At 43.1% G+C, this 70,445-nt stretch overlaps 2 protein-coding genes and 1 long non-coding RNA gene across 6 annotated transcripts; 2 read left to right on the top strand and 1 right to left on the bottom strand.

Annotated features, from left to right (window-relative positions):
- Positions 1–12,321: 12,321 nt before the first annotated feature.
- LOC129815070 (dysbindin-like) lies at positions 12,322–39,985 on the top strand. 3 transcript variants are annotated; one of them, XM_055868404.1, is made up of 5 exons: positions 12,322–12,668; positions 18,375–18,449; positions 37,561–37,713; positions 38,686–38,835; positions 39,004–39,985. In XM_055868404.1, the coding sequence occupies exons 3-5, from the start codon at positions 37,593–37,595 to the stop codon at positions 39,252–39,254; spliced, it is 522 nt and encodes a 173-aa protein (XP_055724379.1). In that variant the 5' UTR covers positions 12,322–12,668; positions 18,375–18,449; positions 37,561–37,592; the 3' UTR covers positions 39,255–39,985. The 3 variants fall into 3 exon arrangements, with proteins under 3 accessions (XP_055724379.1, XP_055724378.1, XP_055724377.1); XM_055868403.1 differs by lacking the exon at positions 18,375–18,449 and having other exon boundaries at positions 12,323–12,668; positions 38,686–38,829; XM_055868402.1 differs by lacking the exon at positions 18,375–18,449 and having other exon boundaries at positions 12,326–12,668.
- A 4,449-nt stretch (positions 39,986–44,434) lies between these two features.
- lsm14b (LSM family member 14B) lies at positions 44,435–47,997 on the bottom strand. Of its 2 annotated transcripts, none has more exons than XM_055868400.1 (8): positions 47,532–47,997; positions 47,200–47,363; positions 46,946–47,081; positions 46,521–46,709; positions 45,986–46,063; positions 45,745–45,906; positions 45,420–45,519; positions 44,435–45,297 (listed from the first exon to the last, which is right to left on the bottom strand). In XM_055868400.1, the coding sequence occupies exons 1-8, from the start codon at positions 47,650–47,652 to the stop codon at positions 45,138–45,140; spliced, it is 1,110 nt and encodes a 369-aa protein (XP_055724375.1). In that variant the 5' UTR covers positions 47,653–47,997; the 3' UTR covers positions 44,435–45,137. The 2 variants fall into 2 exon arrangements, with proteins under 2 accessions (XP_055724375.1, XP_055724374.1); XM_055868399.1 differs by having other exon boundaries at positions 45,381–45,519; positions 47,532–47,995.
- Positions 47,998–48,841: 844 nt separating this feature from the next.
- On the top strand, positions 48,842–59,010 carry LOC129815068 (uncharacterized). The gene is made up of 2 exons (XR_008753387.1): positions 48,842–49,365; positions 57,059–59,010. It is a non-coding gene; the product is annotated as an uncharacterized LOC129815068 (long non-coding RNA).
- The last annotated feature ends 11,435 nt before the right edge of the window (positions 59,011–70,445 follow it).

The raw sequence follows: 70,445 nt of genomic DNA, 5'->3' as shown, positions 1-70,445 counted from the left end.
ATCATTCAGTTTCAGCTGCCTTTTGATGTCCTTCCAAATCTGCAGGTGGGCGAATCGAGGCTGTATTTTCTGTCAAAACTAAATGTCAGAATACAGCAACAAAATATACCAGAACTGTCAGACATAGCAGGTGCCATACATTTATATCATTTGGCCAGAAAAGCATTTTCTCACACAGTGACAGCCAAAACATGGTAACTGAAAACACTGATGGCTTTATACATGATATATCACAGGCTCTATGAGCCTATGATATACATATTGTAAACATCATCTGGTGAGGTAAAGCATAGAAAATCTACTTGAAACATTTACTATTCTTAATCAACACAAACATTTCCTAAATCAGTTGCAGTTATTTACCTTACAATGCATCTACATCTGCATCGCTTGCTGTTTGGAGTTTTAGGCTGGGTTTCTGTATAGTGCTTTGTGACATCAGCTGACGTAAAAAGGGCTTCATAAATACATTTGATTGAGTTATCATTTCAGAACAAAAATATTGTCATTCTGTAGCAAGAAGTAAGAACAGACAAACACCAAAGAAAAGACACCGGTGTATAAGGTAATGCCAACAACTGTCAGCTAGACAGCACACAGAGAGACATTCACACTCACTGAGACATACTACAACATTCACTGTTATACATACAGAAAACAGTTGTCAATTAAATAGGAGGTAGCGAAGAATAAAATATATTCCCCCTGAATGATCTAATTGATAAAATTCTAAAGTTGGCTAAAGGTAATATGTTGTGCCTGACATATTCTGTCTCTCACATATCTGATAATCCATGGCTTTTACACCAGTGCCTGCAACTGTCCTTTGCTTACTATCCCTACAGAATCCTGAGAGTCAAAATTACATTTCTTTCCTCTTTTATCATTGTTATTCTTTATACAAAACAGAGACAGACAGTCACGAAGAAAGGGATGGAAAGAATGTGAGGTTGAGATAAAGATAATAAAACAAAAGTTAGGCTTGGCTTGGCTTTGTTGGCTCCCTCTCCATAATGGTAACGGTGTTTATCATTGTCAGTAAGGGCAGTTGGTGCCTGGGCCACGCAGCTCAGGGGCTGATCAATGCCTCTTCCGTGCTGGGCCCAGCCCCCCTCCCTGCCCTTTTATTGGCCTGTCTGGAGCAGCGGGAAGGGGAGAATGGGGACAGGACGTTTGTAGGGTCTTAGGCCCTCCATGTGTCCCTCGGGCTGGGGTGCCAGGCTCCTGGGGCTGGGTGGCTAGGGGGGCAGAGGGTGATGTAGGTATAAGAGCCAGGCAGACATCACCAACACTGAGCTGATGGCAGCGGAGGCCACACAGACGGGCTGTTCTCGGGGGGCAGCAAGAGGACCAGCCACGTCCGCACACAAAGAACGGGTACTCCACATACACATCCAGAAACTCCTGTGATGAGAGATACTGTTAGTCATGACAATGCAGTACCTCTCTTTGTCCTCTAAGTGGTGGTAGGGTTCTGGAATTGGGGATTGGCATCAATACGTGCATCGTGTCATGATGAGGGATACTTTAGGAATGTAAATCATTAGCATTTTATTTACCTTACTTTATGATGTAGACTGATCAAGAAGTGTACTATTTGCAAATATGTATGATATCTTGTATATTGAATTCCATGTTATAAGTTATGGAAATGTAAGAAGCCAAAAACACACTGACCAAAAACACACTGACCCTGTTATGAGCTTGTGTGATGTAATGATGTAGTAGACTCAGCAGGATCAGGACCAGCTCACCTGAGAGTGTTCCTCATGAAGGAGGATGAGGAGGTGGGAGAGGGAGGGGTCTGTGGAGGGGGAGATGTGCTGCACAGTGCAGCAGCTCAGATGTAGTGCTGGACAGGCCTCTGCGCCGATCAGGAAGTCTTCTGTCTGCAAATCCTCCACCCTCCTCAGTCGCCCGTCACTGAGCTCGATTAGAGAGCCTGCCGCAAAGTGAGGGAGCAACCAGGGCAGCTGGTCGGAAGAGGTGGAGGGGTAAGAAGAGTGATGGGTGGAGAGAGGGGTAGACACGTCTACTTTTTCTGTTACTCCCACAGTCCAGTTTTTCTCTGTTGACTGAACAGTAAGTGATGGTCTTATGGGAGATTGTTCTGCAAACGCCAAGGGACTTTGCCCTGAATCAGGATACTTGGGGGCTGTGGAGTGGTGTGTGTAGACCAGTTCAGGGTGGTGGTGTAGGTCTTTGGAGGCCGTAGGAGAAAGAGCAATGTTCAGGGGGGCAGAACCTGCCTCTGAGCTGTGGCTCTGTGGCTGGTGTACTCCCTGTTTCTCTCTTCTCATATACGGGCCCCTCTGTCTGTTTTGCTGTTCGGTGTGTAGACTTAACTTCTCCCTCATTTTTTTATTAAAGTGCCAACTGTCCCCTCCATCCTCCCCACTGGGCTCCTCTGTAGGCTGGGCCATATTTCTGCAGATAGAGTGGCGGCGTGGGTGTTCTGAGGGATATGTGGAGCGGTGATTGGCCTCCTGTGCGCCTCCCTAGTCCTGCACCTCCTGTGGCAGCCCCACGTACTAGCTCTCCTGTGGCAGCCCCACGCACCAGCTCTCCTGTGGCAGCCCCTCGCACCAGTCCTCCGGTGCCGGCGCCACGAACCAGGCCTCCAGTTCCAGCACCCCGCACTCGCCCTGAGGTGCGTGTCCTCAGCCCGGTACCACCAGTGCCGGTACCACGCACCAGGCATCTAGTGCATCTCCAGGGTCCAGTATGCCCTGTTCCTGCTCCCCGCACTAGCCCTGAGGTGCGTGTCCTCAGCCCGTTACCACCAGTTCCGGCACCACACACCAGGCCTACTGTGCGCCTCCAGGGTCCAGTATGCCCTGTTTCTGCTCCCGTATGTACAGCGCCGCCTGAGCTGCCCATCTGTCTAGCGCCGCCTGAGCTGCCCGTCTGTCCAGCGCCGCCTGAGCTGCCCGTCTGTCCAGCGCCGCCTGAGCCGCCCGTCTGTCCTGAGCGTCAGAGCCGCCCGCCAGTCAGGAGCCGCCCGCCAGTCAGGAGCCGCCAGAGCCGCCCGCCAGTCAGGAGCCGCCAGAACCGCCTGTCAGTCAGGAGCCGCCCGCAAGTCCTGAGTTACCCCTCAGTCCTGAGTTACCCCTCAGTCCTGAGTTACCCCTCAGTCCTGAGCTGCCCCTCAGTCCGGAGCTGCCCGTCAGTCCGGAGCTGCCCGTCAGTCCGGAGCTGCCCGTCAGTCCGGAGCTGCCCGTCAGTCCGGAGCTGCCGGTCAGTCCGGAGCTGCCCGTCAGTCCTGAGCTGCCCCTCAGTCCGGAGCTGCCCCTCAGTCCGGAGCTGCCCCTCAGTCCGGCGCTACCACTCAGTCCAGTGGCGCCCTCTACGATGGTCTTCAGTCCGGGACTCGCTGCAAGGGTCCCCGCTCCAGAGGCGCCACCAAAGCGGGTAATGACTATGGTGAAGTGGGGTCCACGTCCCGCACCCGAGCCGCCGCCGTAAGAAGGCCCACCCGGACCCTCCCCTTCTGTGTCAGGTTTTGCGGCCGGAGTCCGCCGGAGTCTGACCTAACCTATTTTGGTTAGGTCAGGGTGTGACATGGGGGATGCACTTGTTTAATATATAGCTTCACGTTCGTTTGTTGTTTTGCATAATTTGCTTAAGTGTTCTTCGTTTCGTTAAATAAATAGAAGAATGTATTCTTATCACGCTGCGCCTTGGTCCTCCTCTCTTCATCCAAACGACGAACGTGACAGCTCATTGTGCAAATGTCTGTTTTGAATTAACATTGGTAAGTAAATATAGTTTACATGTTGTCAACAATCTAAGCCAACCCTGTCAGTTTTGCCCCATATTTGCACACGTGTTGCTTTTGTTGCTAAACAACCAACCCATCAACCATGTTGTTTGAGGTACTAGTCTGGAAAATATTGCATTGAGAGTAGGGCTGTGGCGGTCACAAAATTTCGTCAGCCGGTGATTGTCAAGCAAATACCTGTCGTTCTCACGGTAATTAACCGTTAATTAACATAAACACATTTAGTGTCTCCTGGCATCCACAACTACAAGCCACTGATGCAGACCGTAGGAACATCTACATTTTAAAAGTATAATAAATCCATGTAATATAGCCTACACCTTCACAATAAATCCATTATTTATTTTAGACAGGTCTTAAGCTGCATTAAATTAATTAAATATAGTATATTTCATCCAATTCCAAGGTGTTACTTCCTGATCAGGCTATGCCAAATGGCTGTGGGCTGCATTAGTTCATTTAGCAGACTGTCACGAATCCCGTTTCCTGAGTCTGTTTTTGCCTGTGTTCTGTCCTGGAGTGTTTTTCCGGTGTCCTGGAACGCACCCTGTCTGGTTGCCGGACGACGTAGCTAGTTGGGAGATCTCTGATTACCCGCACCTGTATCCCATCAGCTATCTGCACACCTGGTCCTGATCATCATCCCTCCACTTCATAAGCTCTGACCTGACATCCATTCCCTGCCGGATCGTTAGCCATGAACAGTATGTTGTGCCAGTGTATCAGCCTCCAGTTTGATAGAGTTTGTTTTGTTGTTTTGTACGTCTTGCTTGCCTTGAACTCACCTCCATTTTTTCTGTCTACAGTCATTCACCCGGAACACTCATCTCATCCCTACCTGGTCGTCGGTGACTTCAGTTACTTCATTGGATCTGCCTATTCAATCCCATCAACTCACCTCCGCTGCCCGCTCCGCCACTTGGATTTTTCTATCACAACATTCAAACTTGTAAATAAATACTCACCTTCGTCTTACTCTCCTTGTCCTGGTCTGCTTCTGGGTTCAACTTAAGTAGAAGCGTGACACAGACACGATTTGCTTAGAATTCCGTAGCATTATTTTTACATTATTTTATAGTATGAAGAATACAATTGAACAAAGCTGAATAAAAAAGAAACAATATTTTCTCCAAACGATTTGAGGGAGTGTGCACATGTGGCTATTCTGTGTTGAGCGGTTAACAAAGAAATAGGTATTCCTATATGCGTAATTTAGAGTTATTAATGTAACTTTAGTTGTTCTACAAACGTTGGGCTATATGTTTTGATTTTTAATACATTGTAAGGCTGCATGATGCGACTCTAATGATGATTTGAAAAAAGTTGCTTGGAAGGCATGAGCTCTGCTTTGTTGTTTGTTCCATGCTGTACACACTTCATCAGTCTCGCATTCACAATTTGACAAGCACTTGATAATGTCTTGAATTTCACGGCAGCATCCCCTTTGTGTGGGCGTAATGCACCCTAAAAAAATCCATTCCTTTTATGGCCAGTGGCCGTTGTGCCCTTGCCCCGGAGTGCTGCGTTGTCCCCTTCTCCCTGAGTGCTGCGCGTTCCAAAGCATCTCTCACTCACATGGCTCTCCATCACACCTCTCACTCACATGGCTCTCCATCACGTGATCGGGTCTTTCTCACAGGCTACAAGTGAAGACAGACACATCGGGGACGCAATTGCCTGCGTCCTTATCCAATTCCAAGGTGCATATTGAAGCTATTGTCCACATTTACTTTTCATCAGCCAACAAGATGAGTAGGCCTAACGAACAACAAAAGCACTAGCCTATGTCAATCTACTATCCCCCATAGTACAAAAGTTGACCTATTCTATGTGAGAAATAAATATTCCAAACATAGTCTGGGACAGTTGGGGATACGATAGAACCCAAATTAATACAACCACTAGTTTCAAAAAACTTCTTTACGCAATGTGGTTGACTCAACAGATTAGAATGTTTATCTTAAAATGTTGCTAAACTATTAGTCTATTTCTTCACATTATAAGGGAAGGACTGCGCACATAGCAGTAGGCTATAAGTGCGAATGTTCCATTAGCAGGACAACACCATTAACAAAAGTGACCACAAATGGGATTATACATATAATGCATTTATTATTTGCATTATGTGCATTTCTATGGTGAAAATGATCTTCCCCAAACTTGAAACTCATGCGCTGCTTATGTAGGCTCTACACCCCTTGTAAAGCGGATAAATGTGCTTAATTTTAAGATGTTTTTTGGCCACTTTAGTTGTCATGCAAACCTTATCAAAACATATTGGCCTATGGGCTAGGCTACATGAGGTGTGCAAAAAAAGTGCATAGTTTCTTGCCTCATGCTGGGCATCATTCACAAGTGACAATATATCATTCACAAGTGATAGGCTAATATTATCAACAATCAGACTATCCTTGATTTAATCTTGTCTTTACATATAATAAATAATATGCTTGTGAAATTTGTTTTGATTTAGAATGGACCATTATCATGCATCTGTCTCGAAACAAGGACAGTGGGAAAAATACATGTCATCTATGCACTTAAATAGTGAACGGAGGATGCTTTTCCCATGGTTAATTGTCATGCCAGCCAGGTAGGATATAATCTTGTTTTAAAGATAAGCAATGTGCTAAATATTAGAAAAAGGTTAGAAATAAATATATTAGACCTAGCATATAGAAAGATGAAGGGATTCTCCTCTTTTTAATAGAGGCCATCACTTTCTTTTCTCACACAATTGCATAGCTTATAGAAATTATGCGCAACATGGATTTATTATACTTTTTAAAATGTAGATGTTCCTACGGTCTGCATCAGTGGCTTGTAGTTGTGGATGGCAGGAGATGCTAAATGTGTTTATGTTAATTAACGGTTAATTACCGTGAGAACGACAGGTATTTGCTTGACAATCACCGGCTGACGAAATTTTGTGACCGCCGTTCATGGGCTCTCATGAAGTGTTTGATTAGATTTTTGCATTGATGTCAGAGTGATTATATAGTCAGAGGCCTTTATGTAGTCTCGCTATTGTTATTTTACTGCTGCTCTTAATTACTTGTTACTTTTATTTCTTATTCTTATCCGTATTTTTTAAATCTGCATTGTTGGTTAGGGGCTCATAAGTAAGAATTTCACTGTAATTTGGCGCATGTGACTAATAAAATAAAATTTGATTTGATTAGAGGGACAATAGAGTACTGAGTAGCAGGCAGTTATCAAGTTGGGTAGGCTACGTATGACCATCAACAGCATCAGATCTTGGAGAAGTCTAATTAGCCTGACTAAACGGTAACGTGTAATTTGATCGCCTTCATGACCCCTGTTTTGGTGGTAATACGGTCACCACATCAGCCCTAATTGAGAGACCTTTGTCCAAAGATGCCACATATCAAGTTTCATGAAGAAAAGAAAGTGTTTTTCATAAAATTCTAAATGGCGGGAAATCTATCATGGTGGACCTTATGGGTCACTGAGGCAAATTAGTTCTTAGTGAGGAGAGGGACCTATGTACATCATTTGATTGAGGGGCGTGACCTCTCAAAGTTTGTATTTTCAGTCTTTTGTCATAGCGCCACAATCTGGCCAATCAGTGTCATTTTGTAAATGCCGGTCTCTATGGCAAGAAGCATCACTCACACAAGTTTAATGCAAATTGGGCCAGTGCTGTCTGAGATATTGCGTGTGACTAATATACAAACCTACGAATGGACGGAGACAGATCCACAGTTCCTTCCCCTATTTCATCGTGGGGGACAACTGTGCTGTATGTACTCAACTGTGTTACTATTAGCGGAATAGTAATTGGTATGAAAGTCCTGACATATAATGTTTATTCGTTATCATTATATATGTGCAGAGATCTTTTGTCACAAACAAAACATTGCCAAGCTACTAAAGTTACACCACAAAACAAATCATATCACAATACGTAAATTCTGACTGATGTGAAACCTAATGATCTAGATGAGTTACAGTAGATGCATTTCATCACTGATGCAATACAGTATTGCTGTTGAGTTTTTACCACTTGGTGTAAATGTAACACTTCAGGCAAAACATACAATAAATAGCATGTATATCTAATGACTACAAGGGCGATGTTAACATGAATACCTTCCTCCCACACACATTCACACATGGTTATTATCACATACACATGTGAATACTTGATGCCTTACCTCTCTCTTCTGGTAAAGGTATGAGTCCTTAGTAAAGCATGTTGCAGAGTGAATGAACATCCAGACAGCGTCACTCTGTCTATCAGACAGATGCATGCTCGATTTTTCCTCCCACCCTCTTTAACCCCTAGGTAAAAGAGAGTGGGAGGAAAAATAGAGCATGCATCTGAGAACGTTTTATTATAGAGTGGCGTGACCTCTATAAAGCATGCATCTGAGAACGTTTTATTAATGTTCCCTAAACATTTTCTTGGGAGGTTAAATTAACATTCTGAGAATGGAAATTCTAGGTTACTTGAAGGTAATTAAATAACGTTTATTTAAACTCATACAAAGCTGTTTTTTTCATTATATTCAAACAGACTCCATTTCAAAGGAAACAAGCTGTCATTAAGATCTTAACAACATGGAGGCTAGAGAGAGTTTTGTTTGCGCTGAGAACAGAATGTATATGTTTTTAAATAACATTCTTAGAACGTTCTTTGAACGTTACTAAGGTTTTCTTGTGTTTTTTATGGAAAGTTTTCTTAATGTTCTGAGAACATGACTTTAAATACACTGAATAAACATATAAACTCAACATGTAAAGTGTTAGTCCCATGTTTCATGAGCTGAAATAAAATATCCCAGAAATGCTCCATACGCACAAAAAGCTTATTTCTCTCAAATGTTCTCCACAAATGTGTTTACATCCCTGTTAGTGAGCGTTTATCCTTTGCCAAGATAATCCATCCACCTGACAGGTGTGGCATATCAAGAAGCTGATTAAACAGCATGTTCATTATACAGGTGCACCCTGTGCAGAACGTTATGTGCTAGCTGGGTATCCTGCACCATTCCCAGAATGTTGTGGGAAGGTTGTATGCAAAATAACCTGAGGACAACCACTCTCGCACCAAGCACTAAGAAACATATTGTTGTCAGAACGTTGTGTGCAAGCTGGGCCACCATCTCTAGCCCTCTCAACCTCTCTATAATATTTCCCACTTTCCCTCTCTCTGGCTCTGTCTCTCTCTATATGTTTCTAGCTATGTCTTCACTGCATCTCCCTCCCTTCTTCTTTCCGACTCTTTCCCTCTCCTTTTCTCTTTCCCTACTTCCTTCCTTCCTTCTCTCTCTCTCTCCCTCCCTACCCCTCTCTCCCTCCCTCTCCCTCTCTCTGGGTGTATGAATAGACATGACTGCTGTGAGACTTGTCAGCTGATAGTTGGGGTATAGCTGCCTGATGGGCATGGCACTCTGGTGAAGGCGGGAAACTATTGCTTCGATTGTTCCGGGCATTACACACCTTTAGCTTTCTTGAGTGTTCAACCAGGTGGAATGCAAAACTTTCCTATGGACTATACACTGAGTGTACAAAACATTAGGAACACCGCCTCTTTCCATGACATAGACTGACCAGGTGAATTCAGGTGAAAGCTATGATCCCTTATTGATGTCACTTGTTAAATCCACTTCAATCAGTGTCGATAAAGGGGAGGAGACAGGTTGTCCGACGGACAAATCTGGGTTTGGCGGATGCCAGGAGAACGCTACCTGCCCCAATGCATAGTGCTAACTGTAAAGTTTGGTGGAGGAGGGATAATGGTCTAGGGCTGTTTTTCATGGTTTGGGCTAGGCCCCTTAGTTCCAGTGAAGGGAAATCTTAACTCTACAGCATATAAAGACATTCTAGATGATTCTGTGCTTCCAACTTTGTGGCAACAGTTTGAGGAAGGCCCTTTCCTGTTCCAGCATGACAATGCCCAAGTGCACAAAGCGAGGTCCATAAAGAAATGGTTGTCGAGATCGGCATGGTAGAACTTAACTGGCCTGCACAGAGCCCTGACCTCAACAACCATCAAACACCTTTGGGATGAATTGGAACACAGACTGCGAGTCAGGCGTATTCGCCCAACATCAGTGACCGTCCTCACTAATGCTCTTGTGGCTGAATGGAAGCAAGTCCCTGCAGCAATGTTCCAACATCTAGTGGAAAGCCTTCCCAGAAGGGTTGAGGCTGTTATAGCAGAAAAGGGGGGACCAACTCCATATTAATTCCCATGATTTTGGAATGAGATGTACGACGAGCAGGTGTCCACATACTTTTGGTCATGTAGTGTGCATCCGCTTCACAGTTATAGCAATTCTCAGTTGTTTAAAATTCCCACAGCCAATTCTCACTTCCCATATGTCTATCACTCTATTACTGTGAACACCAACAGCTTTTCTTAACTCTCTCACTGCTGCATACCTTTGAGAGACACCCAATACATCCGATCCAATGAACAGAACGCCAGACAGTGTGAACGTCAGTAAAGTTAGAAAATTATGAGCCATAATTACTTTCTATTGAACAGTTAAAAAGATCAGCATTTATACCGAGATACATTCAGAACAGACATTATTTTGAACTCATGACACTAAAATATATGTTCCTTCTTTTACTTTCCTTCGTTCTCCTCTCTTTATATTCTGATATTACATTCTATTCAGCTCTACTCTCTCATTCTACAGACTAAAAAGTGATGATGGCCTGATCTGATTCACATTTAGCTGCAGATGCTCCATTCTGCCAGGTCGCAATTGTAAATGAGAACGTGTTCTCAATTTGCCTACCTGGTTAAATAAAGGTTAAATAAATAAATAAAAAATAAAATTCTCTGCAGGGTGAAACCCCAATCATGATGAAGCCCACAAACACATTCGAGAGAGGTGACAAGAGCTTCTCATTTTGAGTCACATCATGCTTCCTCTGCCCACACACACTTTCTCAGACAGTACAGGACATGCCATTAGCGTTATGCATGCATCTGCAGTCAGTAGCTTACATCTGCACCCATTCATGGATGCCAAGACTTGTTATTGTTAAGGTTTCCACTTGTATACAAAGACAGAGTTATTCATATGTCCTTCTCCTCTCTCCATTACTTTCTCTTTATGTCTCTCTCTGGGTGTTATCATGTGTGTGTGTGCTTTCAGTTGAAAGCTACCTTACAGGAAAACATTGTATACAATAAAACCCCATTGACATGACCGTTTATATACCATATATAAGGCCTATTCACATCAAGCTAATAAAACATTTCATATGAGCTATTTGGATGCTGGAATAATAATGATCTATTTCCAACAGCTCAGGTGGCAAGGAAAAGAAAGCGTATATTTTTTCACCACTAGATGGTGTCAATAACTTTGATATTCACATAATGCTGTTTTACCGAGTGATCATTATTTATGTACTTGCAGGCAATCATGAATTATCATTAACATTGTCCCAGGCAACATATACATTTGCTGGGACTGTACTACCCTTACATCAAAAAGACCTACTTTTACATTATACTTTTTGCAGTATCAGTATAGTATGGTATCAAAACTGCCTTGCAATTAACATTAGCAACACCTGCTCTTTCAATGACATAGACTGACCAGGTGAATCCAGGGGAAAGCTATGATTCCTTATTGATGTCACTTGTTAAATCCTATTAAATTAGTGTAGATAAACGGGAGAAGACAGGTTAATGAAGGACTTTTAAGCCTTGAGACAATTGAGACATTGATTGTGTACGTGTGCAATTCAGAGGGTGAATGGGCAAGATGAAAGATTTAAGTGCCTTTGAACAGGGTATGGTAGTAGATACCAGGCACACCAGTTTGTGTCAAGAACTGCAACTCTGCTGGGTTTTTCACACTCAACAGTTTCCCGTGTGTATCAAGAATGGTCCACCACCCAAAGGACATTCAGACAACTTGACACAAATGTGGGAATCATTGGATTCAACATGGGCCAGCATCCCTGTGTAACACTTTCAATTGAGGCTGTTCTGAGGGCAAAAGGGGGTGGAACTCAATATTAGGAAGGTGTTCCTAATGTTGTGTACACTCAGTGTAATTGTATGCTTTTATGGCTACAAAGATTTATTTAAAGTAAATTCCTATAATAAATATTTTGCAGTCTAGCTAAACACAATAGGATATTTTAGAGGTGTTGGCTTCTAATTACATTTCTTGTGAAAAAAATGGAACCTATGCCATGAACTGAATTATACATAAAGCCTCTGTTCTGAAGAACAGTGCATGCTCTGTCAAAAGGGCAAGCCTTTGATTTGTTCAATAACATCAATGCTATTCCATTAATGGCAAGAAGATCTTGTATCCTGCCGCATTACATTTTGTGCACATCAATTGACAATTGAAGTGAGAGGGACACGGAGGAGAAAGAAGAGCGAGAGAGGGCGAGGATGACAAAAATAAAAGCGAGTGTCTGTCTACTGACTTGGTATTTTCCACTGTTACATAAAAGACCCTGCGCTATAGCCTATCCACCCCTCTCACACCAAGCTCCTCCCTCTGTGAATGACCACTTGGTATGCTCCACAAGCCATAACCTGCTGTCCTCATCCAAATACTTTAGTTGACTGAGTGAGTACACTAAGGGAGAAGGGTCCTGTAGAAGAGAGCGTGTGCTTGAGAGAGCCAGTGACTTTCTTGGGAGTGCTTTGACTCTGTCTCTCTGTCCCAGGAGAGGAGGAGAGCGATGAGCTGTCCTGCTAAAGCTCTGCAGGGCTGATTGTTCCCCATCTCATCGCATCTCTGTGCCTGACTGTGTGACCTGACCCTCCAGTCCTCCTCAACAGCACATCTAATCTGATTCTGCAGCTCTCTGTCCGAAGCTGCCAGCACCATGAGCTCATCTGGGGCAAACCTCCACAACAAGCGTCTACCCTGTGAGTGACTTTACAGCTTCTTTAGCTCTCTCAACAACTGCTTGAATGTGTCGGAGTTGGAAAGACTGTCACTGTGTGAATACGCCGTGGGTTATTACAGATCATTTTTGTCATTTATTCTGTACTGTACTGTTTTTATTAACCTTCTACATAGGTTCATTTACTGTAATCCCCCTATTGCTGAGCAGAAAGATACATAGAAAAAATTCCTGTCCGTATTTGGTCATCTGCTTTAGCTTTTACAGACAGACAAACACATTCAATATTTAGGGAAGAGAAACATAAATCAAGCCACAATCAACAGAACCTGTTGAAGTAATTATGGGTGAAATACTGATTCCTGTTGTTGTGGTTGATGTTGTTGTTGTTGATGTTGGTGGTGTTGTTGTTGTTGTTGTTGCTGGTGGTGATGTTTGAGCATTTAATGCAAAGAATGTGTTGGTGTGTCAGTGTCGGTGTTGGCTGTTCTGAATGTTCAGCCGATGTGGTAAGGACCTGCAGTTTGTGATGTTACTAAGGCTGACATACTATACATGCTTTCCTGACCAAATAAAGACAAGAATGTTGAATTGTCACCATATATACTGTCCTGCTGTAATCAGTGGGACTCTGCTCAAGCCGCTGAGGGTTCTTAAAGGGATATATTCTCATTTTGGTTTGGGGCCACAAAGGCATCCATTGGTTTCACTGACATAAATCTTAAACTCCTAATGAGATTGTGTATCTATCTCTCATGGGAACAGATTGACTGCAGTGACATAGGGCTACAGACTGTCCTATAGACGGTGTTCTCACAGAGAAACCCAGATAGGGGTTAGGGTTAGCAGCATACCACCCTGCATACCACTGCTGGCTTGCTTCTGAAGCTAAGCAGGGTTGGTCCTGGTCAGTCCCTGGATGGGAGATCAGATGCTGCTGGAAGTGGTGTTGGAGGGCCAGTAGGAGGCACTCTTTCCTCTGGTCTAAACAAAGATCCCAATTCCCCAGGGCAGTGATTGGGGACACTGGTCTGTGTAGGGTGCCGTCTTTCGGATGGGATGTTAAACGGGTGTCCTGACTCTCTGAGGTCATTAAAGATCCCATGGCACTTATCGTAAGAGTAGGGGTTTTAACCCCGGTGTCCTGGCTAAATTCCCAATCTGGCCCTCAACCATCACGGTCACCTAATAATCCCCAGTTTACAATTGGCTCATTGATCCCCCTCCTCTCCCCTGTAACTATTCCCCAGGTTGTTGCTGCAAATGAGAATGTGTTCTCAGTCAACTTACCTGGTAAAATAACGGATAAATAAAAAATAAAAATGTTATTTTAATTTGTCTGTCAGTCAGTCAGTGGTGTCTGGGGCTAAATTGGTTCAGAACATGACTGTGAGAGAAGACATCTTCCATCTGTTGCGTTGACCAGTCCCGGTGCCCAGTGCCCTGCCTGTATGGACTGCATTGTGTGGGAATGTTATGTTTGGAGGTTTGTGGTTTGTGTTGGCTTGGAGGACTGAACAGCTGTTGTCACACTGTTGAAAAGTTAGGTGACGGGCTGAGAATTATGAAGTGAGTGCGCAGTTGGTATTGAATGGTCACAGACAGGATGGTTGCTGCCAGAGTGCTCCTTTAAAACAGAGCCAGCCTCCCACCAAGGCAGACACAGCCTGGTAATGTCCTCATAGTGACACAGCCCACTGTAGGATGGAGAGGTAGTCACAACACAAGTCTGTGTTTTTAGTTCACCTGTACTCATTTAACTTTGACTGCTACAGCTGCAGTGTAGATACTGTAGTTTTTCCCCAAGCATACCTGACCAACAACTTGATCAGCCAGATATTTATCTTTATAATGCTATTCGGTAGCAATTAGCCTGGGGACGAGGTTAGGCAAGAGAACAACTTGATTGGTATGAGGGGGGTGGGGGGGGGGGGGTGGTGTATCTATATGTATTAATGTACGTGCACATGTGTATTTCCACTCAGATCCTTTAATCTATGCAGCCCTCAGATCAAAGACCAAGTCCTCCTAATTAGTTTTGAACAAATCTTCCGTCAAACTGACTATCCTACCAATCCTTGACTTTGGCGATGTCATTTACAAAATAGCCTCCAACACTCTACTCAGCAAATTGTATGCAGTTTATCACAGTGCAATCCGTTTTGTCACCAAAGCCCCATATACTACCCACCACTACGACCTGTATGCTCTCATCGCCAAACCCACTGGCTCCAGGTCATCTATAAGTCTTTGCTAGGTAAAGCTCCGCCTTATCTCAGCTCACTGGTCACCATAGCAACACCCACCTGTAGCACACGCTCCAGCAGGTATATTTCAGTGGTCATCCCCAAAGCCAACACCTACTTTGGCCGTCTTTCCTTCCAGTTCTTTGCTGCCAATGACTGAAACTAATTGCAAAAGTCACTGGTTGGAGACTTATATCTCCCTCACTAACTTTAAGCATCAGCTGTCAGAGCAGCTTACCGATCGCTGCACCTGTACACAGCCCATCTGTAAATAGCCCATCCAACCAACTACCTACCTCATCCCATATTTGTTTTTGTTTTTCTGCTCTTTTGCACCCCAGTATTTCTACTTGCACATCATCATCTGTACATCTATCACTCCAGTGTTAATTGCTAAATTGTAATCACTTTGCCAATATGGCCTATTTATTGCCTTACCTCCTTACTTAATTTGCACACACTGTATACAGATGTTTCTATTGTGTTATTGACTGTTTGTTTATCCCATGTGTAACTCTGTGCTGTTGTTTTTGTCGCACTGCTTTTGCTTTATCTTGGCCAGGTCTCGGGTGTAAATGAGAACTTGTTCTCAACTGGCCTAAATGGTGAAATAAAGGTGAAATAAAAAATATTTAAAAATCCCACCTTCTGCTTGGTGAAAAACAACCCCGGACTCAGACCAGGTACATATTAATGCCTATAGGCATATTGTAGCTAATTAAATACAAAATTCAAAAGGCACTCGCACATCTGAGCAATCTTTTTTGTAGGTGCATGGTAACAGTTGAACAAGATGAAGGAAAAAGGAAACCGCACACTGCTCTTGATAGTATCACTGATATTTAATAAGCTTACGTATCGGCCTCACGGCCTTCAGCTAATTAAATACAACAATACAGTTATTATTCATTATTCATAAATCAGCGCAAACTTGGTTAGAGCAAGTTTGCGCTGTTCTGTGAAGGGTGTAGTACACAGCATTGTAGAAGATCTTCAGTTTCTTGGCAATTTCTCACATGGAATAGCCTTCATTTCTCAGAACAAGAGTAGACTGACAAGTTTCAGAAGAAAGTTCTTTGTTTCTGGCCATTTTGAGGCTGGAATCGAACCCACAAATGCTGATGATCCAGATACTCAAATAGTCTAAAGAAGGCCAGTTTTATTGCTTCTTTAAATCAGAAAAACAGCTTTCAGCTGTGCTAACATAATTGCAAAAGGGATTTCTTATGATCAATTAGCCTTTTAAAATGATAAACTTGGATTAGCTAACACAACGTGCCATTGGAACGCAGGAGTGATGGTTGCTGATAATGGGCCTCTGTGCGCCTATGTAAATATTCCATAAAAAATCTGCCGTTTCCAGCTACAATAGTCATTTACAACATTAACAATGTCTACACTGTATTTCTGATCAATTTGATGCTATTTTAATGGACAAAAAAAGTGTTTTTCTTTCAAAAACAAGGACATTTCTAAGTGACCCCAAACTTTTTAACGGTACTGTATGTTTAAAAAATAATATTATTCTTTGAACAATACTAATGTTTTCTTGTGGTTTTCATGGAAAGTTTTCTTAATGTTCAAAGAACATGACTTTAAATAGAACCATGAGGAAACCTGTAGAAAACATTATGCTGAAGTACCTAAATTCCCACCTATGGTTCTCAGAACATTATGTGCTAGCTGGGTATCCTGCACCATTCCCAGAACATTGTGAAAAGGTTGTATGCAAAATAACCATAGGACAACCAAGCTCTCAACAAGTTATAAGAAACATGTGGTTCTCAGAACGTTATGTGCTAACTGGGCAGGCTCATGACCGCACAAGATTTGAGAAATACTAACAACAGAATAGATCAGTGCAAGGCCAGAAATATTCTATTGCATTTAGCCAAACATTTCAGTGACACTGCCCACTGATATGAAAATAGCAATGTAAACTATTCCTCACAAAAAGAGGATCCACAACAAATAGGTTCCAGGAACACCAGGGAAGATGAACAATGGGATAGTTTATGTGTTGCTAAAGGGCTGGTAATGAGTTATCATGTGATTATGACTAGGAGTCTTCAACTCACGATGGAGGGAGCTCAGTTGACCGACACATACATCCACTCCCTCACAACACTCCTGGCAAAACCTGCACATTCATGGTGAGTGAGTGTAGTCCAATGGAGACATTTCTCAGATGTCAGCTGCTTGGGTCCATTGTGGACCAGTAGTTTGCTCATGGACCACATAGAGGGCACTATGTGGCTGAGGCTGACTGACCCATAAACGGCCCTATTGTCTGGGGTGTGTATGTTTGTGCTGGGGGAAGGAGGGGATTCATAATTTCATTGTGGTGTTTACAGAGTGGGGTATGTGGTGGTGCCAGGCTGTGATTCAACCCATTGCAAAAAGCTTCCCCCACACACACGATCCAAACAAACACACACACTGCTCAACTCTCACCATCAATAATTCACTCTCTTTGCAATTGGAACCAAGCCCAAATGGGAGATTCCGGAGAGAGAGCAGGAAGATACAAAAAAAATACCCAAAATAAGCAGCGTAAAGAAAAAACGACGAGGCATTTTCTGTTTTATGAAAGGGAGGCTGCTGCCTGCCACTGAGGTCAGTTTACCACCTACCAAACCTCTTCAATGAACTAAGTAATTGCACAGGGCTTCATATAATCTGATGGTAAAGCTTGTTTTTCTGAAGCTGTTTAAATGTTGCCCCCTGATTCGCAGCAGTTTATCCAGTGAATTTCCAGTTACAGGCAGTCATGGCCAGCTGGTGATCTCCACAGTGCCAGCTTTAGCCAGCTACTAGACTGCTGAGAGTGGAATGTCATGATGAGAGCAGCAGAAAATACATCCTGTCAAAACAGCAAGACATACTCAGCTAATGAGGCCCAATCAGAGTTGTCATATTTTTTCTCTCGGCTCTCCCTGTCTATTCCACACCAAATCCTTTTGCTTCTCTTTTAAATTCTACTGCTGGCTTTCCTCTGAAGCTAAGCAGGGTTGGTCCTGGTTGGTCCCTGGATGTGAGATCAGAAGCTGCTGGAAGTGGTGTTGGATTACTAGTAGGAGGCACTCTTTCCTCTGGTCCCCCAAAAAATATCTCAATGCCACAGGGCAGTGATTGGGGACATTACCCTCAGTAGAGTGCCGTCTTTCGGATGGGATGTTAAACGGGTGTCCTGACTCTCTGTGGTCACTAAAGATTCCATGGCACTTATTGTAAGAGTGTTAACCCTGGTATCCTGGCTAAAATCCCAATCTGGCCCTCATACCATCATGGCCACCTAATCCTCCCCAGTTCTCAGTCAATTTACCTGGTAAAATAAAGGTTACATTTAAAAATGTAAAAATACATTCCTTCTTTCTCCCACTTTCTTTGTACTTCTATTGAAACATTTACTCTTTAGCTGACCTTTCTCACTCTGTGTTTTGTCCACTTTCCCTCCTGATTTCACTCCTCTCAAACTCCAGAACAAGTGATGAGACGGTCCATGTTAAAATAAAATGTTTCCTGTCGCCCTCCCACACCCTCAGCAACATTAAAAGGTCAGTCTCATCTCCCCAAACAGCATTACATCACATCTTGTTGGTCCTGATGCATCTGGTCAGGAGTCACTGCCTGGTGAAGGGAGGGAGGGCAAGAGGAAGAGAGAAAGAGAGAGGGTGAGAGACTTGCAAAGGGATGTGTAATTCCAACATTTTGAATTTTCTTTCCAAATTTAGAATGACTGCCGGGTTGGAAAGACTAAGATATTAGACTACCTAAAGCATGAAAACTGGAACAACCATTTCAGTAATGGGTGCAATAAATCCAAGTAACAGATTGGATTAGTTTAGCAAAATGTATGTTATACACAAGTAGCATAACATTAATTAATCAAAAATATGGTTATTGAAACAATGTCAAAAATCTACCTGCAATAGAGCATGCTGGGAGATATGAGAAGGATGCCTGTGGTTTTGGTTTAACACTGGTTTAATTTGCTGTATGGCAGAGAATTCCCTCAAAATGAGAGTCTGGCAAACTAGTCTATAATCAGTTTGCACAGAAGGAAGTGGCCATTCCCATAAGGGTTTTAGTTTCAGAGCTGCTCTAGCAGGGCCACAAACCAGCAGCCCGAGTGAAAGATCTAAAACCCAAAAGCATCTGGATCATCTGGAAAGCTAATCATCCATGTTTTGTTCCCAAACACTGTTTGTTGTTCTGAGGCTCTTCCGGTCATCACCCTCTCAGTATCTGGCTAGCACTAAGGTCTAATGTGAGGATGAATACAGGGAGGGACAGTGCGTTGTTGATGTAATGGGATACCCCTTCCTACCCTTCCCTAAATGCCCATGGAGTAAAATAACTTTCTCTCACTCGCATCAGGTCTTCAGAATCAGGCCCAGGCCCACTCCCTCACAGCCCTGATTTTGTATTTCTGAAAGATCTCTTTCTGTTTTTACTGTCAGATCTGTGTTTGTCTTTGTGTGGGAAGGTAGAGTTGGCACGCTGACATGTCCGGCTCTTTCTGAATCCGACCCATTTCACACATCCAGCTGGTACTGAGCCCTAATCCTATGCTCTGTCCTTCCCACAACTCCCACTGCATTCACTGAGAGGGAGGGAGTGAGTAAAAACTGTGAAAAAACATTTCTGTAAGAAAGTCTGACAATCTGCCTTCATCCTTTTTGTCCCAGTCCTCTCTCATTGCCCTCCCTCCTCTTCCTCCCTCCTGAATAGCCACTCTGTGTTGCCTGCTGGCTGTCACACTGGATCGCTTGTGGTGTGAACTGGGGGGGGGGGGGGGGGGGTGGAGAATGACTGACCGGAAAAGTGATCTCATCAATCCAAGACATTTGTGATCACATCATTGTGTGACCTAGGGAACTGATCAGAGGTTAAAAAGGTCAGTTGTGAGTTTCCCAGACCTTATTGATTAAGGTGACTAGATGGTAACAAAATGGAATAGATAGAAAAGCATATTTAACTACTCTCCCTTCAGCTCATGTATAAGCCAGGTCCCAGGCCTCTAAGAAAAATACATCAATGCATCAATGTCAACCAGGTTGTAGGATCTACTACACTAGCGTGGCGGGTCATATTCAATTTGCATAGCTGAAGCGATTTAAATTAATGGTAATTTACGAATGAGCCGACATATGCAGCATTTACCGTGAATGCAGTCTCCACGATATGAGACAGAAACAGTTGGAAGCAGTAGAACGGTGAGTGGACATTCCCCATTTCTCTTTATATTGACTATTTTCCAGCTTTTAGATATTCATTAAACCCTCTATAGCCTACGTTGTCTCAATGTCATATGCCCATGGGGAGCAATTTCGATGCCTGTCACTGTATTTAGACATAGCTTAATTAAAAGAAGTTTCATTTTATTATAATTATTCATCATCTTTTTAGGTCTTGTCATAAGTGAATTTAATCGTGCTTATTGTCAACGCTTAGCATGTCCATGGCTCACAGGCTGACTACACTGCTTGCGTGCACCAACGAGCGTCTGCGTTGCCAAGTGCTAAAATAATCTATTTCTGACGCAGATCGCTCTGCAAGTCCTGCCTCTCCCATCTCATCATTGGTTTATAGAAGCAGGTACCCACGTGCCATCTCCTCATTGGTTATACCCACGTGGGTGACTGAAAGACGAAATAGGTCGGTGGCAGTAATGCACGTAATTTGTGAAAGTTGCCAATCACAATATAAAGTCAAGAGAAGAAAAAGCCTGGAAGGAGGAAAGATGACTATAAACGATTCGGTTGACCGTTTTATGTTTGGATTAATTGGTGGAGTAGAGGACCTTGTGCATTTCAGGTAAAATAACAACTCAATGTTTATATCCCAGGACAAATTAGCTAGCAACAGCAAGCTAGCTAAACAGGACAAATTAGCTAGCAAGTGCAAGCTAGCCAGCTAAATTCCCATAAATGTTTAATGCTTTTCGTCCTGTCCCCAAATTAATATAATTGGTTCAGAGTTTGTTTTGATATTTTAACCTGCGTGTCGTGATCGCGTTTGATGTGGAGGGACAAAATAAATTTATGCATGATGGCGCACGATGGTACACGCACGCAGCCGGTTTGGGTTCCGTGTCAGACATGAATACAATTTAGAGTGCAGTAGGCCTGTATCAGTGCCAATGCTGTGTTTTAAAAATATTATTTTTGTTATTGCAATTACTTACAACAATGTGGACTGCAAACATGTTCAACATATTTAGCAAACATGGGATAGGCCTACATTTTGTTATTTTGTTTCTGTTGGCTATTTTCACTGAGTGTACAAAACATTAGGAACAACTGCTCTTTCCATGACATAAGCTATGAAGGTTATGGTCCTTTATTGATGTCACCTGTTAAATCCACTTCAATCAGCGTAGATGAAGGGGAGAAGACAGGTTAAAGAAAGATTTTTAAGACTTAAGACAATTGAGACATGGATTGTGTATGTGTGCCATTCAGAGGGTGAATGGGCAAGACACAGATGTAAGTGCCTTTGAAAGAGAATGGTAGTAAGTGCCAAGTGCACTGGTTTGAGTGTGGCAAGAACTGCAACTCTGCTGGGTTTTTCACACTAAACAGTTTCCCGTGTGCATAAAGAATGGTCCACCACCCAAAGGCAATCCAGCCAACATGACACAAATGTGGGAAGCATTGGAGTCAACATGGGCCAGCATCCCTGTGGCACACTTTCGACAACTTGTAGAGTTCCTGCCCCAACAAATTTAGGCTGTTCTGAGGGCAAAGGAGAGTGCAACTCAATATTAGGAAGGTGTTCAAAATCTTTTGTACACTCAGTGTAGAACAGAGAAACATTCAAATTGGAATTGATAACAAGACTGTAAATACACAACTTCAAGCAAGCACATATGTAGCCATGGAGCATGTTCTTATTGACCAGTGAAGGGCCAAGCTTCAACACACCTACAACTTATTTACTCATCAAAACCCAGCCCTTTTGGGCTATCAGCTATTGCGCCCATAATTCCCACTGTGAAATTACCCAAAATATTTTTGACACACCCAGACCTATAGCGCTATTGCCATCGCTAAGATTTACCATTGCCATTGCATTAGGTTTTTTAAAGGCCTGTGCAGTCAAAAATGAGATTTTCATTTGTTTTAAATATCTTCTTATGAGGTAGGAATAATACTCAGACATTTTGAAAATTATGATAACGGACTTTTAGTGTAAAAGCTGTTTGAAAAGAAATTTCAGCCTGTTTTGGTGGGATGGAGTTTGACGTCACCAAGCTGTAGATGAGATAATAGACCAATAAAAAAAAATCAAAACCTCTCTGCCAATAACAGCATATTTTCAGTTTTCTCTTCCCCACTCAGACTACTCCCAGACAGTCCTAGCAAAGTTCTTGCAGTAAGGTACTTAATTGTTACCCAGAAATTGTTTGATATTGTGATTAAAAATAGTTGCATTGGACCTTTTTAAACCTCTTAAATTTAAATATATGTATTAAAAAATGTTATCTATTTAATCCCCAAAAGTAATTATTTATCATGAGAGGGCCATAAACAATAACCAGTAATTCTGTTAAAATTTCACATTCTGGTAAAAATATTTATAAATGGCTGAGGTGTAGTCACTTTTGTACACAGTACAAATATAATACATATATGAGAATATACAATTTTATATTATGTATTTCCTATTCAACAAACTAAACTCACTCCTTTTCAGGACCCTGTCCTTCAAAGATGATTCGTAAAAAATCCAAATAATTGAACAGATCTTCATTGTAAAGGGTTTAAACACTGTTTCCCATGTTTGTTCAATGAACCATAAGCAATTAATGAACATCCACCTGTGGAACGTCGTTAAGATACTAACAGATGGTAGGCAATTAAGGTCACACTTATGAAAAATTAGGACACTTAAGAGGCCTTTCTACTGTCTCTGAAAAACACCAAAAGAAAGATAACCATGGTGCCTGCTCATCTGTGTGAACATGCCTTAGGCATGTTGCAAGGAGGCATGAGGACTGCAGATGTGGTCAGGGCAATAAATTGCAATGTCCGAACTGTGAGACGCCTAAGACAGCGCTACAGGGAGACAGGATGGACAGCTGATCGTCCTCGCACTGGCAGACCACGTGTAACAAAACCTGCACAGGATCGGTACATCCGAACATCACACCTGCGGGACAGGTACAGCATGGAAACAACTGCCCGAGTTACACCAGGAACGCACAATCCCTCCATCAGTGCTCAGATATGCTAAGAGAGGCTGGACTGAGGGCTTGTAGGCCTGTTGTAAGGCAGGTCCTCACCAGACATCACCAGCAACAACGTCGCCTATGGGCACAAACCCACCGTTGCTGGACCAGACAGGACTGTCAAAAAGTGCTCTTCACTGACGATTCGCGGTTTTGTCTCGCCAGGGGTAATGGTCGAATTCGCATTTATCGTCGAAGGAATGAGTGTTACACCGAGGCCTGTACTCTGGAGTGGGACCGATTTGGAGGTGGAGGGTCCGTCATGGTCTGGGGCGGTGTGTCACAGCATCATCGGACTGAGCTTGCAAGCAATCTCAACACTGTGCGTTACATGGAAGACATCCTCCTCCCTCATGTGGTACCCTTCCTGCAGGCTCATCCTGACATGACCCTCCAGCATGACAATGCCACCAGCCATGCTGCTCATTCTGTGTGTGATTTCCTGCAAGACAAGAATGTCAGTGTTCTGCCATGGCCAGCGAAGAGCCCAGATCTCAATCCCATTGAGCACGTCTGGGACCTGTTGGATCTGAGGGTGAGGGCTTGGTCCATTCCCCCCAGAAATGTCTGGGAACTTGCAGGTGCCTTGGTGGAAGAGTGGGGCAACATCTTACAGCAAGAACTTGCAAATCTGGTGCATTCCATGAGGAGGAGATGCACTGCCGTACTTAATGCAGTTATTTTTTATTTTGACCCCTCCCCTTTGTTCAGGGACACATTATTCCATTTCTGTTAGTCACATGTCTGTGGAACTTTTTCAGTTCATGTCTCAGTTGTTGAATCTTGTTATGTTCATACAAATATTTACACATGTTAAGTTTGCTGAAAATAAATGCAGTTGACAGTGAGAGGACGTTTCTTTTTTTGCTGAGTTTATGAATAAGGCTTAAATTTACTTCTAAATATAGTATAATCAATTTATAAAATGACTAACTAGTAGATTACACCTCGTATATTTAGTTTCAGAGAAAATGTGCATATTTTCTAAAGGTTTCTTGATCAAAACATCTGCCCCCATCGCTGTGAACGTCTCACAGAACTTGGCTTCCTGAACTTGTTAGGAACTTGCCTTTCATCTCATATTAATCATGTTCGTCTAAGACAAACAGAAAGGGTTTTTTGTTTAAAATCCATAAATTATTTTTAGATTACTGGCTATAAATCGATCTCTGAATGTGCTACAGTGGCGAAACCATATTACAATGTAAGGATATGCTGCGATGTAGGGTTCAGCCAGGAGTTGATGGACTTCACACAGACAGAAGAAACATACTCCTGTGAAAATTAGGGTTACCGCTCATTGCAAGCCATTTTGATCTATGGTGACCACAAATCAATATATAAGTGAAATGTCAGTTGGAACCGGAACCATAACCACGCAGGTCCCCAAAACAGGGGACTTTACATCTAAGACATTTAAAAAAAGTGCCCTCAGACATTGGTCATTTCACCAGAATTTTGAGATGCACCATGGCATGTTTTGATATTCCAGAAATCAAAACGAATTAAAGTTAATGTTGGACATCCTCCTCAGATGCCTGGCCTCAATTTTGTCTGGCATCTTGCTTTGTCAGCATGGCTCCCACTGTGCCCTTATGAGAGAACACAGTGGCATATCTGGTTGTGTAAGACTGTGAGAAGAGAAAAAGGAGTCACTCTCTTTCCCCATGCCTACACTGAACAGCTCTGGTCTGAGCATGCAGACCTCTCCAGTGACCTTATTGAATGCCATCTATACCTGACGAGGGACATTGTAAAGAGACCCTGATCCATTGAGGTTTCTTTCTTTCTTTTTTTGACAAATGTTAAGAGCTTGAGCCAACATTTAGTTTGCATTGTTGTGCCAATTTTATCTTACCCTTATCTTATATTGTTACGATAATATGCATTTATTTATAAATTACAAAGGTTAAAATTACTAGTCGTAACAGAGATTGGGGTCTGATCATATGTTGATGTTGCCGTAGAGATGCAGTTGTCTGTATTGCTGTTAAGCGCCGGTGTCTCAGCCCTGGTTGTGATGTCAGGCGTCATGGAACTTCTCGCTGAAGAAACTCTCTCCACTTCATGTCCACTGTCAGGGCTGCCAGATGGTTTCTCCTCAGTGGTCTTGGTTCTTTTGTCGTCCGAAGGAGTAGGTGATGGAGATGGCACACCAAGCAGCCCAATAGAGATTCCTGGGGACCTTTGCTGTTCCTCAGGAATGATGGTGAGGAGCAGGATTGACAGTTGTGAGTCCATGACTGTGAGGAGGTTGGAGTTGTAGTTGACTCTGGAAGTATCCGGGTTACTTTGGCGTAAGGCAGTGGGAAAAGTGAGGACAGTGACCACAGGACAAGGAGAACAGTCTGGAAGAATCCTGATCTCCTTGATGGGAGTCTTTGATGTGCTGTGTCAGAGATCTGGCAGATTTTCAGTCCATAGATCTTTGTTATTGGCTGTGTCATAGTCAAGGTCTGGTGTGTAGGTTGTAGAGGCTTGATCTGGATCTTTCTTTTTCCGCTTCCTCTGAATGAGGCAGATCTGGTTGATTTGTAGGAGTTTGGTCAGCATTCTTGGTCCTTAGCATCTTTCATTCTTTTTAAATCGTCAGGTTCTGGGGTCTTGAGGTCTGGTTGGGTGGCTTTTTTCTGTTTCATCTTCACGAGACAAACATAGACCTACAATGTGAAACAGACGATGTTGGTCTACTGTGGTTGTCATTTAGATTTCTATGTTCAGAGGAGTTTGATCCTGGTTGTTTTTTCCTTCTTGCCAGAGCCAACCCCACAGGAGGTCAGCAGTAGACTGGAAGACATGAATAAACTGCTCTTCTTATTATTTCATTTTACCCCATCTTTTTCCTGATCAGTTTGCCCTTCAGGGGCAGTCGGGTCACTCTGGGATTGACCTATCTTAGTAGATTCCGCTATCAATCATGTCGGTCTTGAGTTTTTGTACAACGAAAAGCAATAGACAAAAACTCCTGAGACGCTCTCTGAAAGCAATGTGAGCGAAGCTTTGAAAGCAATGGGCTTTTATATGGATGTAACCATTATGATGTGTTACAGATGTTGGATCCCTGTTAAAGCCTGAGGAGTTGCTTAGGGCACAGCTATTTTTTGTTGTCAGAAAATAGAAAGTGACAGCCCTTGTATTTTTGGATATTGAACTCAAATCTTACTGCTGGCAATGTCATAAGAACCCCCCCCCCCCCCCCCCCAAACATTTAGTATGCATGGAAAGGGTACCCCTTGGTCATTGACAATGCATTTCCTTCTCCATCCACATTGTTTGTAGCCACGCTGTAGCCACTGTAGCAGGATGAGCATTTCAGTGAACAACTATCCCAAAATGGAAATATCTGACATGAATAACAAGTAAAGAAGTAACAATATCGATCTCCTCGGTACCTAATGAATGAATGTTGACACCTACCAGAATAATTATCCTACAGTATAGGGTCCTCTAGCATATTGCTTGGTCTGCTGCTGCATCGTTGTGGACATGCCAGGTAAGCTTGCATGCATGATATCATACAGGCTACAATTTTTTGAGATGGCTAAATAATCTATTTTACTGACTGTTTAAGAATGATTAATAGCCAGAATAGCGGTGTTTCACTGTGAAGCTAATATTGCATTAGAGCTAATAATGCTTTTTTTCTAATGAGTAGGCTTGCACTGCTATTAATTCATACAACTATCACACTCATGTATATTATTAAATTAGACCGATGTTGAAGATATGCTTTTATATTCGTTGGTAAGTAATATTGAAAGGTGATATGATGCAAACTAGATTAGAAGGCCTAGGCTACTTCATCCTAATGTAAGCTACATCCATTGGTGACTATCATGGTGGCTGGGAGGTTCACAAGTTCTTTACATCTGCAGGGTGTCATGTCCTTCCACCTGGAACAAGCAGACAAGGGGGAAGAAATTAACCTCACTACTCAAATTTCAGTGCTGATTCAAGTTGCTGAAGGCACAACTACCTTTATTAATATTCAATTGTTTTGTCAACAGTTCTGTATATTTTTTGTCTTGGTTAAGTTGTTTACATCTAGGTAGACAGACACTGCCTGCAGCTAGCTAGCAAAATAGACTCATCAGCTGGCTAACAAGCCTAGATTGAACCGAACGCCGCTGGCTGCATTTCCTACGTTTTTCATCAGCCGTTAAATGTCTTGACTCCAAAAGAATCGGGCAGGACTGTTTTTTCCTGCCAAGCCAATGCAATGGAGGGAAATGCGATCAGTTGTCCACTTTAGTCCCTGAAAACAATTGGGGGGAAAAACGAATTTGCTACAAGTCTTTAACTGAATAGCAAGTTCACCAATTCATGGGTCTTCACAATTGACACATTGCTGATGCTACAATGAGTTAGTTTAGTTGTTCATCTCTAAAACAGCCGACAGGCAGGATGAGATTGCCTGCTAGCTAGCTATCATGTCCGACGTGTTAACTAGTTAGTTCGCTTGGCAAAACACCAGTTACTCAATATTTGAATTCCAAATTTAAATGAAAGCAATTTATTGAACATCATTTGGTAAATAAATGTTATACTTACATTTCAAAAGTTATTTCTTATTGTTCTGGAAAATGTTTTCCAAACGGTGGACTTCTGTCAACCATTAATTCACCGCAAGGTGTTATAGGATAGCCTCCCCGTCAAAGGATACACAGGATTGGGACATGCCAATTTTGACGTACTGCCTACAAATTCTGCCTCAAAAGGCAGCACCCTTATTATTGCCAGCTGATGTCTCGTTAAACTGTATTGTGCTAAATTCACCTGTACAGCTGTTGCAACCATTAGTGTTCACCTCATTGTCGCTTCTTAAAAGATGATGGGCTTGTTCGACATTGCAGCCGACAGTGCAGGCAACTGCCGACTGACTGATCTACAAAGAACCTTGCATCACAAATAACTAGACATTATTATTAGTATTATTATTTGTAGATCAATCAGTGAGTCACAATTTACCCATGGTACATTAGGGTTTTGATCGTCTCGAACACCGCCTATGTCGGTGTCCTACTTGCAACCAACGTCTTTCAAGATATGTTCGCCCTCTAGTTGGTATTGTCATCTCAACATATTTGTCCTTTTTGAACAGACTAAGGGCTTTTTATCTGTTTGACAAGCATTCCGTACAGTAGAAATAAAGTATTTTCTTGTTTATCACGGCAAATCTACGATTGCAATTTACCCAACGCTTTGTCTGAATGGGAACTAATGTTGGTGTAACCGACTGATTGTTATTATTTTGTTTCCTATTTGTGTTATCCAAAAGTGCTTGGTATGGGCATCTCTTGTCAAGCTCGGGGGTACAATAACCCTGGACTGTCCATATTTGACATGTGTAACTACATCAAGTTATTTGTGCCAGAAAGGCGTGGGCCCGAATCAAACCCACACTGATACAGTAGGCCTATTTGTGCAGGCTGGCCTTAACCGCTAGACCACCCAATTAAACTCCATTCGTACCCTTAGGATCCACTAGACACTTATGTCGTATATGTCTTGTATTATTAAGCTTTATAAAATGACGGTTGTCGATGTGTATGGCTGCATTTCAGATACATTTTTGTACATTTGAATGTTGCAGTAATAGGACCTAGGCCTAGCATTTGAGCAAGTGAGAGAGAAAATTATTTTGATTGCAAGCCTTGATCCCAATGAGCGACAAAAGAGTGATCAAGTTAAGATCCGACATCTGTAGGTCTCCATAGAAACCAATGATGCATTACAGGTAATAACTTTATGACATCACATTATGATGCGTTTGGGTTCCGTGCACACTAGTGATGCAGTAAACATCCCAATAGGCTTATTTTTCAGCCTAGCATTGAGAAATTTGAGAAATCAGATGATGTATTAGATTTCCATTGAGTTTTCTATTGTATATGACTGTAGACCCACACCATGAGTTCACATGATCTCCCAGATTGAGGCTGAAAAAAGAGCAGCCTGCATGGCGAGAGTGTTTCAGTGGGCTCAGTCGTACGACTTCATGACGTAATTGTAACTCCACCACTCACAACATGCTTTGCTTTCTGCGGGGGAGTAAAAAGAGTGACACTATCCTCTCTCTCTGTCGATTACATAAAAAGCAGCTCTGGGAGACCTGACCTTTAGAAAATACAGAGTTGGAAATGACAATGAAAAAAGTTCTAAAGGCTGGGTAATGATTTTTAATCACTTGATGTTAACAATGACCACGAGGGGAGAGAAAAGGGGATGATAAGAGAAGAGAAGAAAAGAAAGGAGAGGAGAGTAGAGACTGCTTCAGGAGTGAAAGACATATCTCTAATTATATCGGCTTGTTACATGCCTCAGTTTAGCTTAGTTGGTCAGAGAGCTGTTAGCCTGCACACCATTGCAAGTTATGTTACGAAATAGAAGTGACAGATGAAATGATGTTGCTCAATGTAACGAGTTACATCATGTACATACACAGAGCAGTTGTGACAGCTAATGAGATCTGATATGTTGTGGGTAAAGTTGACTTCACGAGGGTGGGTTCAAAGAAAGTTACAACTGAATCAGGGGCAATAGAATCTAAGATGAAGCACAGTTGTGGCCTAATTCCATGACTGCTAACTTGTAACCCATAGAGCACACAGAATACCAATGTTATGAACATAACTAATTTAATGTTTGGCAGGACGCAGTAGACATCTCACCCGCTCTGTATTATTGCTGTGTCGTTTTGGTTTTGTGCCTCTGGAGCTCTGAGAGTTTTCTTGGGCTGGTGTCAGAGGCTCTCCATCACACGGCTCAGTGTCTTAGTGTTTACCCACGGATGCCCAGTGGTGCAGACAGACAGACAGACAGACAGACAGGCCCAGGGGGTGAGTGAGGCGTCTCCCCTCTCCTCCCCGGTTGACCCGAAGCCCCAGGACAGGGCTGTCAGACTGAAGGAGACAGTAAGTTGCTGTGACAGGCCTGCCTCCTGCTATCACTAGACAGAGGACTCCACAGGACCCACAGGGAAGCTGGGGATGACACAGCAGACTGGACTGGGGGGAGCCTGTTGCCCTTTTCAGATGGCCTTGAATCATTCTGCATACAAAGGAAAACCAGGAACACCATTGGTATTATCATTATACTGTACCATTTGCTTACTGAGAAGCATGGGCATACACAAACAGAAGCAACACTGCTTCATGTGATTCCATGACTCAGCAAGGATAGAAAAAACATTTTATGAAGACGATGTGAAAATACAATCATACACCCATTTGGAGCTTGCAGTCCTGTGGTCGAAGGCCTAGTTCCTCTTTCCTTTGTTATTGTTTCTATCCTGATCCCTCTCTGTCCTCAGTTGCTCGGAGCCTAAGTACTGTGCTGCTAATAGCACCACTGCCTGTGTGTGATCAGTGCTCGCAGCACAAGCCAGATAATATTTACATTATTCCCAATTTAAAAACCTCAGCCTATTAGCGCACTCCCTGCCTGTAGCTTCTCATTATGCCTTAATCCCTAGACACTTTTTTTTCAGAGTAGGGGGTCAATATATGGATGTGGTGAGAGGAGAGAGCGAGGGCAACACTTTTACAGAGCTGTGTTGAAATCTCCAATGTATATCAATCTGCTGTATGCTCAAATGTGTGTACATGTCACTTTATGATGTCCATATTCCATCGCTAATCCATGAGTGACTGTGTTTACAGGTTGAGTTGTATGTTGACAGTGGAAGAAGATGTTTGGTCAGTCTGTATACGTGATGTGTTCAGGGAGCCCACCATAAAGGTGATGTAACCTGATTTACTCTGAGCCATGAACACACTGGCATTCCTCAGGTTATTCTGGGTTCCTGCATTTCTCTTTCCTGTCTCCTGCGTATCACACTTGTGTGCTGTCCCCTCCCCTGGCTCTAGCAGCACTTTGCTTTATTACAATGGTGCTGATGAGGTGGGAAATGTGATTGCATTGTATCCCAAACAAGATTAACTTAGGGAATTGACAGTTGACATTTGCAAAGCAATTGGTGGGTGTTGAGTGATTAATACAGTACACTGTGGTACTGTGTGAATATTGTATGTTTTGATTTCTCAAGCCGTCCACACTGGTCAGGACATTTATGGGTCTGCAACAGTAAAAGCATTAGCTTTATGTAGAATGGGCCGGCTCTAGCATTTTGGGGGCAATATGCGAGATTTGATTGGGTGGCCCCACACCTCGCAGAAAAACATTTTAGTGGCCCCCCTATTGACGGTGGAGATCTGCCTACAGTGTGGATCTGCCCAACGATGTCTCTCTACCATTCGAAATCAATGCATTTTATGCACGCTTCAACAATAACAACCATGCCATGCGTTAAAGCCCCCACCAACCCAGAGGACTGAGGGATCTCGCTCTCAGAGGCCGACAGTAAGGTCTTTAATTAGGTCAACACTCGCAAGACAGCAAGGCTGGATGGTATAGAGGTCCGCGTTCTCAGAGAACTCGCAGAACAGCTGGCAGACATATTCACAGTCATTTTGAACCTCTATTTGTCCGGGTCTGTAATCCCCACGTCTTAAACTGACCACCATCATTCCTGTTGCCGAGAACTCTAAGGCGTCATGCCACTATAACTAGCGCCCTGTAGCACACATCTGTAATCATGAAGTGCTCTGAAAGGCTGGCTATGGTACACATCAACTCCATCATACCAGACACCCTAGACCCACTCCAATTTGCCACCCCAACAGATCCATATACAATCTCAATTGCACTCCACACTGGCCCTCACCCACCTAGATAAGAGGAATACCTACAATTGAAGTCGGAAGTTTACATACACCTTAGCCAAATACATTTCAATTCAGTTTTTCATAATTCCTGACATTTAATCCTAGTAAAAATTCCCTGTTTATGGTCAGTTAGGATCACCACTTTATTTTAAGAATGTAAAATGTCAGAATAATAGTAGAGAGAATGATTTATTTCAGCTTTTATTTCTGTCATCACATTCCCAGTGGGTCAGAAGTTTACATACACTCAATTAGTATTTGGTAGCATTGCCTTTAAATTGTTTAACTTGGGTCAAAAGTTTCGGGTAGCCTTCTACAAGCTTCCCACAATAAGTTGGGTGAATTTTGGCCCATTCCTCCATTCAGAGCTGTTGTAACTGAGTCAGGTTTGTAGGGCTCCTTGCTCGCACACGCTTTTTCAGTTCTGCCCACAAATTTTCTGAAGGATTGAGGTCAGGGCTTTGTGATGGCCACTCCAATACCTTGACTTTGTTGTCCTTAAGCCATTTTGCCACAACTTGGAAATATGCTTGGGGTCATTGTCCATTTGGAAGACCCATTTGTGACCAAGCTTTAACTTCCTGACTGATGTCTTGAGATGTTGCTTCAATATATCCACATAATTTTCCATCCCATTGATGCCATCTATTTTGTGAAGTGCACAAGTCCCTCCTTCAGCAAAGCACCCCCACAACACCCCCGTGCTTCATCGTTGGGATGGTGTTCTTTGGCTTGCAAGCCTCCCCCTTTTTCCTCTAAATATAACGATGGTCATTATGGCCAAACAGTTCTATTTTTGTTTCATTAGACCAGAGGACATTTCTCCAAAAAGTATGATCTTTGTCCCCATGTGCAGTTGCAAATCGTAGTCAGTTTTTTTATGGCGGTGTTGGAGCAGTGGCTTCTTCCTTGCTGAGCGGCCTTTCATGTTATGTCGATATAGGATTCGTTTTACTTTGGATATAGATACTTTTGTACCTGTTCCCTCCAGCATCTTCACAAGTTCCTTTGCTGTTGTTCTGGGATTGATTTGCACTTCTCGCACCAAAGTACGTTCCTCTCTAGGAGACAGAACGCGTCTCCTTCCTGAGAGGTATGAAGGCTGCGTGGTCCCATGGTGTTTATACTTGCGCACTATTGTTTGTACAGATGAACATAGTACCTTCAGGCATTTGGAAATTGCTCCCAAGGATGAACCAGACTTGTGGAGATCTACAAAAATTTTCTGAGGTCTTGGCTGATTTCTTTTGATTTTCCCATGATGTCAACCAAAGACACACTGAGTTTGAAGGTAGGCCTTGAAATACATCCACAGGTACACCTCCAATTGACTCAAATTATGTCAATTAGCCTATCAGAAGCTGCTAAAGCCCTGACATAATTTTCTGGAATTTTCCAAGCTGTTTAAAGGTACAGTCAACTTAGTGTATGTACCCTTCTTTCCCACTGTAATTGGGATACAGGGAATTATGAATTAAATAATCTGTTTGTAAACATTTGTTGGAAAAATGACTTGTCAAAACTATAGTTTGTTAACAAGAAATTTGTGGAGCGGTAGAAAAATTTGTTTTAATGACTCCAACCTAAGTGGATGTAAACTTCCGACTTCAACTGTATGTGAGAAGGCTGTTCATTGACTACAGCTTAGCATTCAACACCATTGTCCCATCCAAGCACGTCACCAAGCTTAGGACCCTGGGATTGAACACCTCCCTCTGCAACTGGTTCCTGGACTTTCTGACGGATCGACCCCAGGTGGTGAGGGTAGGCAACATTACCTCTGCAACGCTGATCCTCAACATGGGGACTCCAAAGGGGTTCATGCTTAATGCCAGGACAACAACCTCTCACTCAATGTCAGTAAAACAAAGGAGCTGATCATGGAGTACAGGAAACGGAGGGGTGAGCACGCCCCCATCCACATCAACTGGGCTGCAGTGGAGCGAGCCGAGAGCTACAGGTTCCTCAGTGTCCAAATCCCTAAGAACTTAAAACGGTCCACACACTCCCGCACAGTCGTGAAGAAGGCGTGACACCACCTCTTCCCCCTCAGGAGGTTGAAAATGTTTGGCATGGGCCCTCAAATCCTTAAAAAGTACAGCTGCACCAATGAGAGCATCTTGACTGGCTGCATCACTGTTTGGTATGGCAACAGCACTACCCTCGATCGTATGGTGCTACAGATGATGGTGAGGACAGCCCAGTACATCACTTGGGCCGAGCTCCGTGCCATCCAGGACCTCTATCAGACAGTGTGAAAGGAAGGCCTGGGAAATTTGTTCAAGACTCCAGAAACCCAAGCCATAGAGTATTCCATCTGGTTCCACACAGCAAGATCTACCAGTGCATCAAGTCTGACACCAAAAGGCTCCTGAACTGCTTCTATCCCCAAGCCACAAGACTGCTAAATAGATTAACAAAATGGCTACACGGGCTATCTGAGTTGACTGTTGTATTTTATTTTTGCACTCTCTATGCACACTCACAAGACTCTACACACTCAAGCACACTGATACTCCAACACACACACACACACGCACGCACGCACGCACGCACGCACGCACGCACGCACGCACGCACGCACACACGCACACACACACACACACACACACACACACACACACACACACACACACACACACACACACACACAACATGCACACACATTTATAATGACTCTACACACCCACTCACATACAATCATCATATATGCTGCTGCTACTCTGTTTATCATATACCCTTATTCATACATTATCTACCTCTATCACTCCAGTATCCCTGCACATTGTAAATATGCTATTCGAACTGACCCTGTATATACAATTCAGACCCCTTGACTTTTCCCACATTTTGTTAGGTTACAGCCTCATTCTGAAATTGATTAAATTGGTTTTTCCCCTCATCAATCTACACACAAAATCACAGAAAGACCATGCAAAAACAGGTTTTTAGAAATTGTTGCTAATTTATTAAAAACAAAAAACTGAAACATCACATTTACATAAGTATTCAGACCCTTTACTCAGTACTTTGTTGAAGCACCTTAATAAGCAGCTATTACAGCCTCGAGTCTTCTTGGGTATGATGCTACAAGCTTGGCACACCTGTATTTGGGGAATTTCTCCCATTCTTCTCTGCAGATCCTCTCAAGCTCTGTCAGGTTGGATGGGGAGCGTTGCTGCACAGCTATTTTCAAGTCTCTCCAGAGATGTTCGATCGGGTTCAAGTCAGGCTCTGGCTGGGCCACTCAAGGACAATCAGAGACTTGTCCCGAAGCCACTTCTGTGTTGTCTTGGCTGTGTGCTTAGGGTCAATGTCTTGTTGGAAGGTGAACCTTACTGCACATGCAGGGCGTCATTAAGTGATAATACATCATTCACAAGTGATAATATTGTCACTCAGACTATTTCAATCTTGTCTTTACATATACTAAATAATATATGTGTGAAATGTGTTATGATTTTGAATGGACCATTATCATGCACCTGTCGGAATAGGTGAGCTTTTCCCCGTGGTTTATTTTCATGCCAGCCAGGTAGGCTATACTCCTGTTGTAAAGCGAAGCAATGTGCTTAATATTTGGAAAGTTGAGAAATAAATATAGTAGGCCTAGCCTATAGAAGCTGATTGGATCCTCTTTTTAAAAGAGGCCATGTTTTATCACGCCTATAGAAATGTTGCGCAACATGAGCTCATGGGCACTCATGAAGTGTTTGATTAGATTTTTAATTACATTTGCATTGATGTCATTGTGATTAGAGAGACAGAGTGCTGAGTTCCAGAACATTAGCAACTGGCAGTTAACAAGTTTGGTACTCTACATATGACCATATGCACCATCAGAGTGCAGTTTTGGAGAAGCCTAGTTACCGTGACAAAACGGTCACGTATTACCATCACCATAACAGCCCTACCCTAAACCTTCAGTAAACCTCTCTCTCTCCTTACTTGTGACAAGTGTTGGGGGTAAAGGAGAAGCCAGGTTCAGGTATGGGGGAGAAGCCTGCCCCCTGGGTGGTCCTGAGCGCTCTGGAGCAGGTTTTAAACACGGATCTCTCTGTACTTTGCTCTGTTCATCTTTCCCTTGATCCTGACTAGTCTCCCAGTCCCTGCTGCTGAAAAACATCCCCACAGCATGATGTTGCCACCACCATGCTTCACCATAGGGATGGTGCCAGGTTTCCTCCAGACGTGACGCTTGGCATTGAGGCCATAGAGTTCAATCTTTGTTTTATCAGACCATAGAATCTTGTATCTCATGGTCTGAGAGTCTTTAGAGGCCTTTTAGCAAACTCCAAGCGGGCTGTCATGTGCCTTTTACTGAGAAGAGGCTTCCGTCTGGCCACTCTACCATAAGGCCTGATTGGTGGAGTGCTGCAGATATGGTTGTCCTTCTGAAAGGTTCTCCCATCTCCACAGAGGAACTCTAGAGCTCTGTCAGAGTTACCATCGGGTTCTTGGTCACCTCCCCGACCAAGGCTCTTCTCCCCCGGTTGGTCAGTTTGATTGGGCGGCCAGCTCTAGGAAGTGTCTTGTTGGTTCCAAACTTCTTCCATTTAAGAATGATGGAGGCCACTGTGTTCTTGGGGACCTTCAATTTTACAGACATTCTTTGGTACCCTTCCCCAGATCTGTGCCTCGACAAAATCCTGTCTCTGAGCTTTACGGACAATTCCTTCTACCTCAAGCCTTGGTTTTTGCTCTGACATGCACTGTCAACTGTGGGACCTTATATAGACAGGTGTGTGCCTTTCCAAATCATGTCCAATCAATTTAATTTACCACAGATGGACTCCTATCAAGTTGTAGAAACATCTCAAGGATGATCAATGGAAACAGGATGCACCTGAGCTCAATTTCGATTCTCATAGCAATGGGTCTGAATACTTTTGTAATTAAGGTATTTATGTTTTTTATTTTTAATACATTTGAAAAAAAGTACTGTTTTTTGCTTTGTTATTATGGGTTATAGTGTCCAGATTGATGAGGAAAACATTGTATTTAATCCATGTTGGAATAAGACTGTGTAACGTAACAAAATGTGGAAAAAGGGAAGTGGTCTGAATACTTTCCGAATGCATTGTAGCTTGCTTACTTCTCGTGTTCTTGGTCGTGATTCGGCCATGATTACTACAAGTTTAGATGGCTGGCTAGACTAATTTACCAATCTAAAAATTGTTAGCTGACATGGCTAATTGATTGACTGTCAGTGACTGACATAACATGAGAAAATGCACAACTGCTGATGCAAAACCACATTTCTAAATTGCACCCGGTTTATTCTACTATTCTTACTCTCAATAGTAAGTTGATACCGCAACTGAGTTCCTAAAACTTGTTGTTTCATGAATAAAACAAAGGAGAGAATGTATGATATGTTTTACAGGATCAATCATATTTCACCGTAAAGCATTAGTAAGAAATGTTGCACATGCATGCTCTATCTACATTATGCTAAAAGTGTCTGCTACTGAGAGGTACCAAGGAAAACAAGTCTGCAAGAGGATATGAAAAGCCAAAAATTCACAGCCACAAAACCTGAGATTACAGTAAAGGCTGAGTTTTCCTGTCATTTCTTGTTCCTATGGTTCAGCGTTCCTCCTTTCTGGCCATCACTTTGTTTGTTGCAGCTTTGGGGAGTGTTGATCTTGCAGACCTGTTTGACCAGAGTTTCTGACAGATATGTTCTGTTGTTCTCTGTGCCAGCGGAGACCGAGCATGCTCAGAGGGTCCCAGGAATGGACGCAGCCCAGCAGATGAAACTAAGAGAGCGACAGCGCTTCTTTGAGGAGGTCTTTCAGCACGATGTGGATGTCTACCTGTCCTCTGCTCACTTGCAGATTCATGACTATAAGAGACGTGAGTGCAGTCAGCATCACACATGTCCATACCCAAGCACAACCCTTACCTTAGCCATTACTCTAACACTAGATTCATGTCCACACCCTGGCTAAACCCTAACACTAACCCTAGATTAATGTCCAAACCATTGCTCAACCCAAACCCTATCCATAACCCTATATCCAAGTCCGCACAATTCAAATACTCACTTTCTACCACTCGCCATATTACACTGAACAAAAATAAATAAGTATCCCAGAAATGTTCCATACTCACAAAAAGCTTATTTCTCTCACATTTTGTGCACAAATTGTTAACATCCCTATTAGTGAGCATTTCTCCTTTAGCCAAGATAATCCATCCTTACCTGACAGGTGTTGCCTAAAAAAAAGCTGATTAAACAGCATGATAATTATACAGGTGCACCTTGTGCTGGGGACAATAAAAGGCCACTAAAATGTGCATCTTTGTTACACAACACAATGCCTCAGGTTTTGAGGGAGTGTGCAATTCGCATGCTGATGCAAGATAATTTAATGTTTATTTCTCTACCATAATCCGCCTCCAATGTTGTTTTAGAGAATTTGGCAGTACGTCCAACCAGCCTCTCAACCGCATGTAACCACGCCAGCTCAGGACCTCCACATCCGGCTTCTTCACCTGCGTGATCATCTGAGGGGAGGGGGGTGGTATTTCTGTCTGTAAAAAAGCCATTTTGTGGGGAAAAACTCATTCTGATTCGCTGGGCCTGTACCCCTGCCCAGCCATGTGAAATCCATAGATTGGGGACTTATCAATTTCAATTGACTGATCTGCATATATGAACTGTAATGCAGTAAAATCTTTGAAATTGTTGCATGTTGCATTTATATTTTTGTTCAATATGCACACGTGAAAGTTTGTAATGTTGCTAAACATTTCCTATGAGAAGTGAAGCTGACATTATATGCCTCTAATCAACCTCACGGTTGTCTCTTGGGTTGTTGTTAGCTCCCATTGGCAGTGTCTCGTCCATGGAGGTTAATGTGGACATGCTGGAGCAGATGGACCTCATGGACATCTCTGACCAGGAAGCACTGGATGTCTTCCTCGGCTCTGGGGGGGATGAGGGGGTGCTGGCCTCCCCTCTGCCAGGTAAAGGTGAGTGGAGGGGAGACGCCAGTCTGAGGCCATCCTATGTTGATAGTGTAGTATTTGGCAGAGAGTCGAGGCTTTTACCCTCCCCTATACTAGCTGGCAACACTAACTGCAATATTGAGCGTAGCACTGAAAATCTTTTGTCTAATATCCCCTTCATTTCACCTGCAGTAGTTCATGGAAACAACAACAACGATAAGGTAATCAACCAGGGACGCTCTCTCCACTACACTGACGGTTGTGATGGGAAGTTCCGCATGTCCTCCACCTCCTCCACTAACAGCCAGAACACCAATGAGGACGGACGGGACACCCAAGTCGTCCAATCAGATGATGAAGATGTGCATGCCGACACAGTCTTGCTGAGGGGATCACCCCCAGGGAAAGATGAGAAGAAGGATCGGTTTATCCTCTCTTCCTAGGCGCCTTCCTTCACTTCCAATATTCAGTAACAGTTTGGACTTACTGGTGCTTACAAGTATCACTTCAACTGGACACACACACTTCTGTGGACTGGCAAGACAACTGCCACTTTCCACAGCCTTTTCTTTACTCTTCATTTTGTTTTGCCTGAACTGTACATATAAAGCCAAATCTTCTCCAAGCTTGCTTATCTCCATTTATACTTCTGGAATGTAGATGACAGGACATTTCTTTTTATTTCCTCATTTAGCATCCTATTAAGATCTGGCAGTGTGTGGTACTCTTTTGGGAAGGACATTTTTGTGTGTAAGCATGCTTTGCTATACTACAGATCAGAACAACTGAGTGTTAGTAAAAAGTAAGTATCTGTATTAACCAGGTTGAAATAAAGGTTGAATAATTTATAAAATAAAGATGTAGAGAACTAATATTTTTTTATGTAAGATGTAAATAAAGACAGGTTAACTTTTTTTCTTTAGAGAGAAACATATAAACTGTGCACAACTTTGCCATGCTTTGTAAATCTGGCCCTTGGTTCCCATATTCCCTAAAATGTTCAACCAACCCAAAACACCTGCCACAAATAAGGACATATTGTACATAGTGCTTAGTGGTGCTTTAATTTGTTGTATCTTTCTCTTAGTATCCTCTTATTCTCCGACTTAAGGTTTATTTATTTTAACTATACATAGGAATAAAAAAATAACATTTGTTTCCCTGGAAACAATTATTTTTGTTCCTTTTTTGTGTGTGTGTGGAGGTATTTGTAATGAACACGAGGGGAGACAGAGAGCTGGTTTCAAGCGCAGGGCGCTGCAGGTGTTTATTGCAAAGGACCACAGGAGGAGGCAGGTAGCTGGGTCCAGGGGCAGGCAGAAGGTCATACACAGGGGGTCCAAAAAGGCAACAGTACAGGCAAGGAAAAGGCTAGTCTGGGAGATGAGGCAATAGGTAGATAACAGGAAATCTGATAGGCTAAAGTACAGGTAGGGAATAGGCAAAAGGCGTCATTAGTGAGACACGTAAAATCACGGGAAACTCAGAGCTCCAAAAGACATGTGTCACAAATCAAACAATACCTCACAGTGATGGGGTGCAAAGCACTGAACTAAATAGTGTGTGATAATGACATACAGTAAAAATACTTTCGCACAACATTTTCACACATACTGTAACATCTGCTTCCAACTCACACCCTCAAACACGTAGATCCCCTGAACGCAGCTCACCTTCCAGCCCACTTTCCAGCTCACACTCTCAAACACCTATGTCCCCCGAACGCAGCTCACTCTCCAGATCCCAATCACCTGACTTCTAATCACCTGTTCACACATCCAGTGTTTGTTCAAGTGGCTCCCCTGTGAATCTAGACATTTTGGCAGGCAAAGTCATTTATGAACCCTGCTACTGGGCTTGCTTGTAAACTAGATGTGCACTGTTCACAGGTCATCCTACCTCCAGGACCTGTTAGACTTAATACCTCTGCTTTAAAAAAAAAGGTATTCTTTTTCACCCAAAACATCAATGCAAATGTGCATATACAAAACAAACTCATTGAATGTGAGACAGCTTGACATGCTAGTTTAATTGTTCACCACTCATACATTACCTTAGGCAAATTATATCTGAAAAATGTATGCATAAGAAGGAATGCCGTTCAACTTCTTTCACCACTCTATTGAACTGACATGAGCACACATCCATCCCCAAACACATTAATCCTGGATGAAAACCTATTATCTCCAAAACATAAACTTTTCAAGAAATAAAAAAAATCCCATATTTTCCCATTAACAAACAAATATAATTATGAAACTTCAGACAATATTCTTGGTCCATGAGTCATGAAATGTTCAGAGTATATTGAGTGGAGTTCAATTAATGCTTTCAATAAATGCAGACATATACACTACCGTACAACAGTTTGGGGCCACTAGATGTCCTAACCTGACTTGCCAAAACTATAGTTTGTTAACAAGAAATTTGTGGAGTGGTTGATAAATGAGTTTTAATGACTCCAACCTAAGTGTATGTAAACTTCTGACTTCAACTGTAAATAAACACAACATTTAAAAGTGTTGCTTTCATGAGCTGAAATAAAATATCTCAGAAATGTTTCATACACAAAAATCTTATTTCTCTCAAATGCTGTGCAGACATGTGTTTACATTTACATTTAATGAGCATTTATCCTTTGCCAAGATAATCCATCCACCTGACAGGTGTGGCATATCAAGAAGCTGATTAAACAGCATGAACAGTACACAGCTGCACCTTGTGCTGGGGAAAATGAAATTCCGCTCTAAAATGTGCAGTTTTGTCACACAAATGCCACAGATGCCAAAGTTTTTGAGGGAGCATGCAATTGGCATGCTGATTGCAGGAATGTCCACCAGAGCATTGAAAGTTTATTTCTTTACCATAAGCCGTCTCCAACGTCATTTTAGAGAATTTTGCAGGACGTCCATCCGGCCTCACAACCGCAGACCACATGTATGGCATTGTGTGGGTATGCGGTTTGCTGATGTCAACGTTTTGAACAGAGTGCCCCATGCTGATGGTGGGTTTATGGTATAGGCAGGCATAAGCTACGGGCAACAAACATCATTGCATTTTATCGATGGCAATTTGAATGCACAGAGATACCTTGACGAGATCCTGAGGCCCATTGACATGCTATTCATCCGCCACCATCACTTCATGTTTCAGCATGATAATGCACGGCCCCATGTCTCAAGGATCTGTACACAATTCCTGGACGCTGAAAATGTCCCAGTTCTTCCATTACCTGCATACTCACCAGACATGTCACCCATTGAACATGTTTGGGATACTCTGGATTGACGTGTATGACAGTGAGTCCCGCCAATATCCAGCAACTTCACACAGCCATTGAAGAGGAGTGGGACAACATTCCACTGACTACAATCAACAGCCTGATCAACTCCATATGAAGGACGTGTCGCACTGCACCAGGCAAATGGTTGTCACACCAGATACTGACTGGTTTTCTGATCCATGCCCCTACCTTTGTTTAAAGATTATATGTGACCAACATATGGTATCTGTATTCCCAGTCATGTGAAATCCATAGATTAGGGCATAATGGACACATTTCAATTGACTGATTTCCTTATATGAACTCTCAGTAAAATCTTTGAAATTGTTGCATGTTGTGTTTATATTTTTGTTCAGTATAGTAAAGGAGAGAACAGCCTCAGGGCTTTGGATTGTTGACACCACCGGAGGTGAGTCACACAGCATGGTAGTGTCAAGCGATGCTGAGTCAGGAGACGGACCAAAGCCCACTTCTAAGAAATGCATTCAAGTAGAAGATGCCAACAACCCACCAGTGTTTCTGGACTCTTTCCAAGATGTCATGATGGAAGAGAAAACAGAGATTGGACACCCTGTAGAGATACTTACTGCCATTGACCATGATGCTAGGCATAAGGAATTTCCATATTTTTTTTGTAAGAATAGTTTGACCTATCCATTGACATGTTATACTTTTATGGTGCTGACAACTATCAGTCATTAATCAGTCACTGATTTTGCTTGACATATGCTTCCACACTTCTGCCTTCAGGTATGTGAAGGGTGATGATCGGATGACTGGATGACAGTGGAACCTCATACAGGTCTTGTCACTTCAGCCAAGAGACTGGAGTCACCTTCCATGATCAACTATGTATACACAGTCATACCCTATGCAGTTGACAATGGTAAAAACATGAATACAATCATTGGTAATCAGAAAGAGTTGTTTTATATACGAGTTTGATTCTGTGCCAAAATGCAAGACATATCATTTCCCCTGCTATGATATTTGCACATTAACTTCACTTCGTAATGGACAGGTGAGCCACTGATGACAGGCTAAGGGACCCTGGGGATCCACGTAAAGGACCAGAATGATAACGTCCCACATCTGAGAGCAGACTGGACATGTGTCTGATGGGCCAACATTGCAGCCTCTGACCTGGAACAAGAGCCATATAGAGGACCCTCACAATTTGAGCTGCTTGGAAAATGGGTAATGGACCCTTAATATGGTAAATTCTTCCATTTAATATGCCCCTTAAGTTTGTGAAAACTAAATCCTTGGCAAAAAACACCCCTAATCTGACAAAAGTTCAACTCAATGGCATCTGTGAAGTGTCCCTCAATGTGTTGAGCAACAGGTCTGTCTTACATAAGGTTTCACTGTGAACCTGTGTATGCAAGCCAATACATTCTCCTTGTACAACCCCTCACTGTTCTTTTCTGCCCACCAGAGAAGGGACAAGCAACTTTCACCCAATGGGACCATATGTCATAATCGCCTCCATGTGTGGTACTGCTTTTATTTATTGGAAAAGACTTCAATTAACATTTGTATCGGACTCCTCATCCTGCTGGGGTTTAGTCTCTTGAGAGATGCAGTCAACATGGCTGGTGGACAACTCTGGAGATGTCCTGCTTCACTCAAACATTGAGAACAGGAACTGAGGTTGTAATACTTAAACTGAAGTCCTATGAATGTACAAGCATTAATATTTTGTATGGCTTGACAATTTAGTAAGGCACAACTATAGTTAACTATTTGTTGACAATGTAATTTAATGCCAAGGTACACAATATGCTACCAGTACTGTCTAAAGAAAATGAGAAAACATCACTTAGTCAGTATCACATTGGAGGAATGCAACAAATCCAATGGATAGATTGAGGCTACAGTTATGATTGGGCAATAAGAAACTGTTATTCCTCACCAATTGTACAGGTTTTAGGCCAATGATTCATAAGATCTAAGTTGTGATGAAGGGGAACAGTATTTGCCATCTCAATATAGACAGTAATTACATGTCATTTAAAATGATCCACTTCACAATTATATAGAGTACACAGGCCTCATTTTAGCTTGGTCTTTATTTCATACCTATATGCTACGTTTCCCACTATGAACCTTAGAGGACAAGTACACAATTACAAACAGCTGCCATCACCAGGTACAAGATCCTTGACCTGAGAGAGTTGGACAACCTGGGCCCCAGATTCAACAAACTGGCTTATATGCACACCAACCTATGCTAAGGGTTAATCCTACACAGTAGTTGGAACAGCATATCAAAATATGTAAATTAAAGATTTCAATGTTGATTTTACCGTTTGCAGGTTACGCTAAATCAGGCCACAAGCAATTTCTCATGTAGTTTATTACTGGATTAGTAACTGTACAAGTTTCCCACAGTTGCAATTACATTTTCAGTACAGAGAAAAAAAAAAGTTTTGCTTTTGTACAACTATTAGCAATTTCCATAAATGTAACATGTGGGAAAAATCACCCTTTAAGAGCCATGTGTACATATTTGGCCAGTCAATAGACATGCCAACTAGTTTATTTACAAGAAATAATAGAAAAGAAATAATTGAAGTACATCGCTTTGGTCCAATCCAAATAAACGTTTCCTAAAGAATTATGCCTGCAGATTTTTTTAAACAAGGCAAAATCAAGAATGATGTTCTAATATTTACAGAAATTGCACTACCATGAATGCAAATGGATTCATAACACACTATGTACACAATTGCAATTCCTGCGCAAATAGTGAAGTTCCGTACACAAATTTGACAAGGCACAAATGAAAAATGAAAAGAAACTGCAACTTAAAATCTTAACCGTCATTTGGATTGAAGGGCTCCAGGGCCAAGAACAAGTCTTTCAAGAGGAAGGGAAGGAATCATAGGACACTTCAGTATCAACTCTTACATAAATACCAGTAAAAGATAAAACAAAAATAGACTGATGCCAAGTGATGTAGTAGGAAAGCATCTAGGGAACTAAAACGCAAATAAAAGCTAACATTATTACAGTAAGTGGTAAGTAACTGCACACCTGTTCACACCCTTGCACTGTCTACTTTGGGCACGGGGCGCTGGTTGGCCCTCCCAGCTCGTCTCCCACGATTGTCCCCTCGGAATCCTCTGCCCCTCAGGAATCGGCCCGGAACGCCAAACGTCTCCACATTCAGCTTCCTCTCCTCTGCCCAGGTGGTCCTACTGAGAGACACAGGGCGGGACAGAATCAGACAACCTGTTAATTCACTACTATTTACAATTTTAATAAGGTACATATTTACTACCTAGACTTCATCTCAGATGAGACATTGTCAAAGAAGCACTTTGTTTTGTCGTAGTAGAACTTCTCCCCAGGAGGATCCTCCACTGTGCCCTCAGTGTTCTGGCCCTCACTAACCCCAGACTCCACCTTCTCCTCTGGGTCTGAATGAGAACAACGTAGGGTCATATTCTTATACAGGGATTAAAAGAGAAAGGCTACCAACTTCAAATCATTTTAGGTGTGGTTAAATTTACATTATATTTCTCTCTGCAGTTAAGCAACTTAGTGTTTAGATTACTGCATGTATACCATTGGTTGTCATTTCACTGAGCATCAGTTGGGTTTCAAATTTGGAATACTTGAGAATTCACTTTGTATGCAGGTACCTTTAATGGTCAACTTTTCCTGAAGCTCCTTCTCAAGTTCATCTTTGTGGAACTGAGCATTGGCAGTTTCAAAATCAAAGTCAGACTCAAATTGTAAGGTTCTGGCTTTTGAGTTTCCTACAAGAAGCTGACCTCTCCCACGGTTCCTTGCCCTACGATTGCCTGTGAGCATATTGATACATTTAGACATTAACAAATATAAAAGCAAATCTCTACAATAGACAATGACATTGCTAATTACCTTGTCTTCGTCTCTGTGGTCTGCGGTTCTCATCATTACCTTGCCTTTGTTCCTGGGCTGTGCCATGCAGTGTTTGACCTAAAAATGGACAAGGGATGAGGGGGGCACCACAACGTCTGTTTTAAGATCACGACAGCATTGCCAACTATAGTGTCATGTGGTCGCATTACTCATAACATAAGTGCAAGTTAAAGTTCTCTTGCGCCCGCAATTGATGAGAATGCATAGAGCAGGAGTAAAAACACTTCAGAACATGGGTGTAAGCATTAGTTGAATACTGTCGCAAAACATTTAGCAACAGAAAACATTTACTCAATATTTTGCAACGAAACCTGTTTCTTTGACAAATTCAGGTAGGTCCCGCTGGTTGTTTTCAATTTGCTTCATATAGTAAAGTTTCCGTTGCAAAACATTCTGCAAGAGATTAATGTTTCGCAACGGAATCCAACTAATGAATACAAAGGTGTTCCTGTTGAGTACTCCAACTATGTCCCACACTGTGCAAGAAGCCCTGATCCCAGTTGTCTGAGCTTACCACTGGAAGCAGTCCTCTGAGACAGAGGGCCATCTCTGCCAGAGTGCTGGGAAAGCCAACTAGACTCTCTGCCCTGCTGCTGGGAGGCTAACTGGACCCTTTTTTCAGCAGCATTCTCAGCTGGTACAGTCTGGACAGCCTGCTCTACCATCGGTCCTCGTCTTGCTGGAAGGCTGTGAAGTCCTGCTCCTAAGGAAGGCCACGGAAAACATGGAGAAAGAGTTAAGACATTGATGCTTCCCAGAATGTTTCCCAGAATTCTTGAGATAAGACACTACATGAAAACAAAGTTCAAGAAAATGTGCTAAATAGCAGTTAAGCATTAGGGCCTCAGCAGTTTAGGGGCTATTAAGACAATCTTGAAATACAGTACATCATGAAGGTGGCTGTGTGTTTACAAGGGTCTCCAAGACCATTTCACTCACCCAGACCCAGGGAAGCAGCATACTGCTGGTTGAGTAGAGAGCTGGCAGCCAGTTGGTTATAGGAAGGCACCATACTCCGGTAGGGACTGTATGAGGCCTGGGATGGGTATGTGGACAAGGACCTCCCAATGGACGACTACAAAGCAAACAAATGCAAAAGTCTTATGACGGCTGTGTGCTTCATCATATGCATGGAAGCCAATTCTGTGATGTTTTTTCTTAACAAAGTTAATGTACTAGCCCTTGTCTCCTACCTGTACAATGGCAGGGTCCTGAGGTAAACCATGGTGTGGTTTAAGCGGCTCACACACCGTTATGTCCTTGATGTCACTCCCTCTGAAAATGATGTATTCATAAATGTCATCTTTGGGTGGCACTGGTCTGTCTGTAGGCCGTCCTTCTGTCCCGAATGATTTAACTGAAAAAGAAATGACAAGATTGTACCTTTGGAAGTAGGATTATTACCCAAGGCATGTAGGCCTGTAGGTCCAAACACAGCGTGCCAGAGTAGTTCATTCCAAACGTGGAGCATCAAAATTCGGGGCTAAACCTAATGCTGAAACTCCTCAATTGAGGGAAAGCTCACCCTTTGCCAAAGCCACCGTGGCGTTATCCGTGTCGATTGTATACAAAATGCCCTCATAACGAATCCCGGCCTTGGAGATTAGACTTATTTTACTTCCAATATAAGGTGTTCCGGTGCTCATTGTTGCTGTTACAGTAGTATTTTATTTCGAATTCTCAAAACAAGTCATCGTTGTTTCCGCATTCCCCGAAGGCTGACACCAAATTCGAATTTATAATGTATCTGCAGGTGCACAATTTGTGAAAACAGGTGCGTTATATTACAAAACCAATTGGCGATAAGCCTCCATTAGCCAAGCCTGCTGCTTGAGTGAAATGAAAGTATTATCGTGTCACTGCAACGAGTCCCTTTAATAGAGCAATGTTTTAGTTGAATTTAAGGAATAGCCGAAACGTTTTCTGACAACTCGAAACTGATTTCTCGATTGACCTACAAATTTAGGCTATCCATATTGCATTGTCCTATCATTGATGGGACGTCATGCGTCAAGTGTCCGATGCACTATGTAATGTCAGATTTTTTTCAGTCGTTCATGCAAAAACCAACCCAATCTGTTACATTTATTTTGGGTGCATTTTCCAAAAAAATTCTGAATAGTCTATTTGTGGGCAAAAATATAAATAAAATATTAACTAAAAATCTTCTTATTTGTATGGGAAACTGTCCCTATTATCATAGTATTTGTGCTTTTATTTGTTTCAATTGTTGTATTAATATATTTTTGATTTGAGGCATACTTTAGCACATTTTTCTCCATTGTCTGTAAGCGGGTTTTTTTCGGCAGTAGGCGAATCCGAAAAAAAAGGATAGGCTACAAACTTATGCCATCAAAAACAAAACATTCTCTAAATAGTTTATCATTTATCAATTCCATACATTTATTTCACACCGAAAACAACTTTTCCTATATGTTGACAGTCCCCATGTGGTTTTGACAGCATTCTAAAATGTTATTGGCAGAGAAGGTTTGGCCGCGCCGCCCTCAAATGCATTTCTAATGTGTCGCTCCAAACTTCCTGAACAAAAACAGCGGAAGCTGTTGAAGCTCGAGACCCAGATGCGCAACAACGTGGAATTTGCATAAATGTATAGTCCGAATTCTGTCGCTAACCATAATTTCATAATCGAATATACACATTAGCATAGAGCAAATGTAGAATATGAATGGAAATACGCTAAATACAATTTGTACTACCCAGTTCATTCCACCATTTCCCCAACTCTCTTTATTCCCTATAGCTCCACCCAGTACATCCTTGTCATGATAGTCGGAGCCATTTATTCCGCCCTTTATTATCAGGAAACACCAATCGCTGCATGCATTCCGGAATCCCTGTGGGGTAAAGTTCCAACCCAGTCTCTCATTCATTTTGGACAGTCTATGTAATTTGCGCATGAGCACGTCACTTTCGAAGTTCCAGAGCTCACCGTAATGTGAACAAAGCGGCAGGCTCGGAGGTTTTCTTTAACACTAAGGTGGACGAGAAAGTCGTTTGTGATCTTGTGGGGTCTCTTGAGTCCGAGCTCAGGTCACGGGAACCCAGACAGTTGCTAAACACAGTTCCGGGACAGGGGGCAGCTAATGCTAATGTCCAGCAGAACAAACGGGGGGATCGGGTATTGCGTTGAATGGGAGCACTAATACGGGATTGACTTTGGCTGTCAATGTTGCGGGTTAAGCTTTCACAATTGCGCCCGGCATAGGCAAACAAACTACGCTATTGAACAATGGGACGTGAGGGATTCAAGCCATCACGCCACAGGTGTTGGCCCCTCGGCTCCCCCAACCATTCCTGAATCAGCCCAACTTTCAGAACATCCAGCTTCCCCAGGGGTACGTTAAATTGTTTGTCTTTGATCTTAAATCGTTAACAAAAACATAATATTGTTCAAATAAACTCAGCAAAAAAAGAATCGTTTTTTTTCCTGGACCCTGTCTTTATTAAAAGATAATCTGTAAAAATCCAAATAACTTCACAGATCTTCATTGTAAAGGGTTTAAACACTGTTTCCCATGCTTGTTCAATGAACCATAGATGATTAACGACGTTCCACAGGTGTATGTTCATTAAGACACTAACAGCTTACAAACAGTAGGCAATTAAGGTCACAGTTATGAAAACTTAGGACACTAAAGAGGCTTTTCTACTGTCTCTGAAAAACACCAAAAGGAAGATGCCCAGGGTCCCTGCTCATCTGCATGAACTTGCCTTAGGCATGCTGCAAGGAGGCATGAGGACTGCAGATGTCGCCAAGGCAATAAATTGCAATGTTCGTATTGTGAGACACCTAAGACCGCACTAAAGGGAGACAGGACGGACAGCTGATCGTCCTTGCAGTGGCAGACCACCTGTAACAACAATTGCACCGGATCGGTACATCCGAACATCACACCTGCGGGACAGGTACAGCATGGAAACAACTGCCCGAGTTACACCAGGAACGCACAATCCCTCCATCAGTGCTCAGACTGTCCGCAATAGGCTAAGAGAGGCTGCACTGAGGGCTTGTAGGCCAGTTGTAAGGCAGGTCCTCACCAGACATCACCGACAACAACGTCGCCTATGGGCACAAATCCACCGTTGCTGGACCAGACAGGACTGGCAAAAAGTGCTCTTCACTGAGAGTTGTGGTTTTGTCTCACCAGGGGTGATGGTCGGATTTGTGTTTATCGTCGAAGGAATGAGCGTTACACTTAGGCCTGTACTCTGGAGCGGGATCGATTTGGAGGTGTAGGGTCCGTCATGGTCTGGGGCGGTGTGTCACAGTATCATCGGACTGCCTGCAATGACAACAAGCTCAATCTCAACGCTGTGCGTTACAAGGAAGATATCCTCCCTCATGTGGTACCCTTCCTGCAGGCTCATCCTGACACGACACACCAGCATGACAATGCAACCAGCCATACTGCTCGTTCTGTGCGTGATTTCCTGCAAGACAGGAATGTCAGTGTTCTGCCATGGCCAGCGAAGAGCCCAGATCTCAATCCCATTGAGCACGTCAGGGACCTGTTGGATCGGAAGGTGAGGGCTAGGGCCGTTCCCCCCTAGAAATGTCCGGGAACTTGCCGGTGCCTTGGTGGAAGAGTGGGGCAACATCTCACAGCAAGAACTGGCAAATCTGGTGCAGTCCATGAGGAAGAGATGCACTGCAATACTTAATGCAGCTGGTGGCCACACAACAGATACTGACTGTTACTTTTGATTTTGACCCCCCCCCCCCCCCCTTTGTTCAGGGAACTTGTTCAGTTTATGTGGAACTTGTTCAGTTTATGTCTCAGTTGTTGAGTCTTGTAATATTCATACAAATATTTTTTACTTTATTTTACCAGGTAAGTTGACTGAGAACACGTTCTCATTTACAGCAATGCCCTGGGGAATAGTTACAGGGGAGAGGGGGATCTTCTGTGATCTTCTGTACTTCTCTACTTCTGTATACCACCCTACCTTGTCACAACACAACTGATTGGCTCAAACGCATTTACACATGTTAAGTTTGCTGAAAATAAATAAACACATTTGACAGTGAGAGGACGTTTTATTTTCTTTGCTGAGTTTATATACACTACTAGTCAAACGTTTTAGAACACTTACTCATTCATGGGTTTTCTTTATTTTTACTATTTTCTACATTGTATTATAATAGTGAAGACATCATAACTATGAAATAACACATTGAATCATGTAGTAACCAAAGAAGTGTTAAAAACCTCTTTGGGCTAGGGGGCAGTATTTTGACGTCCGGATGAAAAGCATGCCCAAAGTAAACTGCCTGTTATTTAGGCCCAGAAGCTAGGATGTGCATATAATTGATAGATTTGGATAGAAAACACTCTAAAGTTTCTACAACTGTTAAAATAATGTCTGTGAGTATAACAGAACTGATCAGTTCAGCCTACCACTGTTTCCAATGGCTGTCATGTTAATTATGAGGCGAAAGCCTCCCAGATTACAGTTTCTAGGGCTTCCACTAGATGTCAACAGTCTTTAGAAATGTTTTTGGAAAAATTAGCTAGAATTTGTAGTTTTTGTAAGTGGCTCCCATTTTGGCTGTAGTGTTTTCATGCGCGTGGATGAGAGCGCGTTCTTTGTTTATCTCCGGTAAAGACAATAACGATTCTCTGTCTTAAGTTTTATCATTTATTTACGTATTAGGGTACCTGAGGTTTGATTATAAACGTTGTTTGAATTGTTTGGAGAAGTTTATTGGTAACGTTTGGGATTCATTTTGTATGCATTTGGAAGGAGGGAAACCGGTGGGTAATTGAATGAAGTGCGCCAGTTAACTGAGTTTTTGGGGATATAAAGAAGGACATTATCGAACAAAAGGACCATTTGTGATGTAGCTGGGACCTTTTGGCGTGCCAACAGTAGAAGATCTTCAAAGGTAGGGCATTTATTTTATCGCTATTTCTGACTTTCGCTGTCCTCAGATAATCGCATGGTGGGCTTTCGCCGTAAAGCCTTTTTGAAATCTGACACAGCGGCTGGATTAACAAGAAGTTAAGCTTTATTTTGAATAATGACACTAGTATTTTCATGAAAGTTAAATATTACTATTTCTGTCATTTGAATTTTGCGCTCTGCAATTTCACCAGATGTTGTCAAATCTATCCTGTTAACGGGATTTGATTCATAGGAGGTATTAAACAAATCAAAATATATTTGAGATGATTCAAATAGCCACCCTTTGCCTTGATGACAGCTTTGCACACTTGGCATTCTCTCAAACAGGTCACCTGGAATGCTTTTCCAACAGTCTTGAAGGAGTTCCCACATATGCTGAGCACTTGTTGGCTGCTTTTCCTTCACCCTGAGGTCCGACTCATCCCAACCATCTCAATTTGGTTGAAGTCGGGGGATTGTGGAGGCCAGGTCATCTGATGCAGCACTCCATCACTCTCCTTGGTAAAATAGCCCTTACACAGGCTGGAGGGGTGTTGGGTCATTGTCCTGTTGAAAAACAAATGATAGTCCCACTAAGCCCAAACCAGATGGGATGGTGTATCGCTGCAGAATGCTGTAGTGTGCCTTGAATTCTAAATAAATCAGTGCCACCAGCAAAGCACCATAACACCTCCTCCTCCATGCTTTACGGTGGGAATTACACATATGTAGATAATCCATTCACCCACACCGTGTCTCACAAAGACACAGCGGTCGTAACAAAAAATCTCAAATTTTGGCTCCAGACTAAAGGACAAATGACCATTGCTCGTGTTTCTTGGCCCAAGCAAGTCTCTTCTTATTATTGGTGTCCTTTTAGTAGTGGTTTCTTTGCAGCAATTTGACAATGAAGTCTCCTCTGAACAGTTGAAGTTGATATGTCGGTTACTTGAACTCTGTAGCATTTATTTGGGCTGCAATTTCTCTAATGAACTTATCCTCTGCAGCAGAGGTAACTCTGGGTCTTCCATTCCTGTGGCGGTCCTCATGAGGGCCAGTTTCATCATAGTGTTTTATGGTTTTAGCGACTGCACTTGAAGAAAGTTTCAACGTTCATGAAATTTTGTATCGACTGACCATGTCTTAAAGTAATGATGGGCTGTCGTTTCTCTTTGCTTATTTGAGCTGTTCTTGCCATAATATGGACTTGATCTTTTACCAAATAGGGCTATCTTGTGTATACCAACCCTACCTTGTCACAACACAACTGATTGGCTCAGACGCATTAAGAAGGAAAGAAATTCCACAAATTAACTTTTAACAAGGCACACTGTCACGTTCCTGACCTATTTCTGTTAGTTTGTTATGTGTTAGTTGGTCAGGACGTGAATTTGGGTGGGCATTCTATGTTTTCTGTTTCTGTGTTGGTTTATTGGGTTGCCTGGTATGGCTCTTAATTAGAGGCAGGTGTTTGGCGTTCCTCTAATTAAGAGTCATATTTAGGTAGGCGTTTTCACAGTGTTCGTTGTGGGTGATTGTCTCCTGTGTTTGTGTATATGTTTGCACCATACGGGACTGTTTGCGGTTTGTTCGTTTTATGTAGTCTGTTCCTGTTCATTGCGTTCTTCACGTTATATGTAAGTTCATCGTTCAGGTCTGTCTGCATCGTTCATTTGTTTTTTGTTTGTTTATGCAAGTTTAGTTTGTTTTTTCCGTCGTGTTCAATAAATCATGTCATTTCACTACGCTGCGCCTTGGTTCGATCACTACTCCTCCTCTTCTGATGAAGAGGAGGAGGACTGCCGTTACAGAATCACCCACCAATCCAGAACCAAGCAGCGTAATGTCGAGCAACGGGAGAGTATACAGGACTTGTGGAGTTGGGAGCAGGTATTTAACGGAGAAGGACCATGGGCTAAAGTGAATCACCGTCCATGGGAACAGCTGGAGGCAGTTCGGAGAGCGGAGGAGAAGAGAGAGAGGAACCGGCGTTATGAGGGGACGGGTCTTGCACGGAAGCCCAAAAAGCCCGTGAGTAACACCCAAAACTTTCTTGGGGGGGGGGCTAAGAGGTAGTGGGCCAAGGGCAGGTAGGAGACCTGCGCCCACTTCTCAGGCTAACCGTGGAGAGCGGGAGTACGGGCAGACACCATGTTACGCAGTAGAGCGCAGGGTGTCTCCTGTACGTGTGCATAGCCCGGTGCGGGTTAGTCCACCTCCCCGCACTGGTAGGGCTAGATTGGGCATTGAGCCAGGTGTCATGAGGCCGGCTCAACGAGTCTGGTCTCCAGTGCGTCTCCTCGGGCCGGCATACATGGCACCTGCCTTACGCATGGTTTCCCCGGTTCGCCTACATAGCCCGGTGCGGGTTATTCCACCTCCCCGCACTGGTTGGGCGACTGGGAGCATTCAACCAGGTAAGGTTGGGCAGGCTCAATGCTCAAGAGAGCCAGTACGCCTGCACGGTCCGGTATTTCCGGCGCCACCTCCCCGCCCCAGCCTAGTACCTACAGTGCCTACACTACGCACTAGGCTACCAGTGCGTGTCCAGAGCCCTGTTCCTCCTCCACGCACTCTCCCTGTAGTGCGTGTATCCAGTTCGGTGCCTCCAGTTCCGGCACCACGCACTAAGCCACCTGTGCGTCTCCAGAGCCCTGTACACACTGTTTCTTCTCCCCGTACTAATCCTGATGTGCTTGCCCTCAGCCCGGTGCCACCAGTGCCGGTACCACGCACCAGGTGTAGAGTACGCTTTGAGAGTCCAGTGTGCCCCGTCCCTGCTCCCCGCACTAGCATGAAGGTGCGTGTCCTTAGCCCGGTGCCTCCAGTTCCGGCACCACGCACCAGGTCTACAGTGCGCCTTATCCGGCCAGAGCCATCCGTCTCCCCAGCGCCATCTGAGCCATCCGTCTCCCCAGCGCCATCTGAGCCATCCGTCTCCCCAGCGCCATCTGAGCCATCCGTCTCCCCAGCGCCGTCTGAGCCATCCGTCTCCCCAGCGCCATCTGAGCCATCCGTCTCCCCAGCGCCGTCTGAGCCATCCGTCTGCAATGAGCCTGCAAAGCCGCCCGTCTGCCATGAGCCTGCAAAGCCGCCCGTCTGCCATGAGCCGCTAGAGCCGCCCGCCAGACAGGAGCCGCTAGAGCCGCCCGCCAGACAGGAGCCGCTAGAGCCGCCCGCCAGACAGGAGCCGCTAGAGCCGCCCGCCAGACAGGAGCCGCTAGAGCCGCCCGCCAGACAGGAGCCGCTAGAGCCGCCCGCCAGACAGGAGCCGCCCGCCAGACAGGAGCCGCCCGCCAGACAGGAGCCGCTAGAGCCGCCCGCCAGACAGGAGCCGCTAGAGCCGCCCGCCAGACAGGAGCCGCTAGAGCCGCCCGCCAGACAGGAGCCGCTAGAGCCGCCCGCCAGACAGGAGCCGCTAGAGCCGCCCGCCAGACAGGAGCCGCTAGAGCCGCCCGCCAGACAGGAGCCGCTAGAGCCGCCCGCCAGACAGGAGCCGCTAGAGCCGCCCGCCAGACAGGAGCCGCTAGAGCCGCCCGCCAGACAGGAGCCGCTAGAGCCGCCCGCCAGACAGGAGCCGCCAGAGCCGCCCGCCAGACAGGATCCGCCAGAGCCGCCCGCCAGACAGGATCCGCCAGAGCCGCCAACCAGACAGGATCCGCCAGAGCCGCCAACCAGACAGGATCCGCCAGAGCCGCCAGCCAGACAGGAGCCGCCAGCCAGACAGGATCCGCCAGAGCCGCCAGCCAGACAGGATCCGCCAGAGCCGTCAGCGAGCCATGAGCGGCCAGAGCCGTCAGCGAGCCATGAGCGGCCAGAGCCGTCAGAGAGCCATGAGCGTCCAGAGCCGTCAGCCTGCCATGAGCGTCCAGAGCCGTCAGCCTGCCATGAGCTGCCCCTCAGCCAGAAGCGGCTAGTAATCCAGAACTGCCCCTCAGTCCAGAGCTGTCTCTCTGTCCGGAGCTGCCCTTCAGTCCGGAGTTGCCCCTCTATCCTAAGCTACCTCTTTATCCTAAGCTACCTCTTTATCCAGAGCTGTCTCTCTGTCCGGAGCTGCCCTTCAGTCCGGAGTTGCCCCTCTATCCTAAGCTACCTCTTTATCCTGAGCTACCTTGTCCCGGAGCTGGACTTTATCTTGGTGTTGCCCCTTAAATTAGGTGGGGGAAATAAGAGGGTGGTCATGATAAGGGGTAAACGTAAGCTGGGATTGACTATGGTGGGGTGGGGACCTCGTCCAGAGCCTGAGCCACCACCGTGGTCAGATGCCCACCCAGACCCTCCCCTAGACTTTGTGCTGGTGCGCCCAGAGTTCGCACCTTATGGGGGGGGTTATGTCACGTTCCTGACCTATTTCTGTTAGTTTGTTATGTGTTAGTTGGTCAGGACGTGAGTTTGGGTGGGCATTCTATGTTTTCTGTTTCTGTGTTGGTTTATTGGGTTGCCTGGTATGGCTCTTAATTAGAGGCAGGTGTTTGGCGTTCCTCTAATTAAGAGTCATATTTAGGTAGGCGTTTTCACAGTGTTCGTTGTGGGTGATTGTCTCCTGTGTTTGTGTATATGTTTGCACCATACGGGACTGTTTGCGGTTTGTTCGTTTTATGTAGTCTGTTCCTGTTCATTGCGTTCTTCACGTTATATGTAAGTTCGTTGTTCAGGTCTGTCTGCATCGTTCATTTGTTTTTTGTTTGTTTATGCAAGTTTAGTTTGTTTTTTCCGTCGTGTTCAATAAATCATGTCATTTCACTACGCTGCGCCTTGGTTCGATCACTACTCCTCCTCTTCTGATGAAGAGGAGGAGGACTGCCGTTACACACACCTGTTAATTGAAATGCATTCCAGGTTACTACCTCATGAAGCTGGTTGAGAGAATACCAAGAGTGTGCAAAGCTGCCATCAAGGCAAAGGGTGGCTGCTTAAACAAATCTGAAATTTAAAATATATATTTTAATTTGTTTAACACTTTTGGTTACTACATGATTCCATATGTTATTTCATAGTTTTTATGTCTATTATTCTACAATGTAGAAAATAGTAAAAATAAAGAAAAACCCTTGAATGAGTAGGTGTGTCCAAACTTTTGACTGATAATGTATATTTGGCTATTTCTTAGGAACTCTGATGGGGTTTATCTTTTTCCAACAGGAGGGGGAAATTGAAGCCGAGGACTTCACCAGCAGGTTATACAGAGAGCAAAACTTCTCACCTCAGCCTTACCTTGTACCTTGTGCCTTTCCTCAAGGTTAGGAATCCTCCTGCGCACCAATCAATAAACAAAACCAAGTCATGACCCAGTCTTCAGCACCACCACCAGTTTGCTCTCACCAAACTCCAACCATTCTGACCAATTACCATATTACTGCACTGTTTCTAATGTCTGCCTTTCAGTCTGTGTCTTTCTGTACTCCAGAGGAGCCTCCCTGCTTTGTGGCAGCTCACCCCAGACTCTGCAGCCTTCATCCAGGAGAGTGGTCTCCAATAACAGGCCTCTGCCCCCACCCCCAAGCTCATCACGGTGGTACTGGGTAGCCCAATCGCGCACCCTGAAGCCCCAGCCATTAGACCAAACCTCCAGTCTGTCATCAGCAAATAGGGCCAGCCTGCCCTAATTGGACTCTACCAATATATATACACCCCTCCATACAGTGCTGGACAAATATATGAGCAGCCTGTCACTTTTCTTATATAATTCCATACATTTCTTCTAAAGTTTGCATTTCAAAAAAACATTGTCACCACACCTTATTGGATATTCAACATTGCAGAAACAATTTTGTTTTTGTAAAATTAATTTCACAATTTTAATTTAGAAAATAATGACATGGCATGGACAAAATTATTGGCACCCTGGAGCTAGTACTTGGTTGCAAGATGACTGCAGACAAAAGCTTCTTGTAGCCATCAATGAGCTTGCTGCACCTTTCTACTTGAAGTTTTGCCCAATTTTCAGCAGCAAACTGCTCTAATTATTCAATGTTTGAGTAACAATGTTTGACTAACTGCTGTTTTCAGCTCTTGCCATAGGTTTTGGATGGGATTCAGGTCTGGACTCTTCGCTGGTCACACCAGAACAGTCCAGCATCTCTTCTTGAACTATTTATGGGTGCTTTTTGATGTGTGTTTGGAGTTGTTGTTCTTCTGTAAGACCCACAACCTTCAATGGAGACTCAGTTTTTGGATACTGAGTTGAACATTGGACTCAAAACACCTGATAATCTGCTGATTTCATGTCTTGCGCACGTTCAAGTACCAGAAGCATCAAAGTAACCCTGCAGCATTATCAAACCTCTGCATCTTTGATTGTAGGGAGGGTGTTATTTTCAATTAATTATTAATTTGGTCGAAAGTAAACGCAGCACTGATCTGTATTGCCAAAGATAGGCATTTTGTTTCATTGGTCCACAGAACATTTCCCCCATGATTTAGGCTTGTTTATGTGGGTTTAAGTTAAATCAGTCTCTTGTGTCTCCTTCAGCAGTGGGGTCTTTCTATGTTTACCAATGACCAAATGAAGCATTCAAAGAAAATAACACCCTCCCTACAGTCTAACATGGGAGAGGTTCAATAATGTTGTGTGGTTGCTTTGCTGCCTCTGGTACTGGGGGGACTTGAATGTGTGCCAGACATCATGCAATCAGCAGATTATCAAGGTATTTTGGAATGCAATGTTCAACCCAGTGTCCAAAAACTGTGTCTCTGTTGAAGGTTATGGATCTTCCAGCAGGACAACCCCAAATATACATCAAAAGCAACCTGGAATGATTTAAGAAGAAACGCCAGCGACGAGTCCAGATCTCAATCACATCCATAACCTATGGCTAGAGCTGAAAACAGCAGTTGATGGAGGGTATGGCACCTGCCGCCATACCCCGTTTAAAGGCACTTAAATCTCTGAATGGCACACATACACAATCCATGTCTCAGTTGTCCCAAGGCTTAAATATCCTTCTTTAACCTGTCTTCTCCACTTATTTGAAGTGGATTTAACAAGTGACATCAATAAAGGATCATAGCCATATAAAATATCTAGTTTGTAAAATAGTTGCTATTGAGCTCAAAATTGAGAGCTGAGAAATAAAAAGTATATCTACAGAAAACTGAGAATCTCCTTTCTCCAACTGTGACAATGGGATAGTAGTGGTCTCCCTGCAATTGGATTTTAAAATGTTATACAATCGGAACACCTTTTTCAGACACCAATAATAAGAGAGGTAGGTAATAAATTCCTTTCGTTTTTTACGAAAGACCTGCCTAATTCTCAATTTGAACAAAGTTTTTTGGTTTAATAGGCAAAATTACACATTCTGTTACCATATGACCCCAAAGTGATCCTGTTTTTGCATGGACATTGCCATTGAGGGCTTCCACCATTTTAAAGTAATCATAATCATTTATTCAACTTTTTATAGTGCTATTCATTACATAAAGAATCTAAAAGCACTTTAGCAACAGAAAAAGACAAGCATTTTAGAAATCAAAAACATCATGAGATGGAAGGTCATAAGAAGGTTGGAATGTTCATGGCTTGAGTGATCATTGGAGGGAGGTGGTCAAAGGGGGAAAGCAAGCAAATACGGTCTCTGGAGCAAGTCTGGAGGCAGGCAGGCAGGTAGCACGGTGTCATCAAGGACCAAGGTGGCTCGCTGTCTGTGTGGCTTCTCCATACTGTAGTAGGACTTGGATGAAGTTTGAACTCATGCACCACAGTTCGTGGACTCCACAGTAGGTAAAGCTAGCTAGTCCTTCACTACTACCAAAATGAAGCACCCACTTGGGTGAAGCTACGGCAGTCACATTTCAATAATAATTCAAGAGTAGCCTTGTAACCCAGACCTCCCTACAATCCTCATCACTGCACACCTCAGCTGTATTTATTTTGGGCTTCTCTCCATCCTCAACCTCTGGACACATGCCTGGCATTTGAATCAAAACAATTGCCAGCTGACATTAGCTAGCTAGCCAAACGAACACATTACTTGCCAGCTTTAGTCTTTAAACTCCATAGTGCATTCTGATGACATTAACTGTTCATCCTTAAAACAAAAATGCCATAACATTTATTAATTATATAAATATTTACAAAATGTGCAGGAGCTCCCTGCCTATGTACATATAATACCTATATACCATGCATTTGGAAAGTATTCAGACCCATTCCCTTTTTACACATTTTGTTACGTTAAAGCCTTATTCTAAAATGTATTAAATAAAAACATTTCCTCATCAATCTACACCCAATACCCCATAATGACAAAGCAAAGACAGGATTTTTTTTTAAATAAAAAAATGGAAATGCCTTATTTGCATAAGTATTCAGACCCTTTGCTATGAGACTCGAAATTGAGCTCAGGTGCATCCTGTTTCCATTGATCATCCTTGAGATGTTTCTACAACTTGATTGGAGTCCACCTGTGGTAAATTCAATTGATTGCACATGATTTGGAAAGGCACACGCCTCTGTATATAAGGTCCCGCAGTTGAGTAGGATTGTTGTCAGAGCAGGATTGTGTCGAGGCACAGATCTAGGGAAGGGTACCAAAAAATGTCTGCAGAATTGAAGGTCCCCAAGAACACAGTGGCTTCATTCATTCTTAAATGGAAGAAGTTTGGAACCACCACAAGACACTTGCTAGAGCTGGCCGCCTGGCCAAACTGAGCAATCGGGGGAGAAGGGCCATGGTCAGGGAGGTGACCAAGAACCCCATTGTCACTCTGACAGAGCTCCAGAGTTCCTCTGGAAATGGGAGAACCTTCCCGAAGGACAACCATCTCTGAAGTACTCCACCAATCAGGCCTTTATGGTAGAGTGGCCAGACGGAAGCCACTCCTCAGTAAAAAGCACATGACAGGCCACTTGGAGTTTGCCAAAAGGCAACTAAAGGACTCACACCATGAGGAACAAGATTATCTGGTCTGATAAAACCAAGATTGAACTCTTTGGCCTGAATGCCAAGTGTCACATCTGGAGGAAACCTGGCACCATCCCTACGGTGAAGCATGGTAGTGGCAGCATCATGCTGTGGGGATGTTTTTCAGCGTCAGCGACTGGGAGACTAGTCAGGATCCAGAGAAAGATTAACGGAGCACAGAGAGATCCTTGATACAGAGAGATCTAGTGAGATCCTTGATGAACAGAGAGATCCTTGATGAAAACCTGCTCTAGAGCGCTCAGGACCTCAGACTGGGGCAGAAGTCTTCCTTCCAACAGGACAACAACCCTAAGCACACAGCCAAGACAACACAGGAGTGGCTTTGGGACAATTCTCTGAATGTCCTTGAGTGGCCCAGCCAGAGCCCAGACTTGAACCCGATCGAAAGTCTCTGGAGAGACCTGAAAATAGATGTGCAGCAATGCTCCCCACACAATCTGACAGAGCTTGAGAGGATCTGCAGAGAAGAATGAGGGAACCTCCTCAATTACAGGTGTGCCAAGCTTGTAGCTTCATACCCAAGAAGACTCAAAGATGTAATCGCTGCCAAAGGTGCTACAACAAAGTACTGATTAAAGGGTCTGAATACTTATGTAAATGTTGCATTTCATTTATTTATTTTTTATGCAAAGATATCTATAATCCCATTTTTGCTTTGTTGTTATGGGGTATTGTGTGTAGATTGAATAAGGGGGAAAAAACTATTTAATCCATTTTAGAATAAGGGCGTAACGTAACAGAATGTGGAAAAAATCAAAGAGTCTGAATACTTCTGAATGTACTGTATGTACATGCAAGACTTATATAGTGCCTATATAAGACACTGAATGGAGCCAGGAGTTATGATGCTGAATGGCATTGTATGAAATGACTGACAACCGTAGTAGATCTACTGGTCTGGAACATAAATATTGAACTGGTTGGGGATACCTATGAGTTGGGAGAAAATGGACTACTTTAAAATGTAGACACTATAATGGCATATGATGGCACAGATACAAAGATGAGTCCTCTATATAGCTCTATGGCCTTTTCGTATCTGTATCTGCCCCTCATTGGCTAGAATGGTCCCACCTGATATCGCCTCCACCTGCCTGCCTGCCTTCCATCTTTGACCACACGTATTTCCATTGTTAGAGCGGTCGCTTGACTATCTTATCAATATAATAGACAATCTTTGGGCAAATGGTGCTTGTTTAAAGCTGTAATATTCAGAAATCGCTCTGTCATTTCTTGCTTTCTAAAATTCGAATAGTTTGCATTATTTCAGTTTGTGTGACAAAACAAGCATAGTGAATAGAATCATTGTATGATCTAAACCACCGTGAAATGTATTTTCAATAACCAAAAATATTTTGTCAGCTTTTTGAAGCTGGTCTACAAAACCTAAACTTAAGAACAGGAAGCATAGAAATAACACACATAGAACAGATCTACCGCTTCTTTGACTTGCTTTCAATGCGAATGACAAATCTATAAATCCCATTTTTCATTGTGAATTTGGTCTGGTCACCCAAAAAGTTAGATATTGCAGCTTTAAATGTCCAATGAAGCTGTTTTTTTTTTATCTCAATATCAAATAATTTCTGGGTAACAATTAATTGCACGAGTTCAATTAAAATGGTAAAAAAATTAACAAAAATAGGTTATTGACCAGCTTCTTTTAGTATTTCAGTATTTTATTAGGATCCCCATTAGATGTTGCGAAGGTAGCCGCTACTCTTCCTGGGGTCTTTTGAGCCTAAAATGAAGAAAACCGAGATCCTCCGCAGCTTACATTGCTTAGCGTATTGTAATATAGATTTTGTTATTGCAGGTCTTGGATAACCAATGCTATAGTAGAGCTGTCAATGGCAATATGCTGCACTGAATTAACATAGTAGCACATTTTTATAAAACGTCATAACAGACATTTAGGTATTCCTAATTGTCTGATTGAACCAATAGAATTGAGATATTCTCTCGTTCCCCTGATCCATTTCCCGTTGGTGGTGTGGTGGTTCATTTCTTTACTATGAAATGAGGAGAGACAAACTTATCACACAAGTCAGAGTTATTCTTAAACTAAATCTTTAATAGTGAGAGCCTTGCAATAGCAATGGCTGGTCGACGAATCTCCATTTCTGATGATCCGTTGAGAGCGGCGAGACAAAAGTACAAAGGTCTTTTATAGCCAAGATACACCCCTTTCAACCTACATGACGAACAACAGATACATAGAATGGGTCACAAGGTTAAGATTTGTATGAAAGATACCTATAATACATAGCAGACAGTATCTGCTGTGTCAACAGTTTTCATTGTATAGACCAGTGTCTGTCCCTCCGACTCCAAACTGGAACCATCTCTCCCTGGTATGATATAGAACAGAAACATTAACTCATGCTCTGGAATGCTCTTTAGGTTTTATCACCCAAAAGACATGGTAAATCTCCTGTCAGTGTTATCTCCCAGAGGCCCATCCTCAGTAGAACACACACACACACACAATAGTTAAGAACCCTCTATTTTGTTAAATAAAACAACCATTTGATGCAATAACAGTATTATAACATAATCTTGCAATTTTGCCACCATAATGGACCTGCACACGGTGGCGCTGTCTACTAGCAAATGTACACCCAACATCTGTCCCCTAGCTCTATTCTCAGCAGAACAGACAGACAGACATCTCCACATGAACATACAGCAGCAGCACACCAAACACATTGGGTGCATCATCATCAGCTAGGCTACTGTGTCCGTCTGCTAACCGTCTGTCCTCTGTTCTATGTCGGGCCGGCTCGGTTCAGTCGTCCACTATTATCGTCAAAAGACAGGAAACAGATGCTACATCAGATGCTAACTTTGGGACAATAGCACCATTCTGCATGCCTGTTGGGACATAGGCCTGATGTTATATTTATTGTGACCAGCTTCAACATGCATGCAGAACAATTAATATAATGGACAGTTGCAGCTTTCAATACTAATCTATTCTATTTCCATTTCCACTCTGTTCAGTGGTCATGCTGTTGATCTCCACAAGATGGCAGTAGAACTTGTGCTATTGACAGGTACATGTTTCCAGCTAACCTCAGCAGAGCAAGATCTTCTCAATATGGTCTTCATTATGAAATGTAGGCCTACATGGTGCTCTGATTTGATTAATCCCTTGTCCTCTCAACTCAAATAGTGCAGTTTACTCAGTTCAATCTCCAATCTAAAACAGCCTGAGGGTGGGGTTAGTGCTCACTGTGTCGCTCAAAAGCATAATATCATGGATGCCCTTGCTGTGCATTTTGCTAGATTTTCATTGAATAGTGATGTTTACAGTATCCATAACTTCCATGTGGGCACAATCAGAATGTGGACAAGATCAGGACAAAGGTCGCATGTCAGCTCCAGGTATAGACGAGGCTAGCGTTAGTTGCTTCCTTTGTGCCAGAGAGACAAGGCATCTGAATACAGCTCTGGTGTGTCAGGCTCACCTGCCCTTTGTGCTTCGGCCCAATCCAATATTTTCCCTGGTAATTCCCCCTCTACTGCACGACATGGCTGCTCTTTCAGAGTTAAGTCCACATAAGCTCCCACTTGAGTGTCAGAAGCAGAACGATGACTGTGGTTGCCTAGCGACATCTCAGTGAGTGCACCTAGAGGTGGTGGGTAAACACTTTGAGCCTTCCAGGGGGAGAAGTGACATCACTCTGTTTCCTGTGATAGGTGTCATATAACATGTTTGTTTCCATCTCTTATTTGTTACATTTTAATTGATGTCATACTGCTGTTCTTCAGCACGGAAATTCAGACCTGAGTTATGCATTCCTAAATGGAACTCGATTTCCTTTTTATGCACTTACCTGTATTCTGACCTTGAATTTAAGCATGGGGAAATTGCCAGTGCCAGTAAGGTATGCGTTTGAGGTGGAGATCAGAGAAATGAAGGTGTGGCGGAGGGTGTGTCTATTCTAACCTTAGTTTATTTACCTAATACTTCCACCACGCGAGAGGAACCTCTCGGTTCCAAGTGGAATAAGCATCTACTTAATTTTTCCCCGATAGAAATAACAGCATTCTCCATGCACTGTAATTTATAAATAGATAAGAGCTATTGATAAGAGCTAGGTAAATGAGTAATCCAGTTGGAAAAGGGGGTTGTAAATACACATAGCAATTTTTGGGATTATTTTTCCTTCTGATCCCTGGTGACGAATGTGAAACCAGTCATATGGAAGTCAACTGAAAATCATATCAACATGAATTGCGGCCCCTTTTCAACAGTGAAGTAGGCTATAAATAGCTGTGCCTTTATTTAGAATTTTTATTGTATGCCCTCATAATTTGCGGTGTTCAATTTGGAGACCCAAGCTATAGGCATCTTCTGTAGGACGTTTTAATTATATGCCCAGGCTTTTCTCAGTTTTATTTTACAATTTGTATCATGTTAAATATTAGCCACCATCGGGAGCCACGGTCAGTAATACGCACATACATTCATAACTGTCAATTAAGTTTTAGTTTCCTTAATTGTTTACCTTTCTTTCCTCTGTCACGCACATGTAGTTGTTCCTGAGGGTTGCTAGCATTAGTGGATCATATAAGCCTAATGTTAATTTGGGACATGTAGCCTATTTGAATCATTATGGAACTCAGACCACACGTAGCCAGTTTCACGACTACTGGACCGTTGGCATACAGTTCCATGATTAGTGAGAATTAGGGAACATTTATAGGACTATTTTACACATACTTCAACTTCCAATGTTTCATGGACTGAGCTTGTATATTGTATATATACCACTGTATTTTTGATTAGTCAATATATTTAGTGCGTAAAGGTCCTTCAAACCCGTTTTTTATTTTTTATGATTCATACTTTCCTAAACCTAAAACCTACCAGTTGGTGCTGAAACGGAGATGAATATGCATATACTTAGATGGCTTTTTCTTATTGAGCCCTATATTCTGAACCCGTTTTCTCTATGTAATCTAGTATATCGACAAAATACGAATGAAAGGTACATCGTATTTAAAGGGATGGCTTAAGATAAATGTACTGATACCCCTAGTGAATAAAAACTCCATGAGAAAATCTGTTGGCCAGCAAGTGGGAAGGTTCCAGCGGTTTACTTACTTTTATTCAGTGCGCAGTTGAAGTCGGAAGTTTACATACACCGCAGCCAAATACATTTAAATTCAGTTTTTCACAATTCCTGACATCTAATCCTAGTAACAATTCCCTGTCTTATGTCAGTTAGGATCACCACTTTATTTTAAGAATGTGAAATGTCAGAATAATAGTAGAGAGAATGATTTCTTTCAGTTTTTATTTCTTTCATCACATTACCAGTAGGTCAGAAGTTTACATACACTTAATTAGTATTTGGTAGCATTACCTTTAAATTGTTTAACTTGGGTCAAACGTTTCAGGTAGCCTTCCACAAGCTTCCCACAATAAGTTGGGTGAATTTTGGCCCTTTCCTCCTGCCCGAGCTGGTGTAACTGAGTCAGGTTTGTAGGCCTCTTTGCTCGCACACGCATTTTCAGTTCTGCCCACAAATGTTCTATAGGATTGAGGTCTGGGCTTTGTGATGGCCACTCCAATACCTTGACTTTGTTGTCCTTAAGCCATTTTGCCAACTTTGGAAGTATGCTTGGGGTCATTGTCCATTTGGAAGGCCCATTTGCGACCAAGCTTTAACTTCCTGACTGATGTCTTGAGATGTTGTTTCAATATATCCATGTAATTTTCCTGCCTCATGATGCCATCTATTTTGTGAAGTGCACCAGTCCCTCCTGCAGCAAAGCACCCCCACAACATGATGCTGACACCCCCGTACTTCAAGGTTGGGATGGTGTTCTTTGGCTTGCAAGCTTCCCCCTTTTTCCTCCAAACATAATGATGGTCATTATTGCCAAACAGTTCTATTTTTGTTTCATCAGACCAGAGGACATTTCTCCAAAAAGTACGATCTTTGTCCCCATGTGCAGTTGCAAACCGTAGTCAGTTTTTTTATGGCGGTGTTGGAGCAGTGGCTTCTTTATTGCTGAGCGGCCTTTCAGTTTATGTCGGTATATGACTCGTTTTTCTGTGGATATACATACTTTTGTACCTCTTTCCTCCAGCATCTTCACAATGTCCTTTGTTGTTGTTCTAGGATTGATTTGCACTTTTCACACCAAAGTACGTTCATCTCTAGGACATAGAACGCGTCTCCTTCCTGAGCGGTATAACGGCTGCGTGGTCCCATGGTGTTTATACTTGTGTACTATTGTTTGTACAGATGAACGTGGTACCTTCAGGCGTTTGGAAATTGCTCCCAAGGATGAACCAGACTTGTGGAGGTCTACAATTTTTTGGCTGATTTCTTTTGATTTTCCCATGATGTCAAGCAAAGAGGCACTGCGTTTAAAGGTAGGCCTTGAAATACATCCACAGGTACACCTCCAATTGACTGAAATTATGTCAATTAGCCTGTCAGAAGCTTCTAACGCCATGACATCATTTTCTGGAATTTTCCAAGCTGTTTAAAGGTACAGTCAACTCAGTGTATGTAAACTTCTGACCCCCTGGAAGTGTGACACAGTGAATTATCAGTGAAATAATCTGTCTGTAAACAATTGTTGGAAAAATGACTTGTGTCATGCACAAAGTAGATGTCCTAACAGACTTGTCAAAACTATAGTTTGTTAACAAGAAATTTGTGGAGTGGTTGAAAAACGAGTTTTAATGACTCCAACCTAAGACTTCAACTGTAGCCACACCTGTAGAGTGCATTTATGTGCCTACATTAGGTAAGTTTGAATACCAACTACTGAGAAGTGTGTAGGAAAGGTGGACATTTCCTAAGTCTGAATCTGCCCCCAAGTGGGAACAGCAGCATGACACTGGGGGGGGGGGGGGTTTGTATTACTATACCCGTGGATACCGGAAATCCCCAAGTCCCCACAAGGATGGTAAAACAAGGAAAATTCTCCCTCGTGGGGACATTTGCCACAAGGACAAAGGATATTTTAGGTTTAGTGGTTCAGGTTAGGGTTAGAATTGGGGGTTCGGTTTAGAGTAAGGAATTATGATTAGGTTTAGGGTTATGGTAAGGGTTAGGGGTTAGGGAAAATAGGATATTTAATGGAAATCAATTTTGGGTCCCCACTAGGATAGTAAAAAATAGTGTGTGTGTATGCGTGCGGGCGTGTCCATTGTTGAGGCAGCACATGAAGGATTCTAAATATGGATTGAGAAATTCTGATACTTTCTGATACTTCCTACCTTCAGTAGGAAGTCCAAAGTTGGAACCTTTGCAAAAGCTGGTGGTGAAAGGAAGAGGTCAAGCCAAAGTACCTTCCCCTTATTTACCTTTTCAGATGGACATGCTCTTGAAAGGCCATGATGGTTAAAGGTTAACCATGGTTCAAATCAAGAGGAGGCTCAGTCCTAGAGGACCAGAGGTCAGCGGGAGGTTAAGAGGAGTCTTTACAGGTTGAAGTAACAAGTCAGAGATCATCTAGCAGCTGGCCTTGATCTCCATGAAGGGGAAAAACACCTAGGGCTCTATTCAATCTGTATCGCCTAACCGTTACAGACTTCGCTATAGAAATGTAAAGGTCATTTCTGATTGAGCCGACATATACAGCATTTACCGGGAATGCAGTTTCCGGCAACGCTAAACATTGCCTTTAAATTTCAATTGGGCTTTAGCGCTGAATTTCCACGATACATATTGAATAGAGCCCTTATTCTTTATTTACACTAACTTATTGGGGTCTTTCTCATTCATGTCTTTTACTGTTCCAGAGTGGGTTAATGAGTATTGGGGTCGAGTGAAGCGGTCTGCTCTGCCCTGGAAATGAGCCCAGTGTTTATGACTGCCGCTGGAATGGGTTCATAACCGCGGCTGAACCTGTGAAGTATTGAATCTGGGGTTAATAGCCTGTTGGCCTCTTTAATGGGCCTCATTTAGACCAGCCCACTGCTGGAGGACGGACGGACGGACGGACACACACACACATATATCACAGTGTCATGCTGCTGACTAGTCCCTTAGGCAGTGTCTCTCAGGCTCATCACCTGGGGGCCGATTCAGACTTAGGAAAAGTACACCTTTCCTGCGCACTTCTCAGTAGTTGGTATTCAGACTAACCTAATGCAAGCGTGTAATGTGTTCTACAGGTGTGGCTACCTTGCGCGCACTGAATAAAAGTAAGAGCCGAAATCCCTTCTACTTGATAGCCAACAGATTTTCTGATTGGAGTTTTCATTCAATAGGGGTTTCAGTACATTTATCTTAAGCCATCCCTTTAAAAATGATGTACCTTTAATTCGAAATTTGTCGACAGACACTACAATACATCGAGAAAACGGGTTCAGCAGGTACATAGTCAGATAGGTTGGCATTACTCTTCATCATGTTACTGTAATATCATTACACATACACAGTTAATGCTAGTACACATGGTGGCTGATTACTTATTTATACTAATCACTCTGCTTCCAATCTATTATTCATGTGAAGCACTGGTCTGCATGCCTGTACTGATGCTGACGAATGGAAATAGAAGACAGAGCAGGAGTCTCTCATTCTCACCATACTCTCCACCCCAGTCTACATTAGCCATGGATGATGGCTTCCCAACCCTTCAAAGTGGGCTTAATCACTGCACTCTGACAGGACCAGATAAGGCACTAACACCACATTGGGAAGGGTAGATGCTGCAAGTCAGTTATTCAACAAGGTATTTTAGTGCAACGCAGTTGATTCTCCTGCTTTGGGGCCCAATTCAATCAGATCCGCTTTTGCCAAAATCTGTATAGCGGTTGTTTTGGCGATGTCAGAGGTGGAACTGCATTAGAGTTGTCAAATCCATAAGCAGCCCTGTGCAGTAGGCTATTGCGGACACTGCCATTGGATGCAGCGAGTCGTATTAGTAATAATCCCATACAGCCTCTACACCTCGATAACTGATATAAATCTTTATTGCTTCGTTTAATGATTTTAAATTTGACAGTCATTATTTCGATAGGATATACAGCCTACACTTTCTCGTTCCGAACTTCTAACACGAGTGGGAGGGGTGTAGCTTCGTGATAAACACACGAGCAGCCGCTCACCGATTTGACAGCTCTTAATGCAGTTACACCTCCGACACCACCAAAACACCAGCTATGCGGGTGTCGGCTATTGTCGGTTAACGCTTAATCTGATTGAATCGCAGCCTTGATCTCATTCACGACCTGATCTTAAAATAGCAGGAGAGCCCCACTGTGTCAGCACAACAGACCCGGTATACAAGTCCCTCCCAGGGCACTGACCACACTGAAGCAGCCCCATCAGCACTAAATTGTAAACAGTCAGTTACCAGGGCATCACCAACACCCGGCGGTCCAAGTCTTTCTCAGATTGGATTGTTCCCTCTGCCGGCCCAAGAGACTAGGCCTTTATGGGGAGGAAATTAAAGAGCTGAGCTGAGCGCATTTGAAAAGGAGAACTTTATTTACAACACATAAGGGGCTGGCCGCTGGCCAACTGCTAAACTATTGCTCAGTAGCCTATACACCATTTATCAATAAGCTACATCAAGTTTGCTTTTCTCTCTCTTTAACTCTTTAAACCTTATCAGTCCTA

The sequence above is a fragment of the Salvelinus fontinalis genome, chromosome 18 (genome assembly GCF_029448725.1).
Source record: "Salvelinus fontinalis isolate EN_2023a chromosome 18, ASM2944872v1, whole genome shotgun sequence".
NCBI lineage: Eukaryota > Metazoa > Chordata > Actinopteri > Salmoniformes > Salmonidae > Salvelinus > Salvelinus fontinalis.
Note: the sequence above shows the minus strand (reverse complement) of the source record. Positions and strands in the feature narration are given on the sequence as shown.

What these genes read in the sequence shown, in the direction of transcription:
- LOC129815070 (XM_055868402.1), top strand. Translation starts at nt 12,626, where the DNA reads ATGAGCTCATCTGGGGCAAACCTCCACAACAAGCGTCTACCCT. An exon ending in GATTCATGACTATAAGAGAC is followed by an intron (nt 37,714 to 38,685) that starts GTGAGTGCAGTC and finishes GGTTGTTGTTAG; the next exon opens with CTCCCATTGGCAGTGTCTCG. An exon ending in CTCCCCTCTGCCAGGTAAAG is followed by an intron (nt 38,836 to 39,003) that starts GTGAGTGGAGGG and finishes TTTCACCTGCAG; the next exon opens with TAGTTCATGGAAACAACAAC.
- lsm14b (XM_055868399.1), bottom strand. Translation starts at nt 47,652, where the DNA reads ATGAGCACCGGAACACCTTATATTGGAAGTAAAATAAGTCTAATCTCC. An exon ending in CACGGTGGCTTTGGCAAAGG is followed by an intron (nt 47,364 to 47,531) that starts GTGAGCTTTCCC and finishes TTTCTTTTTCAG; the next exon opens with TTAAATCATTCGGGACAGAA. An exon ending in TCATCTGAGATGAAGTCTAG is followed by an intron (nt 45,298 to 45,380) that starts GTAGTAAATATG and finishes TGTGTCTCTCAG; the next exon opens with TAGGACCACCTGGGCAGAGG.